The following is a 72,089-nucleotide window of genomic DNA, read 5'->3' as shown; positions in this document are numbered from 1 at the left end:
AACCTGGGTAGATAGACAGTAGTGCTAACAATTTACATTCACTTCCCAGTGTTCCTTCTCTGGGTGTAGTTATTTCTGTCCATCATTGATCAACTGGAAGTGAGTTGGATCTTCTTTATGTTGAAGATTTCCACTTCCATCAGAATACATCCTCATACAGTATTGTTGAAGTGTATCTTCTGGTTCTGCTCATTTCACTCAGCAACAGTTGATTTAAGTCTCTCCAAACCTCTCTGTATTCCTCCTGCTGGTCATTTCTTACAGAGCAATAATATTCCATAATCTTCATATACCACAATTTACCCAACCATTCTCCAATTGATGGAAATCCATTCAACTTCCAGTTGCTAGCTACAACAAAAAGAGCTGCCACAAACATTTTGGCACATACAGGTCCCTTTCCACTCTTTAGTATTTCTTTGGGATATAATCCCAATAACAGTAATGCTGGGTCAAAGGGTATGCACAGTTTGATAACTTTTTGGGCATAGTTCCAAATTGCTCTCCAGAACAACTCCACCAATAATGTATCAGTGTCCCAGTTTTCCCACATCCCCTCCAACATTCATCATTATTTGTTCCTGTCATCTTAGCCAATCTGACAGGTGTGTAGTTCACAGTTGTCTTAATTTGCATTTCTCTGATCAGTAGTGATTTGGAACACTCTTTCATATGAGTGGAAATAGTTTCAATTTCATCATCTGAGAATTGTATGTTCATATCCCTTGACCATTTATCAATTGGAGAATGGTTTGGTTTCCTATAAATCAGGGTCAGTTCTCTATATATTTTGGAAATGAGACCTTTGTCAGAACATTTACTTTTAAAAATATTTTCCAAATTTGTTACTTCCCTTCTAATCTTGTTTGCATCAGTATTGTTTGTAGAGAAACTTTTTAGTTTGATGTAATCAAAATCTTCTATTTTGTGATCAATAATGATCTCTAGTTCTCCTCTGGTCATAAATTTCTTCCTCCTCCACAGGTCTGAGAGGTAGACTATTCTCTTTTCCTCTAATCTATTTATTATCTCATTCTTTATGCCTAAATCATGGACCCATTTTGATCTTATCTTGGTATATGGTGTTGAGTGTGGGTCAATATCTAATTTCTGCCATACTAATTTCCAGTTTTCCCAACAGTTTTTTCCAAATAATGAATTTTTGTCCCTAATGTTGGTATCTTTGGGTTTGTCAAAGATTAGATTGCTATAGATGTACCCTTTCTTGTCCTTTGTATCTAATCTGTTCCACTGATCTACTGTTCTATTTCTTAGCCAGTACCAAATGGTTTTGGTGACTGCTGCTATATAATATAGCTTTAGATCAGGTACACTTAGACCACCATCCTCTGACTTTTTTTTTTCATTAGTTCCCTTGCAATTCTCGACCTTTTATTCTTCCATATGAATTTTGTTGTTATTTTTTCTAGGTCATTAAAATAGTTTCTTGGGAGTCTGATTGGTATAGCACTAAATAAATAGATTAGTTTGGGGAGTATTGTCATCTTTATTATATTCGCTCGGCCTATCCAAGAGCACTGAAAGTCTTTTCAATTATTTAAATCTGACTTTATTTTTGTGGCAAGTGTTTTGTAATTTTTCTCATATAATTCCTGACTATTCTTTGGTAGATGGATTCCCAAATACTTTATACTCTCAACATTTGTTTGGAATGGAATTTCTCTTTGTATCTCTTGCTGTTGCGTTTTGTTGGTGATATATAAGAATGCTGAGGATTTATGTGGATTTATTTTGTATCCTGCCACATTGCTAAAATTCTGAATTATTTCTAATAGCTTTTTAGCAGAGTCTTTGGGGTTCTCTAAGTATACCATCATGTCATCTGCAAAGAGTGATAGTTTGATTTCCTCATTTCCTACTCTAATATCCTTGAATCTCTTTCTCGGCTCTTATTGCCGAGGCTAGCATTTCTAGTACTATATTGAATAGTAATGGTGATAGTGGGCAAACTTGTTTCACTCCTGATCTTACTGGGAAAGGTTGCAGTTTATTTCTATTGCATATTATGCTTACTGACGGTCTTAAGTATATGCTCCTGATTGTTCTAAGGAATAATCCATTTATTCCTATACTCTCAAGAGTTGTTAGTAGGAATGGATGTTGGATTTTGTCAAATGCTTTTTCTGCATCTATTGAGATGATCATATGGTTTTTATTAATTTGATTATTAATATGGTCAATTATACTAATAGTTTTCCTAATATTAAACCAGCCCTGCATTCCTGGTATGAATCCTACTTGATCATATTGTATTATCCTGGGGATGATTTTCTGAAGTCTTTTTGCTAATATCTTATTTAAGATTTTTGCATCAATATTCATTAAGGAAATTGGTCTATAATTTTCTTTCTCAGTTTGCGATCGACCTGGTTTAGGTATCAGTACCATGTCTGTGTCATAAAAGGAGTTTGGTAGGACTCCTTCATCCCCTATTTTTTCAAATAGTTTATATAGCATTGGGGCTAATTGTTCTTTAAATGTTTGGTAGAATTCACATGTAAATCCATCTGGTCCAGGGGATTTTTTTCCTGGGGAATTGATTAATAGCTTGTTCTATTTCTTTTTCTGAAATGGGACTATTTAAGCAATTTATCTCCTCCTCTGTTAATCTAGGGAGCCTATATTTTTGGAGAAAGTCATCCATTTCACTTAAGTTATCAAATTTATTGGCATAAAGTTGGGCAAAGTAACTCCTTATTATTTCTCTAATTTCCTCTTCATTGGTGGAAAGATCCCCCTTTTCATTTGTAAGACTAACAATTTGATTTTCCTCTTTCTTTTTTCTGATCAGATTTACCAAAGGTTTATCTATTTTATTGGCGTTCTCATAAAACCAACTCTTGGTTTTATTTATTAATTCAATAGTTTTTTTACTTTCAATATTATTGATTTCTCCTTTTAATTTTTGTATTTCAAGTTTAATTTTTGGTTGGGGGTTTTTAATTTGGTCTTTTTGTAGCCTTTTACGTTGTAAGCCCAATTCGTTAATCTTCTCTTTCTCTATTTTCTTCAAATAAGCCTCTAAAGATATAAAATTTCCCCTTATTACTGCTTTAGTTGCATCCCACATATTTTGGTATGATGTCTCATCATTGTCATTATCTTGGGTGAAATTATTAATTGTTTCTATAATTTGCTCTTTCACCCAGTCATTCTTTAAGATGAGATTATTCAGTTTCCAATTACTTTTTGGTCTATTTACCCCTAACTTTTTACTGAATGTAGCTTTTATTGCATTGTGGTCTGAGAAGAAGACATTTATTATTTCTGCCTTCCGACATTTAATTTTGAGATCTTTATGTCCTAATATATGGTCAGTTTTTGTATAGGATCCATGAACTGCTGAGAAGAAAGTATATTCCTTTCTATTGCCATTCAGTTTTCTCCAAAGGTCTATCATACCTAGTTTTTCTAATGTTCTATTTACTTTTTAAATTTCTTTCTTATTTGTTTTGTGGTTTGATTTATCTAAATATGAGAGTGCAAGGTTGAGATCTCCCACTATCATAGTTTTACTGTCTATTTCTTCTTGCAACTCTCTTAACTTTTCCTTTAGAAAGTTAGATGCTATACTACTTGGTGCATATATGTTTAGTATCGATATGGCTTCATTATTTATGCTACCTTTCAGCAGGATATAGTTTCCTTCTTTATCTCTTTTAATTAGATCAACTTCTGCTTTTGCTTGATCTGAGATAAGGATATCTACCCCTGCTTTTTTGGCTTTACCTGAAGCATAATAGATTCTGCTCCAACCTTTTACCTTTACTCTATATGTATCTCCCTGCTTTAAGTGTGTTTCCTGTAAACAACATATTGTAGGGTTCTGATTTTTGATCCAGTCTGCTATCCGTCTCCGTTTGATGGGAGCGTTCATCACAATTCACATTTACAGTTAAAATTACTAATTCTGTATTTCCTGCCATCATATTATCCCCAGATTATGCTTTTTCCCTTGACCCCCCTGAACCCCTTCCCCAATATTTAATTTACAGACCCCCCTTGTGACACGCACCCCTCCCTTTTTTTTTAGTATCCCTCCCCCCTCCCTCCATGTCCCTTCCCTTATTCTCCTTTTCCTTTTCCCTTTTCCTCTCCCCCCTTTTAATGACGTGAGAGAGAATTCTCTGAAAAACAAATATGACAATTATTTACTCTTTGAGCCTCTTCTGATGAGAGTAAGATTTACACAATGATTCTCCCCCTCTCTAAATTCCCTCAGATATGGTGTATTTTCTATGCCTCTTCCTGGGATGTAGTTTCCCTCTTTTTATCACTCCCTCCCCTTTTTCTGATACTACCCCCTTCCCTTTACTACACCACCTCCTTTTTTTTTCTTTTATATCAGTAAAATCAAATTATCCATGTGTACTTTCTATATACCCACAACAGAGATATAGTTCTCAAGGGTTCTGTGTACCTTTTTCTGTTTCTCTTCCGTCTTGTGGATGTAGATCAAATTTTTTGTTTAAGTCTGGTTTTTTTCTTAGAAACATATGGAATTCCTCTATTTCATTGAATGACCATCTTCTTCCATGAAAAAAGATGCTAAACTTAGCTGGGTAGTTTATTCTTGGTTGCAATCCTTGATCTTTTGCCTTTCAGAATATCAGGTTCCAGGCCCTTCTATCTTTTAATGTGGAGGCAGCCAGATCTTGTGTGACCCTTATTGTGGCACCTTGGTATGTAAATTGTTTTTTTCTAGCTGCTTGCAGGATTTTCTCCTTTGTGTGGTAATTCCACAGCTTAGCCACAATATTCCGTGGTGTTCTTTTTTTAGGGTCTATTTCAGAAGGAGTCGATGAATTCTTTCAACATCTATTTTCCCCTCTGTTTCTATTATCTCTGGACAGTTCTCTTTGATAATTTCCTGTAAAATAGAATCTAGGCTCTTTTTTGGGTCATAGTTTTCAGGAAGTCCAATGATCCGCAGATTATCTCTCCTAGATCTATTTTCCAGGTCTATAGATTTTCCCAGTAAGTATTTGACATTATTCTCCAGCTTTTCAGTTTTTTTTTTTTGTTTGACTGATTCTTGGGTTCTCAATGAATCATTCATTTCTATTTGTTACATCCTGAATTTTAAGGAGTTATTTTCTTCATTCACAGTTTTTGTTCTTTTTGTAAATGCCCAATTTTGTTTTTAAATGAGTTATTTTGCTCTACTGAATTTTTTCCATTTCCCTAATTTTTTTTGAGAATTATTTTCTTTTTCCAAATCAGAAATCCTATTTTCTTGAGACTTTTTATCTTCTCCAATTCAGAAATCCTATTTTCTTGAGAATTTTTTATCTTCTCCAATTCAGAAATCCTACTTTCCTGTGATTTTTTTACCTTTTCTAATTCACTAATTTTGTTTCCCTGCATCTCCTGTGAATTCTTTATTTTTTCCAACTCCAATTTCATAGCTTCTCTTTCCTTTCCCCATTTTTCTTCAAACTCTCTTAACTTTTTAATAGTCTCTTCAAGGAGAGAGTTATGTGATGGGGGGCAGGAATCGTTCCCCTTTAGGTTGTTACCTGCTGACTCTCTGCTGTTAACTTCCTCGGGGTTGGATACCCGCTCTTTCTCTGTGTAGAAGGAATCTATAGTTTTTTTTGGCTTTTAATTCATACTTAAAAAATCTTTTGGGGTCTGTCCCTGGGGTAGGAATTATTTATTTATTTCTTTACCACCTTCCTCCCTGACTGGATGGATGCAGCGGCCCCTGTGCCTGAGCTAAGAGAGAGCTCTGGGAGCGAGTTCCCCACCCCCTCCCTGGAAGTGCCTCAGAGGTGACTAGCACTGCTCTGCTTAGAGGGCACTGTGTTCTAGCAGCTTCCCTGAGGTTTGAGACTGAGCAGTAAAGGTGACTCAAAGCCTAGCCTATGTGTCCAGGTGGGGCATGGATGTCTGCAGCAGGTGAAGTGAAAAGCCCTTTTGCTCAAACTTTAAGTGTCTGCCAGAAACCGCGGTCCCTAGTTCAAAGGTTCCGCTTCTCTGGGACTTCCCGGGGCTGAGTTCCACAGCCTCCAACTGAGCCAGGCACTATGAGTTACCGCCCCGCCCACTTTTCAAGCTCTTAACTACCCCCAGGTGAAAGCCTGGATTACCTATGTTGGCCACACCCACAGTGCCGAGATCTGCTGAGTCACCCCCAGGATCCGGGAAGATCCAATCTGATTTTAAATTAAGTTGGCTTGATTTCTCTTCTTAACTGCTGTATTATAAGCAGAGAAGAGCTAACAGCCTGTGCCAGATTTTTCTATCTCAGTGGCTTCTCTGATCCCAGAGCCCTCCCCAGTGTGACCGGCGCAGTGTGCCACTACCCAACCGTCTGTGCTGGCCTCTCTTCTTCCTCCCCTGGGAGCTGACCTTTCCTGCTGAAACTGCAGATTCTCTTCAGCTGGTAAGTCATGCTTCTAGTCCTTGTGGATTCTATCAGTCCAGCGCTATTTCTGAGGCTGATTAAATCTAGTTGGTTGTGAGGGAAGAAAGAAGCTTACACAATCGCGTGTATCTTCTCTGCCATCTTGGCTCCGCCCCCATTGCATCACTTCTAATGAAATTATAAATCATATTGCTTTAGATTTATTTTATTTTTATTTTTTTGGCAACTATCTAAAGTGATATTGAATATAAACAAAAAATACAATAAATTTTGAAAAATTATGCATATCCTTCTAATTTGGATCTGAGCTTGTGTTGGTCATTTTGTTCAAAATGATGACATGTAATTTGTCAAGTACTTTGCTGAAATTTTACTATGCAATAATGACAACAATTCCTTGGTCAGTCAGTCTAGTTACCCTGTAGAATTGTGAAAATAGTGTGATATTGTCTTTTCTGGCCACTTCCCAATGAAATTCTGATAATAGGATGAGATTAGTAACAAACAATAAAATATTTTCATAGTGAGACAGTATTTGAGGCTATAATGTCAAGAAAGATAAAGACTGTAAAAAAAATCTGATTTAGCAGTTAAAATACTATTAATAACTTTGGAGTATGAAGTTTTGATAGATAAGCCCAAAGCCAGAAAGTTTCAAAAATGACTAACTATAAACAAATTTGTTAATTAAACAAAAAAGAGTGAAGATATTGGACAATAACGTGAAGATGCCATAATTAAATAAAAAATTGATGAAAAATCCCCCCCCCAAATTAACTTTATTGTATATTCTGGTAAGATTATCAATTTCATCTCTCATTGTTCTATATTTGCACTTTTTGTATTATTGTAATCTTGTTGTATTTTAAAAGAGAACATTTAAACTCATAAACTGTTAGCAATGTATATTTCAAGTTAAGGTCTAATCTCCAAGCAGTAAGATTATTCTGAAAAGTAAAAGAAACTTATACTGAAATGAAAGTATTTCATATTTGAAAAAAATGATGCAACTCTGTTTAAAAGAAAGGATAGTTAGTTTAAATAGATTCACTGAAAGGATACAAATTTTAAGTATACTGAATATTCTACTGAATGTTAAAACTAGTATATATGATAGTTGTATATTTTAAAAGAATATACTAAGGAAGCCATTTCCCCCTAAATTTGCGTGGCAAACAAAAAACAAACAAACAAACAAAAACAATCTTCAAGAAGCAATATTCTAATAGATGTCATTTGAAAATATAAAAAGATGCCCCTATGCTTAGAAGAGATGGTAGTCTTAAAAAAATCATGGAAATAATAGTATCCTTTGTAGCCATTTTCTGTAGAAAATGTTTCAGCATAGTGGCTAGAGAACCAAAAAGATAGAATTACACATCTCATTTCTGATTCATAAGTAGACATAGGATTCTGGGCAAGTCACTAAACTTTGAAGTGTCCTACGCAGGCAACTCTTAAGACTGTAAGTTACACAGAAGGTAATAGCCCATGTTTTCCTCATAGAATTCTCTGTAAATAAATAATATGTGAGAAATTCATAGGTTGTGACTATTTTCTAATCCTAAATAATGTGAAAAGTCAAATATATATTTCAAGTTTAAAATACTTAAAAAAAAAAAAAAAAAAAAAAACTTTACCTAACTATCTTACTAATACATTCTTTGGAACCACACATGGAGACAGAATTTCATAAGAGAATTAGAAGGAATGATCCAGGATCAGTTCTCTTGGGTTGTTGAAAGTGTTTTTAGGGTGAAGGATCCATTAATCAGTATGATTGAGAGAAGAATAATGCCTAGTGTAATCTCGTATAAGATTGTTTGTGCAACTGCTCGTAAGGCTCCACTGAATACTGAAGACAGAGAGTGGTTAGTGAGTTTTTTGTCATGTTTTCTGAAAGATAGCATACCACAAATAAGCAAATAACATCATAAATATAGGTGGTAATTTGGGGGACAACCTATGAAAAAATAATGTCAGATGGATAAAACTGTTGTATTATTTAACTCAAATATTTACTTCAGAATGGGATCTTACAAGTAATTCTCAGAAATTGCAAAGCACAGAAGTTCCAGGGGTTTGAAGTTTCAAAGCAATTATCCTTGCAAATTTCTGCCACAGAGTAAAAGTCAAATAGCCTTCACAGAAATTAGAAAGATTCCATTAGAAAAATATGAAGTAGCTGAAGCTGCAGCTGGAAGTGGGTCTGACATTGGCTGTAAGGTTGGAGTTTTCTTAGCAAAACCATTCCCCAGAAGCAGTGTGAACCACCTCTAGAAAAAGAGAAAGCCAAAAAACTGAGAAAGGTAAGGTTAACAGTCTGAATTTTCTATAAATAGATTATTTGCCCAATTTGTTAGTAGAGGTAAGCTAAATAAATGGAAAATTCATGTGATAACAAAATTCACTCCTATGGATTTATGCTGTTAGCATACTAGAATCTAGGAACAGATGTTTTGATTTTCTCCTCTAATCAGTGTAACATTTTCCACAGATAGTAAAAGGGAGTACTTTAAACTTGTGTCCTAATTGTGCCCTAGTTTTCTTTTGTGTAATTAGTTATAATTTCATACTATTTATTTTTTTTTATTGTTTCAAATTCTAAAACTTTTAGGTTTGAATATTCCCATATAAAATCCATATATGCTAGCTGTGTGACCCTGGGCAAGTCACTTAACCCCAGCCTCAAGAAAAAAAATCGATATATGAATGATTTTTCTGTCATTTTGAATTATTTATAACTAATTTACTAAATCTAAACAGCATCATTTTAACTTTTCCCATATATTAAATTATCTTTTTAGGTGATGCTTCCCAATAATTGTTTCCAAGACATATATTTTAATGGATTGCAATTAGGATGCCAAGGATTATTATTTTTTAATCCTATCATTAGAGAATCCATAAATTAAATAATTGCATCATATTCAGGTTTAAATATTTAAGTTTGTTTTGTTTTTGTTTCAATAGATTTGTTTGACAGGTGACATGCAATTCTATAATATTTCTGTTAATCTTTTAAATAATTAAAAAAATCCAATAAACATTTATATATCCATACTTCTGTTATATATTTCTACTTGTGTTTATCATTTTGTTCACAAAGACAACATGAGGACATTTTTCAAGTATTTTGCTGACATTTATTATTACAATAATCCCTTGGTCAATCAGTTTAGTAACTCTGTCAAAATGTGAAGATACTGAGTTATGACCTATTCTGAATATTTGCCAAGGAAATCATGAGAATGGAATAAGTTTTATCAAAGACTATCTAAAGAGATTTTCATCATGAAGTAGTAACTAAAGCTATCCCAGTCAGTGGTTTCATGATTAACAATTTATATTCTCTTCTCTCTGTGTTTTTAAATAATATAAGTTGGATTCTATCTTTTAATATTGATTTTATCTTTCTGCCTAAGTCATGATTTTTTCTCTGAACTTAGTTCAAAAATTATTCTGTCCTGTCATGAAGTAACTTTAGAATTCCAATTCTCTTGTTAGTATGTTTCTATTCTTGTGTGAGAAAATCTGTTACCCTTGAAGGATGCATATCACAAAGCTATTCTTCAAGGATATGGCTTATAATCCAAAGAAGTTCAATTCTCTCTGTTCAATATCTCTGATCTTGATGGACTCATACAATGAACATTTCTTAGTCACAAAACAAAAAGAAGAGGTTGTTGCTAACACCTCATTTTTAATTAAATCTTCATGATGCTATCCACTCTTAAGTTATCCCATGGTTTTCCCCATTTCCCCAACTCCTTCTCTTTTATTTCCCAAATATATATTAAGGCCAGTCTTTGGTTATTGAGAAAATCCATTGACCCACTTTATTACTTACTTGCTACCCTAACTAATAAATCAGACATAGATTTGTATCTCTCAGTATCTCTTTACTTTTCAAATGCAACAGTCTTAGCTAGATTGAATATGCAAATAAAACTTTACAGCTTCCTGTGCTTTGCTCTTGTGAAATAAACATCTCAGAAAAAAAATGTAGCAGTAGAAATTTCTTACATTATATATCTGCACTCAAAAATGGGAGGGATCTTATTCATATAAGAAAAGTAATTCTAAAAAAATAATTTTTTTATTTACAAATCAATTTAGATTTGAAAGAAAAATTGGAATTTAAAGGATCATCAGACAGAAGCCAAGAAACTTTTGATAAAAGAGACCAAGAGCAGGTATGGAAGAATGATACTGAAATTTCTAATAATTCCTTTCAGTAAATGTATCTTTTATGCTAATTTTAGTGTGCTTTGGTTTTTTTGTTTTTGTTTTTGTTTTTTTGGAAAGTAGTGTACTTTGAAATGCATTTTTGTCTTATTTATGGAGTTGAAATTTTCTTTGCAGGCAACAATACTAATAGTAAAACTTCAGGTAATATTCAAGTAAAGAGGAATTCCTTAATAGTGTTGATGCTGGCCTTCTTACACATTTCTAACATGATAAGGAAGCTAATGATAAGGAATTTAAACTCCTTGGTTATATTTTTACTTTTCCCTTAGTAGGCAAAATAATTGTGATAACAGAAATACCATGAATCTGGATTCAGGTGAAAGAGTCTTAGTCCTGATTTCTTTCTTACAGATAGGTTAAAATTTATTCATCAATGGCAAGCTAAAAACCGGAAATGTCAATATCTACAAATGTATGTCATTTTAGAAAAAAAATATGAATGTATATAAATATGAATGTATGACACTAAAACATGACATAAGGATAAAATCTTAGCATTGATAATCAATGTTCATCTAATTAATCTTTATTCCAAATAATGAATCTTCTCTGCAGTATTCCCCAAAACTAGTTGAAAACTTTTTGTAACTGAAAAGTTACTAGTCAGGTAAAGTGACCAACTTTATATTTGAGTGACTCCAATTGTTGGGGATGTTTTCTTATGTTGAGCTATAATTTACATTTCTACAATTTAAGGCCAGGGGTAATGATTCTGACTTACAAGGTCAAGTAGAACAAATCAAGCTTTTCTCCTACATTGTAAGCCCTTAATTAATTGATGACTATTATTCTAGAATCCGTTGAATGGTCTTTCTTATAAACTAGACACTGCCACTTGCTTAAGAGTCCTAGTACTGTGAATCATTGATGACTTCTAAGCTCTCTCTTAGTTCCTCTGAACTGCACATTTCTATTGTCCTATCTTAGCATAATAATACAAATGTGATTTTACCCACATACCGTAGAAGATTTTCTTATCTCTATAAGAATGCTATCTTATTTTTCCTTGTTGGGAGCCACATCTTATTAAACTTATAGCACAATAACAAATACTTTTAGGTCTTTGTCACAAGACCTTCTATGAAAAACAGTTTTGCCCCAGTGTGTACATAATGGATACAGCTTTTTTGTTTGTTTGTTTGTTTTTTTTGTTTTTGTTTTTGTTTCTGTTCAAATTATATATATATATATATATATATATATATATATATATATATATATATATATATATATATATATATATATATATATATATATATATATATATATTACTGCTGAGGTCAATACAAAGGGAAATGGCAAAATTAGTTGTGTTTAATCAGGAAAGACTTCATGAAAGAGGTAATAATTAGGGATTAAAGATAGGGTGAAATTTTAATTAGCAGAAAGGAAGAAGGAAAACCTTCCAGGAGAGAGGATAGGCAGAAGAAAGTAAGGATACTTTTGAGTAATGCAAACTTGACATTTAGCTATAACAAAGACTTGTAATGGGAACGTAAATCATTTTCTATAAAAAAGATAGTGTAAGGAGTCACTGTAATTTCCTATGTAGTGTAATAATATTTTGAAATAATTTTTAAGAAAGCATTTTGAAATCAGTCTAGAAGATTACCTGGAACAGATGTACATTATAGATAAAAATAGTTACAATAGGATGTAAGGTGATAAAATAAATAAAATAAACTGGGGTGGTTTTAGAAGTAGAAAATGTTAAACCATAACTTAGGGAAAGCTTCATCAGTATGTAGGGATGAAGGTGTTGCAAAAAGCAAAGGAGATAACTGAACTTTTTAAGGCTAAAGACCTGAAAAAACACAGGTATCATGAATAGATAGGAAGAAATTGCAAAAGTTTTAGAGGGCTTACATGATTACATACTAAGGTAAATTTTTACATATTAGTTGTCAGGAAGCATTTCAATGAAGTTATTTGAGGCATTGCTTAAATTTTAGAAACTTGAGATAGGGTGGTTTCCATGTTTTCTGGCAAAAGAGAGTCAGAAATCTGGGTCACAACACTATCTCTTTTGTCAGTGTGAAAAACCGAGTTGAAGATATTAGCTTTCAAGTTTATGTTGGAAATAATTAAAATCAGAGGCATAAAATATGAAGACAAGAATAAGACAATGAGTATGTTTATGCTTATGCTTTTTAATGTTTGTAAAATTGAGAAAGGAGACAGTTTTTAACCTGGAACCACCTGACAGATAAAAATATTATGATCCAAAAGGGATTTGGAAGCCATCAAGTGCATCAAGCATGAGGAGAAGAAATTAAACCAAGAGAAAAAAATCCTAATCTAAACATTGTAGAGTTGGAGACAAGGTGATCATTGTTGCTTGTTGAGTATTCAGTACAATTATTTATATAGTAAAATAGATCAGGATCTATTATAAGTTAAGTTAAAATTTTCTCTTTCTATGATAATTGGAAAAATGCCACTGGTGAGTTTATATAAGATCCAGTCTCCTTTTTTTTTAAACTTTTTTTCTTTTGTGTTTTTATTTATATGAATTTTTGCATATGATTGTATATATATTAACATGTATATTATATACATATGTAAAATTATGTTTGGTGCACATATTTATCTTTGTGTATGTGTGTTTTTGTGTACATGTGTAAATTTCAGACATATATAAATATAGATAGATGGATGAATAGATGATAAATAGGTTAAACCTAGATCAAATTGCAATAGGCAAGTGTAATGTTCTCTGGTTTGGTTTTCTTGGGGTCTCTGGGAGCAGTCTTCATTTCAGTTCAGTAATCACCAGAAGAACAGCCAGATGTTAAAATCCAGATTCTTTATTATCTCCTTCCTGGAGCTGAGCAGCTTTCTGGAGAGCTTTTCAGACCAGCCTTGGTCTCAGTGGAGAAATGCAGGAGGAGAGCCTGTCACCAGGAGCCTGACTGAAGATGGAAATGACTCTAATCCCCTTGGCTCCTAGAGCTTGGCTTATATACTCGACACTGAGTATAAATCAATCATTATATCACTAGGAAATCATTATCCCAAGCCACTATCAAATAGACCATTATTTCTGAGGGGGAATATTACAAATAATATTTTCTTCACCCATATTGCTAACATGTGAAAAGTGGTAGTACATATATATATATATATATACATATATATATATATATATATGTATTGATATAATCATGACAATGACAATATCCTGAATTAGAATTTTATTATTACTTATAAGCTAGCTATTTCTATATGAAAAAGTGTGATCCATGCTTTAGCACTATTTTTACCACTTATCTCCTCTAAAGAAAAACGATAGAGGAGTAAATTTGAAAAGTGTAAATATGAGATAGTTCTTTTGAAGAAAATGTTATAAAAACATTTTATTTTCTATACAACCCTCATTTCTCTCTTAAGAGCAAATTCTTCACAATTTATCAGCAGAAAATATTCAGGAGTGCTTTCATCAATGAACTTGTTAACTGTTTTGTTGATCTTTTCATTTGATCAGCATTCCCATGAAAATTACCTGGAAATATCTGCAAGACGTGAACTTGAATCCACAAATCAAAATATAAAAGACAGTATTTCATTGGGACAACATGAAGGTAATAATATATTATTTTGATAGTGGAGTTTCTTTTGAAAAAGAAAAGAAAAAATGGTATCTGGGAGGTAAATTAAAAAGGGGCTGCAACATGAGAGTAGAATAAAGTCTATCATCAAGAGCAGAAAGAGCATGAAGTCCTAATACTACTCACAGGACCTATAAGCAATATTCCTGATGGCTTGACTGAGCAGGAAAACATAAGGAAAAAGAGATATTGGAAGGAGAAAGGAAGAATTCAATGGACAGAAATTAAAAAAAAATAGAGATATATATGATGGAGAGTGACTGATTATATCTAGGAATTGTCTCTGTTAATACCCATCCAGCTTTTGCATTGTGTTTGGTTTTAGCAAACTGAATGAGCTACTTTCCATTTACTTGGTTAGGTATATAGCCATGTCACACAATCCTTTTTGGTGATAAAGATATGTTATGAGCCAGAACTTGAAACAAGGTTCTAATGCTTATGTACTTAGTTCACACCTTTAAAGGAGTTCACATATTAAAGTTCACACCTTTAGAGAGCATATATAAGCTAGGAGCCTCAACTAGGATGGACTTTGAGAGATTCACAAGTCATAATTCAGTTGAGATTCACAAGTCAGAGGACAGAAGCCCATAAGCCCACTCTCTTGGAGGCAGAGCCAGGTTCATTTCAACTTCCACCTTTGTACTGGCTGGAGACATTGGGAGGACAAGAGGCTGAAGCTGGAAGAAACACAGGACTAGCAGCAAGACCTCTCAGAACTAAGGAGAAAGATAGGCCTCTAAGAAAACTAATCTGGCTATTTTGAAGGAGATAATAAAGGATCTGGACTTTAACTCCTGACTATATTTGAGGTGATTATTACACTGAACTGAAACGAAGGCTGCCTCCAAAAGTCTTCCAAAAAACCTGCTCCCAGAGAACATTATATTTTAGAGAAGAGAATATTACAGAGATCAGACCTCTGATTTCATTGAAACAGTCTCAGAGAATTGTCTAGAGCACTAAAAGTTCACGTGCTTTGTTCATAGTCACACAGCTAATATGGTTGAGAAGTGGGACTCAGGCTGAGACCTTACTCATTCTAGACCTACTACTCAAACTTCAATGATTTCTCTTAGCCCCAGACTCTGAAACCCTTGGTTTATTTATGCCCTATGTCTTATTAGATAAAATGTAAAGTAAAAAAATATGTTTAAAAACTTCATTTCTAAAAACCTTAAGGATCTGCTGATTAAAGGATAGACTCTCCTGTTTCTGTTGAGACCTTTGTACTGTAGAATGGTGACAGTAAATGGTGACAAAAATGACAAAAGGTGAAAAAAGAGTAGACAGCAGTAAGTGGGAAATATAGATGATGGAAGATCATCTTGGAACTAGGGAGAGAAAGCAACCAAAGACTCCTTTCCTTTCACACAGAATATGAGTAGCTCTGGATATATTGGGGGTACTTTGGCCCATTTTGCTGCACCTTAGAGTCCAGTGACATAGTTTAAGCATGTTAAAATGAGGTGACCATAGGTTTAAATAAAGCTGATAAAAAAGTTTTCCCTAATAACTGGGGAAGAGGGGAGGAAAATTGTTTGCCAATAATCATTTTGCAGATGCAGAAATGCTAGACAGATCCTTGACAGGAGGACTCTAACTCACTTTTGCAGTTTTACTTCATACTGGTTGTCTTCTCTCTCTTTTTCAGTCAATCTATTTTGGTCATTTTTCTGTATAATGTCCTCCTCTGTATCCTTTCAGGCCATCTGATGAAATCCTTTTCTTCAGTCAGAAACTTTTTCATGTGTAAACTCAATAAATTTTTTTTCTGGAGTTTACTAGTCTTCCTGAAAATGATTTCCTAATATATCAATTTGTTGATTTCTTTTAAAGGTATATTCATTACAACCATGATCAACTAATGTTACAGAGCACCTACTCTGTAACATAAGGGGGTGACTTGCCCTTATCCATCTTGTCTGAGTTATTTACAGTCTACTTTAATTTTTGAGGAACAAAAAAATAAAATCATCACTTTGCTGCCAACCTTTCAATATTGCCCATACAAAATATACATATAAGAACAACTATTATTTAATTATAGCAGCATAGGCTATTTCTCTCTCCTGGAAATTAGTCACAGGTGTTTCACCTCTCCATAGCCATTGAATATTTTTTTCACCAATATGAAAAATGCTGTGCACATGAATGAAGGGATACAAATCAAAAACAAAAAAACAATAAGGTTAGAAATGTATTAGGCAATTTGTCTATCCTCTATCTAGAAAAAGAATAATTAATGACTTTTTAGCCTAATTGAGTGAGTAAAAATATTAAATAAGTTAGTTACAATGTTAATATATATTTGTTTCATGCTGTTAAGGAAATACTTGTTTTCAATTTCAAAATTCTAACCTTCCTTCAATTTCTTGTTACTTGAGTAGATTGACATATACTAAGCCTAAATTTGTAATTTATTGTAGTACAACTTTTTAAGAATTTTTTGATAGATATACGATAAATTAATATTATATTATAAAATAAATAATGTACAAAATTTTAAATTTTATTTTCTGAGATTTATCATCAATATCTGGGTAAATAAGTTGGTTTTCCATGAATGTTAAATTAAGTATTGAAACATTTTGCATATCTGTGTCATAAAAGGAATTTGGTAGGACTCCTTCAATCCCTATTTTTTTCAAATAGTTTATTTAGCATTGGAGTTAGTTGTTCTTTAAATGTTTGGTAAAATTCACATGTAAATCCATCTGGTCCTGGAAATTTTTTATTAGGGAACTGGTTAATAGCTTGTTCTATTTCTTTTTCTGAAATGGGACTATTTAGACTACTTACTTCTTCCTCTGTTAATCTGGGCAAGCTATATTTTTGAAGGTATTCTTCCATGTCATTTAAGTTATCGAATTCGCTCAACCTATCCAAGAGCACTCAATGTCTTTCCAATTATTTAAAACTGATTTTATTTTTGTGGCAAGGGTTTCATAATTTTGCTCATATAATTCCTGACTATTCTTTGGTAGATATATTCCCAAATATTTTATACTATCAACCATTATTTTGAATGGAATTTCTCTTTGTATCTCTTGCTGTTGGATTGTATTGGTAATGTATAAAAATGCTGAGGATTTATGTGGATTTATTTTGTATCCTGCAACTTTGCTAAAGTTCTGAATTATTTCTAATAGCTTTTTAGCAGAGTCTTTGGTGTTCTCTAAGCATACCATCATGTCATCTGCAAAGAGTGATAGTTTGATTTCTCATTTCCTACTCTAATTCCTTGAATCTCTTTCTTGGCTCTTATTGCCGAGGCTAGAGTTTCTAGTACAATATTGAATAGTAATGGGGATAGTGGGCAACCTTGTTTCACTCCTGATCTTACAGGAAAAGGTTCCAGTTTATCATCATCACATATGATGTTTACTGATGGATTTAAATATATGCTCCTTATTATTTTAAGAAATAGTCCATTTATTCCTATACTCTCAAGTGTTTTTAGTAGGAATGGATGATGGATTTTATCAAATGCTTTTTCTGAATCTATTGAGATGATCATATGGTTTTTATTAATTTGATTATTAATATGGTCAATTATACTAATAGTCTTCCTAATATTAAACCAGCCCTGCATTCCTGGTATAAATCCCACTTGGTCATAGTGTATTATCCTGGGGATGATTTAATGAAGTCTTTTTGCTAATATCTTTTTTAAGATTTTAGAATCAATATTCACTAAGGAGATTGGTCTATAGCTTTCTTTCTCAAGTTTTCAATCTACCTGGTTTAGGTATCAGTACCATGTCTGTGTCATAAAAGGTATTTGGTAGGATTCCTTAAATCCCTATTTTTTCAAATAGTTTATATAGCATTGGAGTTAGTTCTTTAAATGTTTGGTAGAATTCACATGTAAATCCATCTGTTCCTGGGAATTTTTTGTTAGGGAATTGGTTAATAGCTTGGTCTATTTCTTTTTCTGAAATGGGACTATTTAGACTACTTACTTCTTCCTCTGTTAATCTGGGCAAGCTATATTTTTGAAGGTATTCTTCCATTTTATTTAAGTTATCGAATTTATTGGCATAAAGTTGAGCAAAGTAGCTTCTAACTATTGTTAGAATTTACTCTTCATTAGTGGTGAGTTCTCCCTTTTCATTTTCAACACTAACAATTTGCTTTTTATCTTTCCTTTTTTAATCAGATTTACTAAGGGTTTGTCTATTTTGTTGATTTTTTCCTAGAAGCAACTCTTAGTTTTATTAATTAATTCAATAGTTTTTTTACTTTCAATTTTGTTAATCTCATCTTTTATTTTTGAATTTCAAGTTTTGTGTTTGTCTGGGGGTTTTTAATTTGTTCCTTTTCTAGCAATTTTAGTTGTAAGCCCAATTTGTTGATGCTCTCTTTCTCTATTTTATGCAAGTAGGCCTCTAGAGATATAAGACTTCTCCTTATTACTGCTTTGGCTGTGTCCCACATATTTTGGTATGATGTCTCATTATTGTCATTTTCTTGGGTGAAGTTATTATGTCTATGATTTGCTGTTTTACCCAATCATTCTTTAGTATAAGATTATTTAGTTTCCAATTATTTTTTGGTCTACTTTCCCCTGGCTTTTTATTAAATGTAATTTTAATTGAATTGTGGTCTGAAAAGAATGCATTTACTATTTCTGCCTTACTGCATTTGGTTTTGAGGTTTTTATGTCCTAGTATATGATCAGTTTTTGTATAGGTTCCATGAACTGCTGAGAAGAAAGTGTACTCCTTTCTGTCTCCATTTAGCTTTCGCCAAAGATCTATTATATCAAACTTTTCTAATATTCAATTTACCTCTTTGTCTTCCTTCTCATTTATTTTGTGGTTTGATGTATCTAATTCTGAGAGGGCAAGGTTGAGATGTCCCACTATTATAGTTTTGCTATCTAATTCCTCTTGCAGCTCTCTTAATTTCTCTTTTAAGAATTTAGATGCTGCACCACTTGGTGCATATATGTTTAATATTGATACTGCTTCATTATCTATGCTACCTTTTAGCAAGATATAATGCCCTTATCTCTTTTAATTAGATCAATTTTTGTTTTTGCTTGATCTGAGATGAGGATGGCTACCCCTGCTTTTTTGGTTTCACCTGAAGCATAGTAGATTCTGCTCCACCCTTTTACTTTTATTTTGAATGTATCACCCTGTTTCAGGTGTGTTTCCTGTGAATAACATATAGTAGGATTCTGACTTTTAATCCAGTCTGCTAACTGCTTCCTCTTTATGAGGGAGTTTACCTCATTCACATTTATTGTTATAATGACAAATTCTATATTGCTTGCCATCCTGTTAACCTCTGCTTATGTTTTTCTCCTTTCCTTTCCTCTTACCCCCTTAACCAGTATTAAACTTGTGAACACCATTTGCTTTTCACAGCCCTCCCTTTTTAGTATCCCTCCCCCACCTTAAAGTTCCTCCCCCTATTTTACTCCTTTTTCTCACAATTTGTGTATTCCCTTCCCCTTAGCTTACTCCTCTCTTACTTTTCAATGATGTGGAAGAAGTTTCACCATAAATTGAATATGTCTATTGATACACACTATGTTCATCTCCCTCCTTTCTTTCTCTCAGATATAATAGGTTACCTTTGCCTCTTAATGAGATGTAGTACCACCACTTTACCCTTTTTTATGATATAATTTCCTTTCCACCTCTAGTTTCTGGGGCAAATTATACATATGTTCTTTACATATTTTTTATGGCAGAAATTGAGTTCTCAAGATTTATGTTTACCTTTTTAGAAATCTCTTGAGTTCTATATGTGAAGATCAAACATTTTGTGGAGATCTGTTTTTTTTTTTTCATCAAGAATAGATGCAATTCATTTATTTCGTTAAATGTCCATCTTCTTCCCTGGAAAAGGATGCTCATTTTTGCTGGATAAGTTATTCTTGGCTGCATACCAAGTTCTTTAGCCTTTGGGAATATCATATTCCAGGCCCTTCGTTCTTTTACTGTGGACGCTGCTAGATCCTGGGTTATCCTTATTGTGGTTCCTCCATACCTGAATTGTTTTTTTTTTTTTTTTTTTTTTTTTTTCCTAGCACCTTCCAGTATTTTTTTCCTTCATCTGATGGTTCTTAAACTTGGCCACTATATTTCTTGGCGTTTTGATCTTAGGGTCCCTTTCAGTAGGTTATCGATGAATTTTTTCAATGTCTATTTTACCCTCTGTTTCCAAAGTGTCTGGGCAGTTCTCTGTGATAATTTCCTGGAAAATAGTGTCCAGGCTTTTTTTTCCCTCATATTTTTCAGGGAGTCCAATTATTCTCACATTGTCTTTCCTGGATCTGTTTTCCAGGTCTGTTGTCTTTCCAATAAGGTACTTGACATTCTTTTCAATTGTTTCATTTTTCTGGTTTTGCTTGACTACTTCTTGGTTTCTCCTAGAGTCATTCATTTCTACTTGTTCGAGTCTAATTTTCAATGATGTGTTTTCATCACTCACTTCTTTTATATCTTTTTGTAATTGTCCAATTGAGTTTTTATTTTCTATGGAATTTTTTCCATTTTATCTATTTTATTTTTTAGAGAGCTGTTTTTTTTTCTAGCTCACTAATCCTGTTTTTCTTGGAGTTGTTTACCTTTTCTAATTCACTAATTTCATTTCTCAATGATTTGTTTTCTTTATCCACTCTGTCTTTAAATCTGTGGAATGACTTCTCCAGGCTCTCTTTCCAAGCTTCCCTTTCCTTTTACCATTTCTCTTCTAGCTCTCTTGTGAGAGCCTTTTTAATTTCCTCTATGAGATTCTTTTGTATTGGGAAGCAGATCATATTCCCCTTTGGGGATTCCTCAGTTTTTCAGTGTCCTCAGAATTTAAAGTCTTTTCTTTCTCCATACAGAAGCTGTCAATTGTTAGAGCCCTTTTAAATTTTTTGTTCATTTTGTCAGAACGGGAATGGAAAAAAAAACAAATTGACAAGAGAAACAATTGGTCTGTTTTGGGAGGGGATGGGGCTGGATGGTGTTAATGAGCTTCCTCTATAGATTGAGGGAGACAGTATTGAGGCACTAACGTGACAGCGATGCCTATGCTGCATATGTGCTCTGAGGCTCTGATAATGCGCTAAATCACTCAGGATGGGGATAGGGGTAGCCAGTCTGGAGAGACACTAGCTTTCCGGGGGTTTATTCTTTACCTCCAGTGTTTACACTTTCTCAGCTGCTCCTGGCTTACTGCCAAGACTGAGTGTCCACACTGGGGTAAAACTCTTTTTGCAGAAACGGCAGAGATCGTACCCCTTCCCCCTCATGTCTGAGCTGTGTGAGCTGCCTGTCTCACTCTGGCTGCCTGCCCTCAGTCTGTGCCCAGTCTGTTCATCCCCTCCCCTGAGCAAATACAGACCTTCTCTGGCGAATTTCAAGGATAGCTTCTGTTGGTGATTATTTGTGTGTTTCTTTTCCAATCAAGCATTAATTCCGAGGCTAAGTCCTGAGAGAAAACAGGGAGCTCAAGCAGCTGTCTGCCTCCACACTGCCATCTTGGCTGGAAGTCCTATGGATGTTTTTTTTTGTTTTTTTTTTAACTCTTATTTTGTCTCTACTGTTAACATGTTGCCTGAATTTGCCAGCTAAATAATTAATTAAGGAATCATCCACCTTATGAGCACTTGTTGAATTTATAACACTCATTATTTGGATGATATGCTGCTGCATTAGAACATTAACTTTGTAATTAACTTCCTGTGAACTCACCTATCCATTGTTTAAAATGACTAACTTTTATGTGTATCACTGTTGAGCATGTTTTTATATTGTCAGATGGACACATAAGTATGAGTTCTCTGGAATCTGATCTATTATGTAAACTGCATTTTGGGACAATAGTGTGTTCTTATTTTATTTCAAGTACTAATAACTGATTCCTAATTTTGGTCAGGCAAATGCCATTACAACAATTACAACACGTTACAGCATTCATTCCTTAAATCCTATAATGAGAACTAACAAACCTATTCATTTTGCATGAAGTTATGATTGAATTATACTGTTTGTCTATGGTTGATAATAATAAACCTTTTATTCCTTTTTCAGGTCGCCTGATGAGAAATTCTAATGGGAAGGTAACATCATTGATACTTTTAAAATTATTATCAGATGTGTACTGAAAACTTTCTATGTAATTATATTCTTTTTAATTATCTTCTTTCATAGCCTATCCAACCTACTCTTCAAATGAAAGATTCTTTCCCAAACCAAGAAGTAGGAAAAGGAGTTATGGAAAAACGAGAATTTGGTAAGCTTTATAATTTCATAATTAAGGATAAAAAGAAACATATGTTAAGGTCTCGTCAGTCTTTTTCTTTTCTTCTCTTCTTCCCTATTTTTATTGCACTTTTCAGGGAAGAATTTGAATTACATGATGTAGATGTATTTTTTCCTTTTTTTAACCCTTCCTTACAAGTTGACAATAAGTGCATTTTTAAAAAATTGCACCTAATAGAGGATTCATCCTGTAAAAATCTTTGATTTTTCTTTAATTTAGTATTTTGAACACCTTATTTCAAGTTGCATTTTTATACATCCTGGATCTTTTCTTTATTGCATGAAGACATATGAATCCAGTACTACATGTGTCCTCTCAACTCAAGGTGTTATACGTGAACCTGTTGTGATATGGGAGCCACCTGCCAGTAGCTGCTGGAGGTCTAACTCAGACCTGTAGAATGGATCTCTTCATGTGAGAGAAGGATGATGATACAAGGAGACTGAGAGGCAGTTGCTTTCTCTGACCTCTCTCCTCTTCCCTCTTGCCTCCAATTTATTTCATTCCCAATCCACAAGCAACACCTATAATATAATAGTAAAGGCTGCTTTGCAACTCTTTCAAGTGTTATGATTCACAGCTGTGGAGGCTTTTGGAGAATTGACCTTCCCCTTCACTTAGGCATCGTCCTTAACAATTTCCCAGGTTTTTTTGTTTTGTTTTGTTTTGTTTTATGGAAATGGGGTTATTCACACACACACACACACACACACACACACACACACACACACACACACACAGCATGGTCAGTAAATTTGTGCATTAATTGTTATGTGAGTCTCCACACTGAGGAATGCAAACAGCACTAATACCTCTGGGTGGTTGTAGGGTGAAATATTATAACAGGTGTTGAATCTTGTGAAATGTCATGGAAGCAAATCAAATCAAGAAGAGAACTATAGTTAGAACAGGCATTTTTCATAAGTCTCTCATTAGTCTTCTGGCTTGGCCCTTTGATGTGTTGGATTTAATTTCCCCGACTAAAAAAGTCTTACCGGGTCTCTTCCCTGCTGAGTTACCGAAGGAACTGGGGAAGATCTTACACACAAACAACTCTCAAGCGCTGCTGCTTCTTCTCTTATATTTCTTGTGTCTCGTGTTCAGGTGCCATATGTTGTCATATGGGAGCCACCTGCCAGTGACTCCTGTAGCCAGTGGGTACAACAACTCAGACCTGTAGAATGGATCTCTTCATGTGAGAGGAGGATGATGATTATGATACAAGGAGACTGAGAGGCAGTTGCTTTCTCTGACCTCTCTCTTCTTCCCTCTGCCTCCAATTTATTTCATTCCTCATCCACAAGCAAGACCCGTGTCAGTAAAGGCTTCTTTGTAACTCTTATGTTATGTTATGATTATGCTATATGTTATGATTCACAGTTGTGGAGACTCTAGGAAAATTGATCTGCCCCTTTACTTAGGCATGGTCCTTAACGTGAGCCAACTATTATATTTCTTTTGCATATGAAGTATCTCCTGTTGGACTTTAGGAAGCAAAAACAAAACAAAACAAAACAACACAAAAACAGTTTTTAGACTCAAGGAATTTGCTGTCTGTGAAGGGAGAAGTATGTCACAAGATAAGGAATAAAGAAGGCAAGAGAAAGTGATAAAAGTGCTCTGAAAAAAATGGGGGGGGGAAGCTTAAAAGGTTAATTAATGGTTGTGGACTGGAGATTTCATAGATGTGATTCCTCCTGAACTAAAGTACAATACCACAGAAGGCAAGAGAAAGGCCTCCTTGACAGCTTTGTGTAAAATAGACCAAAGAAATTAGGAATCAGAGATAAGAAGACCATATACTAGTTTATTGCAAAATTCCAGGTAAAAGTTAATGAGGTTATGAAAGCAGAAAGGCATATTAGCCAAATATTGTGAAGTGCCCATTTTTAACAAAGAATAAGAATATGAAAAGACTGATCACTCAAAAGATAGAAGAAGGGAACAAAAGGAATGATGAATTCTGCCATCATTATTTTAAATGAGAAGGTCCAAGGGCCAGTTCTAAAATGTGGTGTCCAAAACTAACTACAAAATTCATATATTGTTTGATAAAAACAGAGTTCAACATCTGGTTTCCCCTGCACTTTATATCTCTTTTAATGAAATATTAAACTGCATTACTTTTTGTGGCAGTTATATGGACTGATATTGAGAATATGATTCACAAAGAAATACAAATTCTGACATTTATTTATGTATCCATAACCATTCTATTTTGTGTTTGTGCTTGGGTTTTTCATTTTGTCCACAAAGATGACATGTGAGAATTAGTCAAGTAGTTTGATGATATGTTGGTATACTATAATAACAATAATCTTTTGTTCAATCAGTGTAGTAGCCCTACCAATATATGAAGATACTGAGATACGATCTATTCTGAATAATTCCCAATGAAATCCCAGGAATAGAATGAGATTAGCAACAAAGACTATCTGAAAAAGATTTTCATAGCAAGGCAGGATCTGAGGTTATATAAGGAAAGATGAAGCTAAGGGCAAGTCTAGGTGATTTAGCAGTTAAGATACTATTGATAACCTTGAAATAAGAAGTTTTAGTAGAATAATAAGCCCAAAGCCAGAAAAAAAGGGTTTTTGGCATGACTGAAAATGACTCCAGTAATGAGATGCAGAAAAGGCATAAGATATTTGACAATAATTTAGAAATGCCATAATTAAACATGGAAGAAACTTCAACATTAAATATTTAATGCGTATTCTGGTATATTTATTGAATTCATACATCATTGTCTTTTTCTTTTTTAAAACTAGTATATATGTAATCATATCACATTTTAAAAGGAAATACAAACTTATGTATTGTCATTTTTTTGCTAAATTTGTAAAACAGACTAAAAGTTTAAGAATTAATCTTCAAGAAGTTAGATTTTTCTGAGAAAAAGAGTTATACTCAAAATATACTTGAAAAAATTATGCCCCATGCTTAGAAAAAATGGCAGTTTTTTTAAAAAAATAATTATTCACTAAAGGAATGCTAATTGTAATCATTTTCTGAAGAATATATTTCAACATAATAGATAGAAAGCTGACCTCAAAGCCAAAAAAACCTGATTTCATATCTCATCTCTGATTCATACTAGTTGTGTGATCTTGGACAAGTCACTAAACATCAAAGGACCCTATCTAGGGAAATTGAAGAATGTTAGTTGCAAAGAAGGTACTAGCCAATTTTTTTTTACATCAAGAGTCCTCTGTAAATAAATCACAGGTTAAATAATTTGAATTTTATAATATGAATAAATATTTACTAATATTTATTTGATATAATAAATAATTTGAAAAAATCATATATCTATTTTAAGTTTAATAGGTGTTTTCAAAAAAAAACTTTACCTATTTTACTAATACCCTCCTTGGAACCACAATTTGGTAATTTGGTAAGAAAATTAGAGCTTATGATCCAAGAAAAAAGAAGATAGGCTGAATATTGAAGGCAAAGAGTTGTTCATAGGTTTTTCATCATGTTACCTGAAATGAAAGATAAACTATCACAAATAAGCAAAATAAAATCATAAGTACAGGTAGAGATTTGAATGCTGTATTAAGAAAAAATTAAGTAATATGTCAGGAGGATAAAAGTGATGTACTATTTAACTCAAATGTTTACTTTTCAGATGCTTTGAAATGGGATTCTACAAGTACTTCTCTGATAAAGGAAAGTCACAAAAGTTCCAAAGATATGAAGTTGCAAAGTAATTATCCTGGCAAATCACTGCCACTGAATCAAAATCAATTACCATTCACCAAATATGAAAAGATTCCTTCCATAATAGGTGAAGCTATAGTTGGAATTGGGCCTGTCATTGACTATAAAGTTGGAGTTCAGTTAGAAAAACCAGACCCCCAGAAGGAGTGTTCCAAGGACATGAAATTGCAAAATAATTATCCTGGAAAATCACTGCCACTGAGTCAAAATCAATTAGCATCCACAAGATTTGGAAAGATGTCATCTGAAGAAGGTGAAGCTGTAGTTGGGATTGGGCCTGTTATTGACTATAAGGTTGGAGTTAAATTAGAAAAACCATTCCCCCAGAAGGAGTGTTCCCGAGATAGGAAATTGCAAAGTAATTATCCTGGCAAATCACTGCTATGGTGTCAAAATCAATTACCATCCACAAAATTTGAAAAGATTCCATCCAAAGAAGACAAGGCGGTAATTGGAATTGGACCTGTCATTGATTATAAGATAGGAGTTCATTTAGAAAAACTAGTCCCCCAGGACTTTTCCAAGGATATGAAGTTGCAAGATAATTACCTTAGTAAATCACTACCACTGAGTCAAAATCAATTAGCATCTACAAAATTTGGAAAGATGCCATCTGAAGAAGGTGAAGCTATAGTTGGGATTGGGCCTGTCGTTAACTATAAGGTAGGAATTCAATTAGAAAAAACAGTCTCCCAGGAGTGTTCCAAGGATATGAAGTTGCAAAGTAATTATACTAGCAAATCACTTCCACTGAATCAAAGTCAATTGCCATCCTCAAGATTTAGAAAGATTCCATCCCAAGAAGAAGAAGTTGCTGTAGTTGGAAGTGGGCATGTCATTGATTATAAGGTTGGAGTTCATTTAGAAAAACCAATTCCCCAGAAGCAGTATGAACCACCTCTACAAAAAGAGAACTGGAAAGAAGTAAAGAAAGGTAGGATTGATATTATGAATTTTCTCTAAGTATGTTATTTGCTCAAATTGGAGGTCTAATGTTCTTTGTTTGGTTTTCTTGGGGCTCTCTGGGAGCAGTTTTCCTTTTAGTTCAGTAATTACAACGAGTAGCCAGGGGTAAAGTCCAACTCTTTTATTATCACTTTCAAAGTCTTGTCTATTTGCCTGGGACCTGGTTAGCTTTCTTAGAGGCCTTCTGGATTCTTGCTTTCAGTGGAAAAATTGAGGAGACCCTGCTACCAAGGTGGTGTGAGGTGGGATGAATGAATCTGAGTTCAAGAGCTTGTGCTTCTGCCTCCAGTCCACTTGCCTTCTATAGCTCTCTCTCCAAGCCTTTCAGTCCCCCAGGAGTCTGACTGAAGATCGAATGAATTTCTCTCCTTGGTTCTGAGAGCTTGAGCTCCTGCTTCCAGTTCTCTTGTCTTCTCTGCCTCTGAATCTGGCTAAGTTTGTTGGAGCTTATATGTTCTCTTATCATAGGTGTGAATCTAATAGAACTATATTTTAAGTACTAAGTACATGTACTGAATTAGAGAACTATTAAGAACCATACTAAGCTAGATAACCATTGTCTTTATCAATTCCACTGTGTTAACACCTTGTAAGAATCCTTGTTTCAGAGTTCTGGCCCATAACAGGAAGTGTCTTTTTAACACTTCCTGTTTTGATTTCTTCCTCTAATTAGTGTAGCATTGTCTTCAGTATAATTAATTGTAATTTCCTACTTCTCTTTGTTTTTATATTTCAAATCCTAAAACATTTAGGTTTTTACATTTACCTATAAAATCCACATATAAATGATTTTCCTTTCTTTCTGTTATTTTCACTTATTTATAAGCCAACTTCTACAAAGCTAAATAGAATCAATATAACTTTCCCCATGTATTAAATTACCTGGTTAGGTGATGCTTCCCAGTTAATTGTTTCCATGACATTGATTTGAATGTGATGCAATTACCATACCAAGGAATGTTATTTTTTTCTATCATTGGAAAATCCATAAATTCAATAATTGCATCATGTTCTAGTTTAAATGTTTATGTAAGTTTTGTTTCAACCATACATACATACAATTCTTTAAAAGTTCTTTTAAGAGGGCAGCTAGGTGGTGCAGTGGATAGAGCACCAGCCTTGAATTCAGGAGGACCCGAGTTCAAATCTGGTCTCATACACTTAACACTTCCTAGCTGTGTGACTTTGGGCAAATCACTTAACCCCATCCTCAGAAAAAAAAAAAGTTATTTTAATATTGTCACCTTTCTTATTCTATCCAGTTCTCAGATACCTAATTTTTAAAGTGCATGGTAAATTAACTTGTAGAGTATTATCCATGTATCTTGGTTCCAGGTTTCCTTGACTTAATCAGAGTAGCTTTATCAGATCTCATTTACCTTATTTCCCTATTTCTTTGAGACAGACCTGGCCAGTGGTTTCACTATTAAGAATTATATTTTGTTCTCTCTTTTTTTTGAAATAATCAGATTGATCCTGTCTTTTTAAAATTCTATTCACAAGTCATGATTTTTTGTCTTTGAACTTATTTCAAAAATTCACCTGTTTTATGATGACTTAAATTTATTTTGTTAATTACACGTCTATTTTTGTGTAAGGAAATCTGTTACTCTTGAAGGATGCATGTGGTCTAGGATCTTCATACCACAAATCCATCCTTCAAGGATATCTGGCTTTTATCCAATTAAATCTAGTCTGATATCTGTAAACTTGCTATGAACTCAAACAATAAACATTTCTGAAGCCCAAAATGAAAGAAAGAAATTGTTAATTCCTCATTCTCAATTTCCAATTGGTCATGTTGTCCTCATCCCCCATGATGCTGTCCATTCTCCAAGCTATCGCATTGTTTTTCTCATCTTCCCAACTCCATTTTTTCTTCCCTTTTATTTCCCCAAACTGTATTAAGGATAGTAATCCCTGCCTCATGATCTTTGGTTATTGAGAAAGTCCAATGACCCAATTTGTTGCTTACTGCTAGCCTAACTAACAAATTGATCATGGACAGCCTCTGAGTTTATTCAGTGCTAACAGTTTCAGCTAGGTTAAGTTACAACTTCCTCTACTTTGCCCCTGGGAAATGAGCATCTCACAAGAAATTTAAAATCTAGCAATAGATAGAAGTTACAAAATAATCAGCTAAAAACATAATTAATAAAATAGAAATTTTAAACATTTTCTGCCTTACCTCAAGATAGATTACAATAGATAAAATGATATATGTCACAACTGCCATTATTGTTAGTGGGAAGGAAAGGGGGAGGATTTCATTCATAGAAGAAAAGTAATTCTAATAAAATAAATTTTCATTTAAATATTACTTTAGACTTGGAACAAGAATTGAAATATAAAGAACCATCAGAATTACCAGAAATGTCATCTGCCTTGGCAAATAACTTAAGTGATTCTGTGGAAAAAGAGAAAAATAAAGGTCCTTTCAGTGTAGGAGATCTTCAGTCACTTTCTGGACAAAGGGAAGATAATCCAGAAAATGTCTTTTTAAAGGATTTAAAGATCAGCTTCCCAAAAAATGTTCTTCAGTTTTCTTCTTATATGTGCTCAAAAAGGAGGACCCCACAATCTAAGAATAAGCCAAAAATTGAACCTACTTGCAATGTAAGTGAAGAGAATATTGCTTATGTTGCAGAAAATATAAAAAGATCTGACTCAAAATTAGTTATAAATGAAATAAAGGAAGATAAATTGTTTGGTATTGAAATAACATTTAGTCAGCAGAAAAATATCACAAATTTGGAATCAGATTCAGGTTTGCTCCAATCAAGTGGCCCAGGAAGTCATTTTGGTGTCCAGCTTATGCATTCTGGCAATATGACATCAATCAACCAAGAAAAAAAACCTGAACTTATTACTGCAAGAAAATGTAAAAAGAAAACAAAACATATAGAAACCTCATTCCAGAATAGTCATCACAATGCCACTAGCTCTATAAATGAGCTAAGACTTGGGAGACACTCCCTTCTATATGGGGACACAATCTCAAAAATGTTCCTGGATAAAGAATTAAAGCAAGATAAACAAAGATTGACAAATGAATTAGGAATTATGCAAGCAGAGTCCCTGACTTTCAAGAAAGAAAATATACAACCAGAAAAAGAGGTAGATTTACCTCCTGGCACTCTACATTCTATTTATTTTTCCTCTTCATCAATCATCCTGTGAAATTGATTTTTCATATGATGAAAATGCTATGTTCTATGTTCAAACACTAGCTATTTGTACAATGTATATTGAAAGTTGTGTTAAAGAAAATATCCAGAAAGCTTCTTTTGTCAGTTTTTATTTTGATTGTCTAAATTACTCAATTACAATGTCAATTTCCAAATTATTTGGCATATAAACAAGAAATTTTCTGAATTAGACATACACATTGGAACCAAAAGAACAAGGATAAGCCTAAAGATAATTAGAACACAGACCTAAAAGAAATGTAATAAACTCAAATTCTCTTTATAAATTTTTTGTAATATTTGACATTTGAAAGAATTTTGCTTTTTATGGACATTTTCATTTTCTTAGCCAAATGTAAAGTGTTGTGACTTAAAATACTAAAACATAAGCTAACTGGGAAATTTGTAACAAATGTATCTGATTAAACTAATACTTAAGGTGATCTTCTAGTTCATCTTTACTGATTTTACTAAAATCATTTTTTACATTTCAAAACAAAATGAAACACAATTTTGCCAATTAATCACTTAATATCAGTTTTCAAAAGGGCATTAATATAGCATTTGTCTATTCCACAAGTAATAAATTACCAAATTGAGCCTTAAACCTTTTGACTTCTAGTTCAATGCTCCTCTTATTGCATTTAGTTATTTTTTTCAAAATACATTTTTCTCTCATTTTTGCACTTAGAAATATTGTAAAATGGAAGAAAAGATGGAAAACAGTGGCAAAACATTGATGTTATATGTTTACACAATTTACTGGCTTTAGATACTATCAAACTAGCACAGTTTAGTCATTGAATTTTTTTGAAGAAGCATTGATAGTCATCAAGTCAAACCCCCTTATGCATTAGGCTCAGGGAAGTTGGATTATATGACCAAGGTCTCTTGACTTATCTGTACCTTCACATGTCTATTTTATAATTATCTTTTCACAATAATAAATAAAGATATGGCAAATAATAGTGAAGAGAGAGCCAGTCATTTAGTTAGACTTAGATTCAAGGGCTGCTTTTAATACTTACTAGCTATGTTACCCTGGACAAGTCCCTTGACCTTACCTGGCAACTGATACTAGAAGCAGAAACTGCTCTGACTTTATGGAAACAGTTTCCTTACTTGGAGTTACTCACACTGATGAACTCACAGGTCCTTTCCAAAAATAATGAGAGTAATATTTGTATAAATTTGTATACAAATTTATCTCATTTGGTCTTCATTACTATTCCTATAAAGTGGTGTAATCCATATTTACAGACAAGGCAATAGAATCTCAGAAAATATAAATGACTTTCTGAAATGTTCAATTTGGTATTTCTTTAAAGCTTCCAATGCTAGCTCAATGCTAACTCTCAACTATATATATATATATATATATATATATATATATATATATATGTATAAATACACACACACAATTACTAAATAATGCAACTTCATTCTGAATCAAATGTGGATACCTCCACTCAATGTTCTGGATTCTGCTATAAGTTTATTAGTATGATTTTGACCAAGTTACTTAATGTATCTGTGCTACAGCTTCCTCACCTACAAATGGATAGCATTAGAATAAGATATTTTATTCCTAATTTTTTTTTTCCTGTAAAGATTGTGCTTCTGTGAATGTGCACAGGGAATAGCACTGATTTCCTATAGTGCAGCAGGAATAGTGCCTCAATCTCAGTCTACTCATTTACTGTGTTGTTAATTGAATATTTCAGTAACTCCCTTCAAGTTTTTTATTTTGCCTTTTTTTTTTAACTTTTTGAACATGACAGTAAGGAATAAGAAATGAGAAGTGAGATGGGCAACAGCTATCATATAGTGGCGTTGGTCTTGTTCTATCTGATCACTGGTGGAAAAGGACAAAAATAAGTCAGATATTATCTCCTTGTTAAAGGGGAGAAATGAGAGAACATGAAAATAGGATGAGAAAAGAAATTGAGATAGCAATTGAGCTATTACTTTAAAATTTGAATCAATTTTTTTTTTGCTTTCAAACAAAAATTATAAAACTATGACCATTTTTATATCCAAAAAAATGAGGACAATATGTATTTAGGATAATATATGTTTCAAAATGAAAGTCAGCATGACATATTTGATGGTAGTTTAAGTAAATCCCACTTCTGACATATATAGGCAAGTCATTCAGTGTTCTACACATTGGTAGAGGAAATTTTTTCTTCAGTTCCTTGTACTAGTTAAATCACAAGTCTAGTACTGGTACATAAGTAAACACATAAATATATATGTATAAAAGTGTATGTATGTATGTAGTATGTATATATACACATACTCACATACATATATATATAATACATTTTATTTATATATACATATATATATATATATAAAATGCAGACACACACATATAGATAGATAGATAGATAGATAGATATACATTTACACACAGACAAATGCAGTAAAAGACAATAATACTAAGTTTTCTTTTTAGGTGGAAGAGAAAAAACAAAATCATCAACAGAATAAAATGAAAACATTGGACAGAAAAGATGATGATAAATTAACTGAAAACAGGAGAGCTAGCAAAGCTAATGAGCAGTTTTCTATGGAGAGCCACCAGCATGGTAAAGATGAGGAAAATAAAATTCCTGCGGAAGAAATTCCTATAATGAGCATTTCTTCCAAGGAATATTTAGTACCTGTCCACCATGTTTTAAAGGGGTAAGTTTGTCAAAATAATTAGCTGGAGTATTATCAAATATTAACATTCATGGTATGCCCAGTTTGCTCTAATAATCTAGATCCAGATTTATTCTGCATCCACTTGTTTTTTGCTGAGAGAGAACTTAAAATCCCATGAATGTATATTGTTCTATTGATGTAAGTATATTCTTTTATTTTGGAACTGTTTTATTTTTGAAAGAAATATCAATGTTTATTGAAAGAAGATAGGTAGTCTTTGATGAGATCCAAAAGATCAGCATATAGTAAAAGAAATGGATGGCAAGAAGCAAAAGTTTGCAAATGTATAAATAATAAGTGCTAATGAGATGTGAAAATTGGCTTCCAGCTACTCCAAACATTAGATGACTTCTCTTAGTCATTAGAAAGTTTCCCATCAGTAGAAATATTCAAGAATGAATCAATTTAAGTGCTTATCATGGCCAAGCACTGAGGAAAGTCAGACAACCTGGATTCTTAAGAAACTCACACTTATAATTGCAGACATGCAAATCATTAAAAGGATCATTACTAACCTAATGCTATGTAAGAAGGGCCTGAGGAGAGAAAGGTTAATGTCCTTTTGGGGTGGCAGGAAAAAAAAGGGAATTAACGAAAATGTAGAGAGAAGTGCTCATAGAGATCTTGTTTTATAAGACCTTCTAGTGCTCATACAGTTTCTGGATAGGTTGAGAAAGAGCAAAAAGCAGGTAGCAAAAGCTACCTGCTTCCCCACCTTTAAAAGTCTTTAAGATCATAAGGTGATAGATGAGCCAGGCAGGAATATGATAAAGAAGGTTCATAATTTATGTTGCAGCTGTACTTACTAGAAGACCTCTAAAATTCCAACTCATGAGAGTTGTAACGTGGAAGTGTTATGGATTAACACTGAGAAAATCTAGAATGTTAAAAAAAAAAAAGCAAGCCTGGATTTACTTTTAACTTAAAACAATTTAATAGCCTTAAAAACTTATCCTAAAATAATTAACTTCATTAATTATACATAACCTATTTGAGAAACACTGAAAAGGGTATCTTTTCCTGCTCAATGCCAGTACTCATACATTGTGACCTCAGTTGCATGCATACATTTTTTTTTACTGTTCCTTTGACTAGTGGGGAGTAACCATATTAGACTTATTTGCGATAGATAGTAAAGCCATTGACAATTGAAAGCTTCTTGTTATCTTTTACTTATCAGCCTCATTTCCCATTATATCTCTGCTCACCTTTCTAGTGAAACATTCCTAATTATGCATCAATATCATGTTCTAAATTGATAATCTCCTACCATGCATAAATAGGAAGTGGTACCTTCTCATCTGGACATTATAATTTCACAGTTTTCAGTTGCAATTATTTTATTGTTTTTAATAATTACATTATTGCAGTTAGAATATATAGTTGTCCTGGTTACCCTTATTTCATTTTGCATTAATTCATATAAATATTCTCATCCTCCCATTTAATATTTCTAAACATACACAGTGGTGTTCCACAATTTGTTTAGCCATTCTTCAGTCAATGAGCATCTACTCTATTCCTAGTCATTTGCTATTACCAAAGTTCCTTGCTGTGATTATTTTGGTTTTTAAAACTTTTCTTGCCAGTGGGCAAAAATAACTCCTTGGAGTATACTTTTAGCAATTGGAGAGAGGAAACTATGCTAAAGCACCAGAGAAATTACTATTCTTTGGGGAAGTTTGAAGAAAAGGAAATCAAAATAGGGTAAGTTGTCAGACAACATTCTATATTAATTCTGTGAAATCTGTGAGTAAAATTAGGGGCTGGGATAAACAAGAATCATTTCAAAATGTGCTTATTTCCAAAATGTCCTTCATTGATACCTCTCAGAGTGGGAAGGGGAAGTAATCAAAAAACAATCTTCCTACATTTGTGATTGTTAATTGTTCACTATTTTAGTAATTATGCTCATTCTCTCTTTTTTTCCCCTCCTGCCCCCCCCAATAATGTGTTAATTTCTAAGGCAGTCCATTCCTTTAATTGTTTGGAAGTTGGTTGTTTTGCCTTTTCTGTTTTTCATGCATTGATCCCAAATGTGTTTTACTGTGCCTCGTCCTATCCTTTGGAGGGTCAATTAAACATAATAGTCTATTGTATATTTGAACACATATACCATGCTATTATCCCAGTTCTTCCTCTTCTTTATAGAAAGCATCTTCAGTAAATCATCAGTTACTCCTAATTTGATAAGGGCTTTATCCTTTGCCATCCTGATTTCTGTCCTCTGGAAATATTTTGAATGCTAAATGTCTTTCCTAAAATATATCTCTCCCAGGAAAGAATGTGTTCTTCAAACATGTTCTGATCAGGGTGTAGAATAAGGAAACTATCACCTTCCTCCTCCTAGATTCTATTTTTAATTGTTTTATCACAACAATCTGGTTTTATATGGCTGATGGTTTTTTAGCCCAAATATAGGCAGGAAATGGTAAACATAGGTGAAAAAAAGGTTTGCTGAGAAATAAGCAGAATCTGTTATTCCTAGACAAGAGAAATCACAGATATGACTGGTAAGGACATGGTATTCTAAGGAGTGTGAGAACTTTTGTTGGATTTAGATTTTAAGCCTGAATATGAAGAAGCTTCACAGGCCGACAGTGTAATTACAATGGATCACATATATGATCACCATGTTAGTTAAGGAAGCATAGTTTGGAAATAAAATGAACATTAAAGGAGAAAGAAAAAATATATTCCTCCAAATTTTCTTTAAAATTTTCAATAAAAAATCATTTTAAAATCCCCTCATGGATTTTTTTTCTGCAATGATTTTGCCATGCATAGGAAAAATGTAAAAAAGCCTGAAGATGAGAAATTGATTTCCAAGGATTCTAGTACAACTTCTGAAAAGGTGAATTCTTCATCTGGTATCCTATTCCATAGTAATGATGACAGCACTTTAAGTGAGACAGATTCTGATGAATTAAGGTAAACTGGATTAGCTCACAGAAAAATATGAGCAATGTGTGCTTTTTTCTCACTGTAGAAGACTGTTGTCCTGATTTTCTTTGTTTTGTCAGTTAAGTGTTCTTTCTAAGAATTCTGGTGGTATGAGACGTATGCATTGCAGGAATGCCAGAAAAGCTAGCTATTATTGGTAAAGCTAAGGGTCCCAGACTCCCCTTTTCTATGCATACCACATTACTTACAACTGTCATTGTGGTGACAGGACACAGCAAGATTGACATTGCTCTATGAAAAGTAGTTTTAATAATACATACTTTAATAATAATGCTTAGGCATTAGTAATAATCCCAGTCTTGGAGTCAGAAGATTAAGGCTCAAGTTTCCAGTTTCCTAATATTGTAGCATCGATTGAGAACTGGAAGGCATTGTAGTCCAGCCTCCTTATTTTTAAGCTAAGGAGATAAATAGTTTATTCACAATCAAAAGAGGAAAGTGAAAAGAGGAAGAACCAGGTTGGTGAAATACAGATTCAGTCCATTTTCCACTGTACCAATATTAGCAGTGGACCTAGGACATACTCTACAATTTTGTAAAATAGGGATGATGATGATGCATTAGCAGGATTGTTGTAAGGAAAAGTTCTTTATAAAGTGCTATAGAAACATGAACTATCATCATAAACCCAATAAATATATTGTGCAGCACACATCAGAGTATTCTGCTAATGTTTGTCTTCATTACAGTTGTCTTTCCTTAAAGAGATAATACTTTTAGACTTCTGTAACTATTTAATAGTAGATATGGATAAAAACATGAGGGATATGGATGGGTAATAACATCTATTTACCATTGCTTTTAATAGTTGACTAAATCCCCCCAAAAGTGAGAGAGCCCAGTTTCTTCAACTATACTTCATCATAATTTATTTATTTCAAACTCTTTTTTTCTCCCTCTTCACTTGTAGGACACATCTTGTTCTTTTGTTAAATACCTAGAAAGAACCAATCATAAATGTTTCATAAAATTTCTGCCTCTGAAATTTTTATTCTGTTTAATCATATTTAATTCATATTTCACTACTTGAGAGGATTTGTATATCATCTCAACAACTGCAATCCTTTCTCTAGAGACCAATAGCATGGCTTTGACATTCAATCAGAGTTATTTTCACATGCTTTCTTTACAATGAGTCCATCTAATATTCTGGTAAACTTGTTTAAAAAGTATTAGTCAAGTGCAATGTGGAATGACTTATTCTAGGCTATAGGAAAAATAAAGGTGAGAAAGATAGTAACTGACCTCTTGGAGCTTAACATATAGTAAATACAAGACAAGATACAGATAACTTGAATTACCAAAAATATGATTATGTTGATTACCATGTTTAATATTTTCTAAAACTTAGGATAGAGTGAAACATGATGGACATAATTTAACATTTGTTGATGACTCAGTTTATTTTAACAATCATGATAATATTATTCTCAAATTCTTAATTTTTTGAGATCTTAATAACAAGCAGTTTGGAACAAGAAAAATTGAAAAAAAATAAATAATTGGGATTACAATTTAAGATTTTTTGAATGACATTTATTTTGAACGTGATCTCTTAAGTATTTTTTTTGATGAGAAAAAATCAGATATTAATTCAGAAATACTTTTTAAATTTCTCTTAAAATCTTTTCAAGTGGCAAAGATAAGCATTTGTTATAAGTTTTCCTATATCTTGTATTATTGACTAGAAACATGAAAAAGCATATGATTTTGAAATCAGTATGTATTAATAAAATAATTACAATGATAATATACTTCTATATTTTTGTTTATATTTACATTGAAATTTGTTTTTGTCTTTTAGGCTTACAAAGATTACATTATATGAGAAAAATAAGGTAATGTAAAAAATGCTAAAATGTAAATTAATGTAGAAAATAATACAATTTTCATGGACAGGACCTCTTTTTTCTACATTATGAAGCATAGGAGTATTTCATCAGAAACTGGATACTTTTAGAAATAGTCTTCTTGTGAAATGCATCTATTGTGAATGCCAGAAACTAATGTGGTTGCTGGCCTTTCTTTCATTTTCCCCCCAAAAAGAAAATGAAGAGTATTTTCTATCTAAGAGAGGTTTTATTTCTGATAATTTTCATAAGTTTGCTAAATCAGCTAAATCATGTAGGTATATGACCTAGTAAATACTGAAGAAGACTTTAGTTTGAATCTCTTCTTGGACTCTTAGCTAATTGTATGATTCTTGACAAATCACCTAATCTCTCTTATACCCTCTTTCCTCATGTGAAAAATAATTTCTCACAAAATTGTTGTGAGAATGCTATGAGATTAATGTATAAGATATAATTATTGGGAAATCTTAAAATGCTACATAAATGTTATTCATTGTTATTACTTTATAATTTATTTTACATTAATTTTATATTACATTTATTACTTTATAGTACTTTTATGTATTTTATAGGATGAAATAGAGATGGCTGCAGATGCTCTTGATAATCTCACTCAATCACATAACAGAGCTACAGATGATTATGATTTGTCTCTCTCAAATTATGTTCAGGGTAAGAATATTGTTAAATTTTCTAACAGAATAATACCCATATTAAGCAGAAACTAAATATGTATTTATAACCAAGAAAATACCATTGAAATTCTCTTCCATTGACCCATAGTAGAATAGAAGAGAGTTTGAGTTCTTGGAGGATCTAACAGAGTCTAATCTTTGACAGAGCTCGCCAAGCTATACAGGGTTACATTAGCTTCAGAGCAGTGATTTTTCGGGCACAGAAGGTCTCAAGAGTGACCTATAACTTGTTTCAATGCAGAAAGAATTAAGAACCCAGTGTATGCCAAATACACAAATTTTAGATAAGATACAGTTTTTATCCTCAGTGGGTGTGCAATTCACTTGAGGGAAGAGCCTACAGAGATAACTGCAAAAGAAAAAATGCATAAATATTTAATAAATAAATTATATGATAAGTAAATGAAGAGTGCAGTCATGTTGCTCTTTGAGGTATAAAGTATGAAAGAACATCAGCTATAAAGAATAAACAAACCTTTCTGAAAACAGTATGTGTATTGTGTTTTAAAGAATAGATATGAACTCAGTAGGTCATGGGTGACTAGCAATCTGGAATGAACATTGGAAACATGGCAATTGTGAACAACGAGGTAGTAAAATGACAGTGAAAATCCAGTTTTACTGAGCAGCATATAGCCAAAAGAACAGCATATAGCTAAACGGTATACCAAAAGCTTAGGTATTAAAATTGCAAAGAAAATAGCTTTGTGTCTATGGGCAAAGTACTTAATCTCAGAGCTTCATTTTATTAATCTCTGAAATACCTTACCTCACAAAACTATACAGGATGAGGATCTCAGCCTTGCTCTCTCAGAACTAGAAAAATTGAAACACACACATAAAAAAAATTAAGGAGCTGAATGAAATGTTCGAAAAGTTGGGTATGAAAAATCTTTGGAGAAAATTGAATGGAGCCAGAAAGGAATTTACTTTTTCTCAGCAGTTCATGGAACCTATACAAAAATCAACCATGTATTAGGGCATAAAAACCTCGCAATCAAATACATAAAGGCAAAAATGGTAAATGCATTTTTCAGATTATGATGCAATAAAAATCACATCCAATTTAAGGCCAGAGAAGATAGACCAAAAATTATTTGGAAATTAAATAATCTCATCCTCAAAGAATGAATGGGTAAAACAACAAATCATAGATACAATAAATCTAAGAGAATGATAATAATGAGACCACATGCCAAAACTTGTAAGATGCAGCCAAAGCAGTTATTTGGAGAAATTTGATGTCTCTAGATGCTAATTAGCATAAAATAAAGAAAAAGAAAAATCTTGTCTGCATTAGTTTTGTTTGTACAAAATCCTTTTGACTTAATGCACTCAAAATTATTTAATTTTTTTATTATGAATTTTTATTGACAGAACATATGCCTGGGTAATTTTTTACAAAATTATCCATTGCACATACTTCTGTTCTGACTTTTCCCTTCCCACCCTCCGCCCCCTCCCCTAGATGGCAAGCAGTCTTATACATGTAAAATATGTTATAATATATCCTAGATACAATATATGTGTGCAGAACCGAACAGTTCTGTTGTTGCATAAGGAGAATTGTATTCAGAAGGTAAAAATAACCTGGGAAGAAAAACAAAACTGCAAACAGTTTACACTTATTTCCCAGTGTTCTTTTTATGGGTGTAGCTCATTCTGTCCATCATTGATCCATTGGAACTGAATTAGATCTTCTCTTTATCAAAGCTATCCTCTTCCATCAGAATACATCCTCATACAGTATCCTTGTTGAAGTGTATAATGATCTCTTGGTTCTGATATTTCATTTAGCATCATGTAAGTCTCTCCAAGCCTTTCTGTATTCATTGTGCTGGTTATTTCTTATAGAACAATAATATTCCATAACATTTATATGCCACAATCTACCCAACTATTCCCCAATTCATGGGCATTGATTCATTTTCCAGTTTCTAGCCACTACAAAGAGAGCTGCCACAAATATTTTGGCACATACAGGTCCTTTTCCTTTCTTTAGTATTTTTCTGTGATATAAGCCCAGTAGTAGCACTGCTGGATCAAAGGGTATGCACAATTTGATAACTTTTTGGGCATAATTCCAGATTGCTCTCCAGAATGGTTGGATTCGTTCACAATTCCACCAACAATGCATTAATGTCCCAGTTTTCTCACATCTCCTACAACATTCATCATTATTTTTTCCTGTCATCTTAGCCAATCTGACAGGTGTGTAGTGGTATCTCAGAGCTGCCTTAATTTGCATTTCTCTGATCAATAGCGAATTGAAACACTCTTTCATATGAGTGGAAATAGTTTCGATTTCATCATTTGAAAATTGTCAGTTCATATCCTTTGGCCATTTATCAATTGGAGGATGGCATGATTTCTTATAAATTAGAGTTAATTCTCTATATATTTTGGAAATGAGGCCTTTATCAGAACCTTTAGCTGTAAAAAGGCTTTCCCAGTTCGTTGCTTCCTTTCTAATTTAGTTTGCATTAGTTTTGTTTGTGTAGAGGATTTTTAACTTGATATAATCAAAAATTTTTATTTTGTGATAAAAAATTATCTCTAGTTCTTCTATGGTCACAAATTCCTTCCTCCTCCACAAGTCTGAGAGGTAAACTATCCCATGTTCCTCTAATTTTTCATTCTTTATGCCTAAATCATGACCCATTTTGATCTTATCTTGGTGCATGGTGTTAAGTGTGGGTCCATACCTAATTTCTGCCATATTAATTTCCAGTTTTCCCAGCAGTTTTTGTTAAATAATGAATTCTTACCCCAAAAGTTGGGATCTTTCATATCATCTGCAAAAAGTGATAGTTTGGTTTCCTTATTACCTACTCTAATTCCTTTCATCTCTTTCTAGACTCTTATTGCTGAGACTAGTGTTTCTAATACAATATTGAATAATAATGGTGATAATGGGCAACCTTATTTCAATCCTGATCTTACTGGGAAAGGTTCCCAATTATATATAATGCTTAATGACTGTTTTAAGTATATACTCCTGACTATTTTAAGGAAAAAATCCATCGACTCCTATATTCTGAAATGTTTTTATTGGTAATGGAGGTTGGGTTTTATGAAATGCTTTTTTCTGCATTTATTGACATAATCATATGGTTTTTGTTACTTTGGTTATTCATATAGTCAATTATGCTTATAGTTTTCCTAATATTGAACCAGCCCTGCATTTTGTGGTATAAATCCTACTTGGTCATAGTGTATTATCCTGGGCATGATTGTCTGTAATCTTTTTGCTAATATTTTATTTGAGATTTTAGCATCAATATTCATTAGGGAGATCGGTCTATAATTTTCTTTCTCTGTTTTCAACATATCTGGTTTAGGTATCAGTACCATGTCTACATCAGAAAAGGAATTTGGTAGGACTCCTTCAATCCCTATTTTTTTCTAATAGTTTATATAGTATTGGAGTTAATTGTTCTTTAAATGATTGATTGAATTCACTTGTAAATCCATCTGGTCCTGGGGATTTTTTCTTAGGGAGTTGGATAATAACTTGTTCTATTTCATTTTATAAATGGTACTCTTAAGACTTTATACTACTTCCTCTCTTAATCTGGGCAAGCTATATTTTTGAAGATATTCTTCCATTTCATTTAAGTTATCTAATTTATTGCCATAAAGTTAGGCAAAGTAACTCCTAATTATTGCTCTAATTTCCTCTTCATTAGAGGCAACTTCTCACTTTTCATTTTTAAGACTAATAATTTGATTTTACTCTTTACTTTTTTAAATCAGATTTACTAAGGGTTTGTCTATTTTGTTGGTTTTTTCATAGAACCAACTCTTAGTTTTATTAATTCAATAGTTTTTTTTTTTTACTTTCAATTTTATTGATCACTCCTTTTATTTTTAGAATTTCAAGTTTAGTGTTTGACTAGGGATTTTTAATTTGTTCTTTTTCTAGCATTTTTAGTTGCAAGCCCAATTCATTAACCTTCTCTTTCTTTATTTTATGCAAGTAGGCTTCTAGAGATATGAAATTTCCCCTTATTACCTCTTTGGCTGCATCCCACACATTTTGGTATGATGTCTCATTATTGTCATTTTCTTTCATGAAGTTATTATGTCTATGATTTGCTGTTTCACACAATCATTCTTTAGTATGAGATTATTTAGTTTCCAATTATTTTTGGTCTATTTTCCCCTAGATTTTTATTTTATGTAATTTTCATTGCATCATGGTCTGAAAAGGATGCATTTCCTATTTCTGTCTTCCTGCCTTTGAGTTTCAGGTTTTTATGTCCTAATATATGGTCAAATTTTGTATAGGTTCTATAAACTGCTGAGAAGAAAGTGTACTCCTTTCTGTTTCCATTTAGTTTTCTTCAAATATGTATCATATTTAATTTTTCTAGTATTCTATTTACCTTTTTGACTTCTGTCTTATTTATTCTGTGATTTGATTTATCTAATTCTGAGAGTTCCAGGCTGAGATCTCCCACCATTATAGTTTTGCTGTCTATTTCTTGCACCTCTCTGAATTTCTCTTTTAAGAATTTAAATGCTGCACCACTTTGTGCATATGTGTTTAATATTGATATTGCTTCATTATCTATGCTAGCCTTTAGCAAGATATAGTGTCCTTCCTTATCTCTTTTAATTAGATTAATGTTTGCTTTTGCTTGATATGAAATGAGAATGTCTACCCCTGCTTTTTTACTTCACCTGAAGTATAGTAGATTCTGCTCCAACCTTTTACCTTTACTCTGTATGTATCACCCTGCTTTAGGTGTGTTTCCTGTAAACAACGTATAGTAGGATTCTGGCTTTTAATCCAGTCTGCTAACTACTTCCTCTTTATGAGGGAGTTTACCCCATTCACATTTATGGTTAAAATGATAATTCTGTATTGCTTGCCATCATGGTAACCTCTGCTTATGCTTTTCTTTTTTCCTTCTTCCTTACCCCCTCCCCAGTATTAAACTTGTGAGCACCACTTGCTTCTCACAGCCCTCCCTTTTAGTATCGCTCCCCCACCTTAGAGTTCCTTGCACTATCTTACCCCTTTTCCTCACAATTTCTGTATTCCCTTCTGTTTAGCTTACTCCTTTCCTTTTCACTTTTCTCCTCCCACTTTTCAATGAGGTGGGAGAAGTTTCACCAAAAATTGAATATTTTTCTCTTTAAGTCAATTCTGAAGGCAGTAGGATATGTTCATCCCTATGTTCATCCCCCTCCACTCTTTCTCTCACATATAATAATTTCCTTTGCCTCTTCGTGAGATGTAGTACCTTTTCTGGGTAGAATTTTCTTTCCACCTCTAGTTTCTAGAACAATGTATACATGTGTTCTTTATATATCTTTATAGTAGAAATATAGTTCCCAAGATTTCTTTTTACCTTTTTAGGTTTCTCTTGAGTTCTATATTTGTAGATCAAACTTTTTGTTTAGTATTGTTTTTTTCATCAAAAATAGATAAAATTCACGTATTTCATTGTATGTCCATCTTCTTCCCTGGGGGAAAAAAAAAGATGCTCATTTTTGCTGGGTAAGTTATTTTTGACTGCATATCAAGTTACTTAGTCTTTCAGAATGTCAAATTTCAGACCCTTTGATCCTGTAGACGCTGCTAAATCCTGGGTAATCCTTTTTGTGACTCCTCCATTTTTGAAGTGATTTTTTTCTAGAAGCTTATAGTATTTTTTCCTTAGTTTGATAGTTCTGGAATTGGCTACTATATTTCATGGTGTTTTGATTTTTGGGTTCCTTTCAGTAGGTGATCGATGAATTCTTTCAATTTCTATTTTACCCTCTCTTTTTATAACATCTGGACAGTTTTCTTTGATGATTTCCTGGAAAATATTGTCCAAGCTCTTTTTTTCATCATATTTTTCAGGGAGTCCAGTTATTTTCAGATTGTTTCTCCTGGATCTAATTTCCAGGTCTGTTGTTTTCCCAAGAAGGTATTTGACATTTTTTGCATTGTTTCATTTTTTTGGTTTTCCTTGACTGATTCTTGCTGTCTTGAGTCATTCAATTGCATTTGTTCGATTCTGATTTTTAATGAAATATTTCTTCACTCACTTTTTAAATATGTTTTTTTTTTAATTGTCCAATTGAGTTTTTAAGTGAATTCTTTGGTTCTATGGATTTTTTTTTCATTTTGCCAATTCTATTTTTAGGGAGTTATTTTCTTTTTCCAACTCACTAATTCTGCTTTTCAAGTATTTGCTTTGTTTATCCATTCTATCTTTAAATGAGTGAGATGACTTATCCAGACTCTCTTGCCAAGCTTCCCTTTCCTTTCCCCACTTTTCTTCTCTCTTGTGAGAGCCTTTTTAATTTCTTCTATGAGAGTCTTGTGTGTTGAGGACCAGATGATATCTTCCTTTGGGGATTCATCTGGAGATAACTCTTTTTAGTCTCCTCAGGGTGTAAAGTCTGCTCTTTATCCATATAGAAGCTATCAATATTTAGCATGTGCTTTAATTTTTTGCTCATTTTGTCAAAGAAGAGTCAAAGAAAACAAACTAACAAGAAAAACAAATGATCTGCTTTTTTGGGGGAGAGGGGAGTTGGATGGTATTACCAAGCTTCCTCTACAACAGGGGTCCTCAAATTATAGCCCATGGGCCAGCTGTGGCCCACTGATGACATTTATGCTGCCTGCCACTTTATGGCAAAATCAGACCAGAAGTGTTGTTCAACCTAAACTCACGTTAGCAACACACACTTCCAGCACTTGTCTGAGGTGGCAGAGACAGAGTGTGAGGTGATACTGATTTGAGGTGAGTTCACAGGCCAGGGTGTATGATGTGGGGAAGGGAGAGAGATGCAGAAGATGGAGAACTGATGGCCTGCGGTCTTGTAAACTAATGGAAGCCACCACAACAGACAGGTGTGAGAGATGAACAGTGCATGCTGCTGTGCTGCAGGGGGAATATATAGGCTGTGTCTGGTGTGTGGGTATAGTAACACTTAGTACTACAAGTCCCACCTTTACTCTATCATTGTCATTATACTGTAATGACAATGTAACATCTTCCTCTCTAGCACATGCTGTGGTACTGACTGCTATTGTCGTCCAGAGTGAGGCTCCTGGTATCAGGCTGTGGCCCTGTATCCATAGAGACCTCAGGTCTGGCTGTTGTGGTCATCAGTTTTATCATTGTGTATATGTTTTGTAGTTTCATATAGAGATGGAATATTGCTAACATATATCATTACCTTATAGTCCCTGGGGCTCTGACCTTAGTGCTCTCCACTTATCCTGAGTGTGATGAGTATGACAGGGTACAGAGGTGGTGTACTGCTTCATCCCCCTCCAGATTCTTAAGGTTCCCCATACACTTGTGAAGCTTCAAGTCTCATGATGACCTCCCTGGGAAGCCCCAATATACAATTTGTCACTGAAACTCATTCTGCACAGATACTATATCATGCAGTTACATACATATATGCACAGTTTTGCCTGCAATTATGATAAATTATGAGTGCAGCATGTATGATCATGCAGCGCTGGATCATGAGAATTGATCCCAGGATTCAGAGGAAGCCAGGGCATTTGAGAGGGCCGCCTGAGCAGTGGCTTGTATGCAGTGAAGATCTAAGCGGAAGAGAGTGCGGAAAATGGAGGCATCACAGCACAGAGGCAGCTTGGAAGAAGTTGGGCATTGCAGTCTGTATGTCTCTGTGTGGGCAAAGTTATTGCTAGTATATTGTTTTTGTAGCGCTGTACATATACATATATATATATATATATATATATATATATATATATATACACACACACACATATACTTGACTTGGAGTGTAGGATATTCAAAGAACAGTGGACTTATGATTACTTTTTCATGCAGTACAAGGAAAGAGCTGTATGTCTGATGTGCCAGAATATAGTGTCTGTGTTCAAAGAATATAATTTGTGTCAACACTATGGACTATGGAACTCAACATAAAGATAAATATCATTGGTTGGAGAAGTGAGAAAAGATAAAATATTAAAACTGAAAAATACATTGACAACTCAGCAAAATATTTTTGTGAAGCAGAAGAAGCTAAATATTTCATCACTGTGAGCAAGTTTTCAAGTTGCCAAGCTAATAGCTTGCACTGGCCGACCATTCTTGGAGGGAGAATTTGTTAAAGAATGCCTTCTTTCTGTTGCCAAAGAGATGTGTCCAGAGAAAGCCAATTTATTTAGTACAGTGAGTCTTTCAGGATTGCACTGATGATGGAAGAAATGGGAGACATCAGCATTTGCAAAACTCCAAAAAAAAAAAAATCATATTTATCCTTGGCACTCAACAAAAGCAATTATGTTTGTGATTCTGCACAACAACTAATTTTTATTCGTGGGACGAATGATTATTTTGAAGTCATGGAAGAGCTTGCTGCACTGCAAAGCATCAAAGGAACAACTACAGTAGAAGATATCTATGAAAAGGTTTGCCAAACTATGAACGGTTTGGAGCTGGACTGGGTTAAACTAGCCAGCGTGACAACTGATGGTGCCCCTAACATGGTGGGGTCTAAGAAAAGAGAAATTGCTTGCATTAACCAAGAGATGAACAAACATAACCATTCTCATCCAATCTCATCATCAATCCATACACTGCCTCATCCACCACCAAGTGCTGTGTAGTAAATCACTGAAGTGGGGCTCTGTTATGAAAATTGTGTTAACTTCATTAGAACTAATGTAATAAATCAATTTCAAGAATTTCTGCCTGAGCTAAATGGTGAGTATGAAGATGTTCTATATCACACAGAAGTCCGTTGGCTAAGTCGAGGGAGAATTTTGAAACGTTTCTATGACTTCCACGGATTACAACTTTTCTGCTTCAAAAAACAAAGAAGTACTAGAGCTCAATGATGCAGAATGGAAATGGCACCTTGCTTTTCTGACAGATGTAACAGAACTACTCAACAATTTCAATATGCAACTTCAAGGAAAGGGGAAACACATCTGTATATACAATCACATGTCAAAGCATTTGAAGTAAAATTAGGACTCCTCATCAAAAAAGTGAAAGAGGAAAACTGCCATCTCCCCACAACTCAAAATCTGTTAGCAGAAAAACTGCTGATTGCATTCCCAAACAAAACATGTGTGGATTCATTGGAAAAATTGCAAAATGAGTTCCAATTTAGATTTAAAGAGCTTCATCTCCATGAACAGGACATACAGCTTTTCTGTAACCCATTTTCTATTGACATTGAAAATGTGAATACAATTTACCAAATGAAACTGGCTGAACTGCAGAATCTTAAATCTCTGAAAGATGCATTCAAGTCAAGCAGCCTTCATAATTTCTATGCATCTCTCCCCTCTGAGATATGTCCTCATTTCAGGAACCATGCACTCAAAATGACAACCATCTTTGGCAGCACTTATGTTTGTGAACAGACTTTTTCTAGAATGAAACATTGGAATCTCCAACCAGATCAAGACTAACAGATGCACACTTGCATCACTTGTTATGACTAGTAGTGACAAATATGGAACCAGACATTGACCATCTCATTAGACAAAAGCAGGCCCATAGTTCCCATTGAAATACTGGTAAGTTTGCTGATTAACTTTACTTCATTTTAAACATTGTATTTGTTCCCATTTTGTTTCTTCACTTCAAAATAAGATACATGCAATGTGCATAGGAATTTGTTCATAGTTTTTGTTTTTACTATAGTCCAGCCCTCCAACAGTCTGAGGGACAGTGAAATGTCACCCTATTTTAAAAGTTTGAGAACCACTGCTCTACAGACTACAGGGGGCAGCAGCAAGGCATTAGCTATGCTGCATCTGTGCTCTGAGACTCTGAGATTCTGATTGCATGCTGAGACACTCCAGTAGCTTTTCTGGGTTACAGTCTTCAGCCCCTGTGTTTTTAGCTTTTTTGCTTGGCTACTGGTTTGCTGCCAGGGCAAAGTTGCCAACACTATAGTAAAGCTCTTCCTGCAGAATCGACTGAGATTACATTCCACCCCACTCCAGTCTGCTCAGTTGTGAACTGCCTGCCTTACTCTGTCTGCTGTGCTGTAGCTTCCTGCCTTCAGTCTACACCTGACCTAAATGTCCCCACCTGCTAGCAAAAACAGACCTTTTCTGGTGAATTTTGAAGATATCTTCTCTTGGTATTTATTTGTAGTTTTTTGTTTTGTTTTGTGTTTTGTGTTTTGTGTTTTGTGTTTTGTTTTTTGTTTTTTGTTTTTAGTTTTTTGTTTTTTGTTTTTTTGTCAAGCGCTAATTCCAAGGCTTGTCATGAAATAAATTATTCTGAGAGAAAACACAGAACTTAAGTAAATGTGGGCATTCTCTCCACCATCTTGGCTGGAACCCCTCAAAATTGTTTATTTTGTGATCAATAATTTGCATTTTTTTCATTGGTTTTTCCTTTTTGATGTGATCTTTCTTGTGCAGTAAGATAATTGTACAAATATGTTTACATATATTGGATTTAAAATATATTTTCACATATATTGGTTTGTTTGCCCCCTAGGGAAGGGGATGGGGGGGAGGAGGGGAATATTAGGAACACAAGGCTATGCAAGGATCAATGTTTTAATATTATCTATGTATATGTATAATAATAATAAATAAATATCTTTAAAATAAAATAAAATAAAATAAATAAAAAGCTTTAAAAAAAAAAAAAACTAAAAACAAAGAAATAAATAATCCACCAAAAATGAAATAAAATAAAATACCTTACTTCACAGGACAATTTTTAGGAGTTTAATTTAAGCCTATATGTGCTATATTATTAAATGTCTATTATATGTATTGAATGCTAAAATGAGTTATATGAATTTTACATGGTTATTAATAGAAAAGCATTAAATAAATTACCATTATTCAACAACAATACTATTTGAGGATGTATTCTGATGGAAGTGAATATCTTCAAAATAGAGAAGATCTAATCCAATTCCAATTGATCAATGATGGACAGAATGAGCTACACCCAGAGAATGAACACAGGGAAATGAGTGTAAACTGTTAGCATTTTTTTGTTTTTTCTCCCCAGGTTATTTTTACCTTCCAAATCCAATTCTTCCTTTGCAACAACAACAACAAAATTTGGTTCTGCACATGTATATTGTATCTAGGTTATAATATAACATATTTAATATATATATGGGAAAGCCTGCATCTAGGGGAGGGGGTGCAGGGAAGGAGGGGAAAATTCTGAACAGAAGGAAGTACAAGGGATAATGTTGTAAATAATTACCTATGTATATGTACTGTCAAAAATGTTATAATTATAAAATCAATTAAAAAATGTAAAAATTTTAAAAGTAAAAAGAAAAAAAATTACCATTTTTAAAAATGAAGGTATTTTTCCATTTCATTTAAGTTACCGAATTTATTGGCATAAAGTTGTGGGCAAAGTAGTTCCTAACTACTGTTCTAATTTCCTCTTCATTAGTGGTGAGTTCTCCCTTTTCATTTTTAAGTCTAACAATTTGCTTTTCCTCTTTCCATTTTTAAAATCAGATTTACTAAGGGTTTGTCTACCTTTAATTGTAAAAATGTTTTCCCAATTTACTTCCTTTCTAATCTTATTTGCATTAGTTTTGTTTGTACAAAAGCTTTTTAATTTGATGTAATCCAAATTTTCTATTTTGTGATCAATAATGATCTCTAGTTTTCCTTTGGTCCCAAATTCCTTCCACCTCCACAACTCTGAGAGGTAAACTATCCTATGTTCCTCTAATTTATTTATGATTTTGTTCTTTACGCCTAAATCATGGACCCATTTTGATCTTATCTTAGTATGTGGTGTTAAGTGTGGGTCCATGCCTAGTTTCTGCCATACTAATTTCCAGTTTTCCCAGAAGTTTTTGTTAAATAATGAATTCTTATCCCAAAAGTTATGATCTTTGAGTTTGTCAAACACTAGATTGCTATTTTTATTCACTATCTTGTCCTGTGAACCTAACCTATTCCACTGATCAACTAGTCTATTTCGTAGCCAATACCAAATGGTTTTGGGGATCGCTGCTTTATAATATAGTTCTACATCAGGTACAGCTAGGACACCTTCATTTAATTTTTTTTATTACTTCCCTTGAAATTCTTGACCTTTTGTTCTTCCATATGTTATTTTTTCTAGATAATAGTTTCTTGGGAGTCTGATTGGTATGGCAGTAAATAAATAGATTATTTTAGGGAGTGTTGTCATCTTGATTATATTCACTTACCCTATCCAAGAGCACTTAATGTCTTTCCAATTATTTAAATCTGACTTTATTTTTGTGGCAAGTGTTTCGTAATTTTGCTTATATAATTCCTGACTTTCCTTTGCTAGATATATTCCTAAATATTTTAGACTATCAACCATTATTTTGAATGGAATTTCTCTTTGTATCTCTTGCTGTTGGATTGTATTGGTAATGTATAAAAATTCTGAGGATTTATATGGATTTATTTTGTATCCTACAACTTTGCCAAAGTTCTGAATTATTTCTAATAGCTTTTTAGCAGAGTCTTTGGGGTTCTCTAAGTATGCCATCATATCATCTGCAAGGAGTGATAGTTTGATTTCTCATTACCTACTCTAATTCCTTGAATCTCTTTCTCAACTCTTATTGCTGAGGCTAGAGTTTCTAGTACAATATTGAATAGTAATGGTGATAATGGGAAACCTTGTTTTACTCTTGATCTCATTGTGGAAGGTTCCAGCTTATCGCCATTACATATGATGTTTACTGACAGTTTTAAAAAATATGCTCCTTATTACTTTAAGGAATAATCCATTTATTCCTATACTCTCAAGTGTTTTTAGTAGGAATGGATGTTGGATTTTATCAAAAGCCTTTTCTGCATATATTGATATGATAATATGTTTTTTTGTTAATTTGCTTATTGATATAGTCGATTATGCTAATAGTTTTCCTAATATTGAACCAGCCCTGCATTCCTGGTATAAATCCCACTTGGTCATAGTGTATTATCCTGGGGATGATTTTCTGAAGTGTTTTTGCTAATATTTTATTTAAGATTTTAGCATCAATATTCACTAGGGAAATTGGTCTATAATTTTCTTTCTCTGTTTTCAGCCTACCTGGTTTAGTTATCAGTACCATGTCTGTGTCATTAAAGTAATTTGGTAGGACTCCTTCAATCCCTATTTTTTTCTAATAGTTTATATAGCACTGGAGTTAGTTGTTCTTTAAATGTTTGGTAGAATTCACACATAAATCCATTTAGTCCTGGAGACTTTTTCTTAGGGAGTTGGTTAATAGCTTGTTCTATTTCTTTTTCTGAAATGGGACAATTTAGGCTATTTATTCTTCTTCTGTTAATCTGGGCAAGTATATTGTTAAAGGTATTCTACCATTTCATTTAAATTATCAAATTCATTGGCATAAAGTTGGAAAAAGAAGCTCCTAACTATTACTCTTCATTAGTGGTGACTTCTATCTTTTCATTTTTAAGACTAACAATTTGTTTTTCCTCTTTGCATTTTTTTTTATCAGATTTACTATGGGTTTGTCTATTATGTTGGTTTTTTCATAGAGCCAATTCTTAGTTTTATTAATTCAATATTTTTTTTTGTTTTGCTTTGTTTTTTTTTTTTTTACTTTCAATTTTATTAATTTCACCTTTTATTTTTAGGATTTCAAGTTTTGTGTTTGTCTGGGGTTTTAAATTTATTCCTTTTCTAGCATTTTTAGTTGTAAGCCCAATTCGTTGACTTTCTCTTTCTCTAGTTTATGCAAGTGGGCCTCTAGATATATAAAAGTTCCCCTTACTACTACTTTGGCTGCATCATAGACATTTTGATATGATATTCCATTATTGTCATTTTTTTGGGTGAAGTTATTAATTATGTCTATGATTGCTGTTTCACCCAATCATTCTTTAGTATGAGATTATTTGGTTTCCAATTAATTTTTGGTCTATTTTCACCTGACATTTTTTTGAATGTAATTTTCAATGCATCATGGTCTGAAAAGGATGCATTTAGTATTCTGATTTACTGCATTTGATTTTGACGTTTTCATGTCAATTTTATGATTATTATTATTTATTATAATTTTATGATCAATTTTTGTATAGGTTCTATGAACTGCTGAGAAGAAAGTGTACTCCTTTCTGTCTCCATTTAGCTTTCACTAAAGATTTATCATATCAAACTTTTCTTGTATTCTGTTTATCTCTTTGACTTCTTTCTTATTTATTTTGTGGTTTGATTTATCTAATTGTGAGTGCAATGTTGAGATCTCCCACTATTATAGTTTTGCTGTATATTTCTTCTTGCAGCTTTCTTAATTTCTCTTTTAAGATTTTAGATGCTGCACCACCTGGGGTGTATATGTTTAATATTGATACTGTTTCATTATCTATGCTACCCTTTAGCAGGATATAATGCCCTTCTTATCTCTTTTAATTAGATCAATTTTTGTTTTTGCTTGATCTGAGATGAGGATGTCTACCCCTGCTTTTTTGGCTTCGCCTGAAGCATAATAGATTCTGCTCCACCCTTTTACTTTTATTTTGAATGTATCACCCTGTTTCAGGTGTGTTTCCTGTAAACAACTTATAGTAGGATTCTGGCTTTTAATCCAGTCTGCTAACTGCTTCCTCTTTATGAGGTAGTTTACCCCATTCACATTTATGGTTAGAATGACTAATTCTATATTGCTTGCCATCCTATTAACCTCTGCTTATGCTTGTCTCCTTTCCTTCCCTCTTACCCCCCTACCCAATATTAAACTTGTGAACACCATTTGCTTTTCACAGCCCTCCCTTTTTAGTATTCCTCCCTCACCTTAGAGTTCCTCCCCCTATTTTCCCTTTTTCATTACAAGTTCTGTATTCCCTTCCCCTTAGCTTACTCCTTCACTCCCACTTTTCAATGAAGTAGAAGTTTCAGTATAAATCAAATATGTCTATTGATAAATACTATGTTCATCTCCCTCCTTTCTTTCTCTCAGATATAATAGGTTACCTTTGCCTCTTCATGAGATGTATTATTACCACTTTACCCTTTTTATGATATAATTTCCTTTCTACCTCTAGTTTTTAGGACAAATTATACATGTGTTCTTTACATATCTTTATGGCAACAATATAGTTTTCAAGATTTCTTTTTACCTTTTTAGAAATCTCTTGAGTTCTGTATTTGAAGATCAAACAGTTTGTGGAGATGTGTTTTTTTCATCAAGAATAGATGGAATTCATTTATTTCGTTAAATGTCCATCTTCTTCCCTGGAAAAGAATGCTCATTTTTGCTGGGTAAGTTATTCTGGGTTGCATACCAAGTTCCTTAGCCTTTGGGTATATCATATTCCAGGCCCTTCGCTCTTTTAATGTGGACGCTGCTAGATCCTGGGTTATCCTTATTGTGGCTCCTCCATATCTGAATTGCTTTTTTCTAGCAGCTTCCAATTTTTTTTTTCCTTTGTCTGATGGTTCTTGAACTTGGCCACTATATTTCTTGGCGTTTTGATTTTAGGGTCTCTTTCAGTAGGTTATCGATGAATTTTTTCAATGTCTATTTTACCCTGTGTTTATAAAACATCTGGGCAGTTCTCTTTGATAATTTCCTTGAAAATAGTGTCCAGGCTCCTTTTTTTCCTCACATTTTTCAGGGAGTCACATTATTCTCAAATTGTCTCTCCTGGATCTGTTTTCCAGTTCTGTTGTCTTTCCAATAAGGTACTTTACATTCTTTTCAATTGTTTCTTTTTTCTGGTTTTGCTTGACTACTTCTTGGTTTCTCCTTGAGTCATTTATTTCTACTTGTTCGAATCTAGTTTTCAATGATGTGTTTTCTTCACTCACTTTTTTGTAATTGTCCAATTGAGTTTTTATCTTATATGGAATTTTTTTTCCATTTCATCAATTTTACTTTTTAGAGAGCTGTTTTCTTTTTCCAACTCACTAATTTTATTTCTCAATGATTTGATCTCTTTATCCACTCTGGATGACTTCTCCAGCCTCTCTTGCCAAGTTTCCCTTTCCTTTTCCCATTACTCTTCTAGCTCTCTTGTGAGAGCCTCTTTGATTTCCTCTATGAGAGTTTTGTGTATTGAGGAGCAGATCATATCCCCCTTAGGGGATTCCTCTGGAGACAGTCTGTTTTTAGTCTCCTCAGGGTTTGAAGTCTGCTCTCTATCCATACAGAAGCTGTCATTGGTTAGAGCCCTTTTCAATTTTTGTTCATTTTGTTGGAGCGGGAATAGAAGAAAACAAATTGACAAGAGAAACGATTGGTCTGTTTCTGGGGGTGAGGGGGGAATGGGGCTGGATGGTGTTACTGGATTTCCTCTACAGACTGTGGGAAACAGAAATGAGTCACTAGCAGGACAGCAATGGCTGTGCGCTGTGTCTGTGCTCTGAGGCTCTGAGAACTGGTTGAGTCTCTCTGGGTGGGTGTCGTGGTAGCCGTTTTGTAGAGACTCTAGCTTTCTGGGGTTTTATTCTTTACCTCCGGTGTTTACACCTTCTCTGATGATCCTGGCTTGCTGCCAAGATGGAACATCCACATTGTGGTAAAGGTCATTCCTCAGAATTGGAAGAGATTGCACCCCTCTCCCCTCTGGTCTGAGCAGTGTGAGCTGCCTGCCTTGTTCTGACTGCTTGCCTTCAGTCTGTGTCCAGTTTGTTTGGCCCCTTCCCCAAGCAAACACAGACCTTTTCTGGTGAATTTCAAGGATGGCTTCTTTTGGTGATTATTTGTAGGTTTCTTTTCCGGTCAAGCATTAATTCTGAGTCCTGTCATGAAGTAAATTCTGAGAGAAAACACGCAGCTGTGTGCCTCCTCTCCACCATCTTTGCCAGAAGTCAGAAATTACCATTAACTAAATTACCATTAACTAAAGGAATAAAGTGATCTCTTTCATGAAAAGTATAGCCAAAATATTTGTCTAAATGACTAAAAATAGGAAGAACCTTGCAAATTTTCTGCCTTGATTTTATAATTCTTCAGCCTACATGATTATATGCTGGAAATGATATCATGAACAATTAGTTATAAATTTTGCCTTATCTACATTCTAACTGTGAATTTCTGCAAGTCCTCTAACTTCTTTGGGCCTATATTTCCTTTTTCTTTGAATCATGGATCTAAGTTTCCCTTACTATCCATTGAAATCAATACCCATAAACAGCCCTGTTCTAACCCACATCGTTGCTGCTTCAATTCTGTTAAACACTGGAATATATGAAGAGTTGAAAGTTGCCAAAGAAAACCAGATCACCAAGTATGTAAATCTGTAGTGCAATATAACACACTTTTAAAATTCTAGGTTAGTTCTAAATATAGTTGTGCACCTCTCTGAAGAATAAAGTGCCTGGGTTTTGTGGCAGTTATTTTCCTTAAAGCACAAGTGATTTATATTCAGGTTCTTCGGGTGTCTCAACTGCATTTTGGTTAAAAGTAGCAGAAGAATGATCAATGAGTAGAAAAGGAAGAAAGCTATTGTATAAATGCTTTATACAGGTTTATATTATATATCTAAAGAATAAAAAGTGTTTATTTGAAGTAAAACACATTTATGTTACTTTTAAAGTAATTTACCATATTTATTATGTATAGATAATCTATTTTATTACTCTTAACTGTCCCACTCAGAGTGTGCATCAGCATATTTACTTTTCACATATATTTTCCTTAGATTGTGAGGAATTCTGAGGTTTCAAATTTTTAAAAAATGTGTAACCTAGAATTCTGTCTGTTTACAATATCCAAATGGAGGTAGGTTATTTTAAATATGATTTAAATCTATTGGCAAAATATTTTTTTATATCTTAAAATCCTTATGGGGACACTATTTTATCAATGCCAGAAAATCTGAATTCTGCATATATTGCTATTGTGATGCAGATTTTAAAATCCTAATATTTTTATTTACCTCTGTCTTTCTCTATACAGGTTCTCCTTGCCTTCAGGAAGATCAGAATGCAATTCTTTCAAGCGACTTATCAGTAAAATTTAAATATTCACAATTGACACAACTCACAAGAAAAGTTATGAGTTTAGAAAACACAATTAGGGAACTACAGGAAAATTTCTCGGAAAGAATCAAAACTGAATTCCAATTAATGCATCAAAAAGTAGAATGTAATACCTGTAGAGGCAGGTATGGAACTCTTAATTTTAAATAAAGACTTGAAAGCATTTCTCTTACACTGCAGCATTGTGTGACAGGCAATTTGAGGAAGTCAAAAATGAAAAATATTTAAATGAAAATTATAATGAGCCTTCCTTGATCCCTTTTATTCTATGGGGTATGATCCATCTTCCTGCTTGGAATAATTTTCAGTGAATGCCCACTGCTACTTCATCATGTTATTTTTTTAAAGGACAGATAATTGTCTTTAATCAGATACATTTATCAAGTGCCTTCTATGTGACAAGTATGATTGTGGGCAATGAGACTCAAAGACAACAATGAAATACCATTGGGAAGTTTGCATTGAATTTAAGAATACAGTATACACATACAAATGTAAATACAATAAAGTCATAGAAATTTAGAGCAGGGAGGAACAGAGTTTGGTTTTCAGGGGAGAGTACTATGCAGCATCTTCATGTAGAAGAAACTACCTAAGTAAAGCTTAAAAAAAATGGACATGGAGGTTAGGAAAGGAACATTACAATCCAGGCTGAGAAGACACTCAACACAAGAGTATGACCTGGGAGTTCTGTGTTGTCCTGTGTGGAACCAAAAGGAGGGCACTTTTTTTTTTTTAACTGGATTGTAGAGTGCAAGAAAGTGATGTAATGTATGATGAAGTTAGAAAGGTAATGTGTGCTTCTGATATGTTATAAATACTCTGTTTATTCAAATTCTTCAGAAAATACTCCCCAAATATATGCAAAATACTTTTGAAACTTTAGGGCAGATATGAATGATGGCCTTAGCTGTCTCAGAGCTTACACCTTTGGAAATGGTATGGTTTCTCTGGGTGATTTCATCGACTCCTTATGAGTTCCCTTAACACCCTTGTAGAGGAATGATTTCCAGGGTTATATGTACTCAGTCCTATCTTTCTCTTGAGCTCCTTCCATACATCACTAATTTTGGGGGGGAACATCTCAAGTAGGATGTGCCACATGCATCTTGATCTTAACAGGATTATCTTAATTCCTAACCTCCCCCCCCACCTCTTCTGAATGTTCCTATTACAATGATAGCACTTTCCTCCAATTTTTACTTCTGATATTCAATCTAATATCAAATTTTCTGCCTTTGTAGCATCTCTCATAGCAGTCCATTTCTATCTAATAACAATCATCAGTATAATGCAGGCATTCTTTGTCTCATATTATTGCACTTACCTTCTTTCTCTGAATGAAGACTTTCCACATACTAATCCATTCTTCACTCAGCTGCTAAAGTGATTTTTTCCTAAAGCATAAATTTTACTATTTCTCCTTTAGCAGTGTTGGCTCCTTATCAGCTCCAAGATCAAATATAAACTCCTTTTATTGACTCTCAAAGTCCTTATAATCTGGCCTCTTAACTATTTTTCCAGTTTTCTTATACTTTACTGCTCTCCTAGAGACCACCTATATTGGCCTACTGCTATTAATTTTCTTTCTCTTAAGAGTATTTTCCTCATTTTATGTAAAAAAAAAAACTTATTTAAACATTGATCGTTTAAACATTTTGACTTCTAAAAGTTCTCTGTAAAACAGTAAGCACTTTGATATAGATTATAAAGGTATAATCATGTTAAATATATTTCCATATTATTAATAGCACAGGAGAAAAAACAATCTAAATGAGAAATTTAAAGTGAAAATAGTTTAGTTTGACCTGCATTTGGGTTCTATACTTTCCTTCTTTTGATGTGGATAGCATTTTTCATCATGAGTCTCTTGAGATTATTTTAGATCATTGTATTGCTGAAAAGAATTAAGTTACTGATAGATGATCATCTCACAATATTGATGTACAATGTGATCATTCTCCTCACTTTATTTCACTTCATGTAAATCCATCTTGGTTTTTCTGAAATTTGGCTGTTTGTCAAATTTCAGTCCCCTGAGAAACGAAGTGCCTTTTTCTGATATTCCCTCCAAGATATTTGATATATAACTTGCTTTCATGTATTTTATTTACATATTGTTTTATCCAATTAGAACGTAAGCACCTTAAGGGCAGGGATTGGTGTTTTTGACTTTGTTTACATCCCCAGTGCTTAGCACAATACTTGGTACATAGGAAGCATTTAATGAATGCTTTTTTATTAATAATGGCTGACTTATTGGGAGTTCTCTTATGTATTACAATAGCCTATAAACAGCATGTAGAATCTCTCTTGACTTGACTAGAAGAGTATTGTAGAATGATTTCTCCATCAAAATATAACCTATCCTTTATATTTTCAGTAGGACAATCTTTCTATATCAATATTATTATATTAATATTACATAATATTAATATATTTCAATCTTTTCTAATCCAACATTGTTGAAAGTTATACTCCTTATTTGCTAATTATGATTATTTTATTTTCTCATTCATCACTTAAATTTATGACAACCTTATTTCAATATCTCAATCCTGGAGGGTTATGAAATACTGAAAATAATAAGTCAAAAATAAGAACAGTGTCATTTGTTTGTAATGAAAGTTGGTCTCCTTAGTTTTTCCTGAAAATCATTTCAAATTCTAATTACCATGCCAGAGAATTGTCTTTTTCAGTATGAATAGTATAGGCAGGATTTTTGACTCCTCTTTTGTTCAGCTCCCATTTAGCATACAGTCTGCATGTTCAAATCTTAAGAATAGTGGTAAAAGCAGACTGTAAGCAGACTTTTAGACTAGTATTGGGCTTAAAATACTGGTGAATATTTCAAACGTAAAAAAAAAATCTTGATGGATTTGGGTCTTTTCAACAGTATGAAATGTTTCAGGTCAATTCCAGTAGATTGGTGATGGAAAGAGCAATCTGCAGCTAAAAAGAGCACTGTGGGGAATGAATGTGGGTCTTATCATGGTATTACCTTTTTTGTTGTTGTTTGCTTTTTTGTCTTTCTCATTTTTCCCTTTTGACCAGATATTTGTTGTGCAGCATGATAAATTACAAAATAATTGCACATGTTCAATATATATTGGATTACTTGCTGTCAAGGGGAAAGAGTGAGGGGACAGAAGGGAAAAAAATTCAGAAACAAGATTTTGCAATGTTTTTTGTTTCTGTTTTTGATAGTGTGACACTATCTTTGTGTGTATTTTAAAAATAAAACTTATTTTAAAATAAAATACAGTATGAAAAAAATAAATAAAGAATCCTAAAATTTTCATTTTCCCTCACAAAGTTCACTGTAAAATTTTCTCTTCACTATTTTAAAGTTTTATTCATTTTTAGAAACCTTTCAAGACTATATAACAATCATTTGTAATTTCTTTTTTCCAAATGCAATACTGAACTCTAGATTGGAAAGTGAAAAACAAAATAAAGAAAAACTACAAGCAGAAATTGATTACCCTTCCTGTGTAAGTTCTGACACGGAACATCAAACATCAAAACTAAACCTTCTTCAAGAAACAGACGAGTGGCTTGTGTTAAAGGACCAATTGATATATGAGATTGGCATCTTGTCAATTAAGCTTTCTAAAGCTGAAAATGAGATTAACCAATTACGTGATTCCCTCAGAGAAAAGACATTGATTTTAGAAAACACACACAGAGAATTAAACCAGACCAAGGATAATGTAAAGGAACTTGAACATAAAAAGCATATGGAAAAGGAAAAGTCAAACAGATCATTTCTCACAAAAGTTTCCATGCAAGAAGGATTAACCCAAATGCAGAGGGGAATTCAGTTGCTTCCAGAACCATTTGAAGATGTCCAAAACACAGAGGTCTTCAAAAGAGTGGTATCAAATGGTGTCCAGGTGCAATTTAACGATCGCTCCATGACCCTTTATGCTGAAAATGAAAAACAAGATTGTATGATAGAAGAGAGAAATAAAGAATCAGATGATGAATATGTCTATTTAAGAAAGCAAATACATAAATATGAACATGAAAAGGCAGAAACAGAGGTAGGTCTTTAAATAATATCATCTGACAAATATTTAACATTTTGAAATGAATTTCAGTTATTTTGATCAAGATAAATTAGGAATATGAATTTTCATCAGGTTTCTGATATTAGTACCTTTCATTGTAAATATTCTGATATTCAAGAAAGGAGAATGAGGAAGTATTTGTGAATGATACCCATTATTTAGATTAGATGATTCATTTTGATTAAAAATATTGTGTAGCTAGCTCATGAAATTTTAAATGCATAGTATTGGTTAATGGATGTAAATGGAGTTAAGTGAATACTGATAGATTGGTAGTTCTAATAATTTGTCTGGTATTCCATTTAATGCTAAAACAGAATAAATGATTAGAAATGCTGAAACAAAATACATCCTGAAAAATATGCTAGTAGTACTGTAACAATTCAAATTAGTCATCCAAATTGAGATACTGTAGGACATTACAGTTATTACCCTTTTCATAACCATTGAAACATGTCTATTCATCTGACTAATTTTAATTCAAACTATTATAAACTGATTTTAGAAATATTAAATAGTTGATCATATTTTAATGGAATTAAAAAGATTAGTAATTACTTTTGTTTACAATTTTAGGACAATAATTCTGTTCAAAGAGACTGTGATTATGCATTAAGAATTAATTTTAGTGTGTGGTAATAATGCCATTTTTAAAATGTGCTTTTAATTTCCTACTACATATTTGTGAAGTCTGGGCTAGCTCCCTCTGAAGGGCTCACAATCAGCCCTAGTCAGGATAAGCAAAAGACTTTGCCCCACATTGGGCGCCGAAATGTAAAGTTCTGTCGTCTCTCAATTGAAGTCCTTCTCTGGGAGGAGGTTTCTTTTCTGTATAATCTTTTACTCTGTGTGTAGGTTTCTTGAGAGGCTTCTAGAGCCTCCAACCAGCCTCTTCTTCTTCTTCCTGAATCCTGGCTCTGAATCTCCTCCAGTTCTTGTCCTTCCCCAATCCAGACTGCTTCTTTTAGACTACCATCTAAACTCAATCTCCCAGTCTAGACTGACTCTCCAGACTCAATGTTGCCTCTTTCCTCTAAGAGAATGGGTTTGTGAGAACTCCTACAGGCAGTGAACTTGCTCCTTTTAAAGGTTGTATAAACTCCTTTTAAAGGTGTAAACTTCTTTAAATGTGTAAACTCCTTTTCAGAAGTCTAAAGGTGTAAAACCCCTAAAGGTGTGAACTCTGAGTTAGAGAATTGTTTAGACAACCTGAGTTGATCACTTTATAATCCTAACACATATTTATTATTTATGTCAGTATTTTTTTCAACATTTTTACTAACACTAATTGCATAATGTCCAGAATAGCAGTGTCTGGGATCAGTGCCTTTCATTTATTGAAAATAGATAGCTTTTTACTGTCTAATAGTAGTTCTCATTATCTGTGATGCTTTCAGTATACACAGTGAATGGAAGGACTACCAACTATTGATTATGTAACTATGTCAGATAAAAAATTTGATTTTTAGTTTTAATTTTTATAATCACATAGCTGAATATATTCATTTCACAGTGGAATTTAGCCTTTTTGTAATAATTCAATTAATTTTGCCAATTTTCTTTAGACATTTTACACTGTTTTCTTTTAGCTTAATTTCTTTTCAAAAGGTGACTAGAATTAACTGAATTTTGTTTTTACAAGATAATTAATCTTATCTAATGAAATAGAAAATGTTAAATGTCTTTTACATTTTAGCTTCATTTTTCTACTATTCACATATGCAATACTTTAATTTATAGTGAAAATGCACAGGATTTTAAATAACATGTATTAAATCACATACATATAAATGTGTTTGTATTTTGTGTGTCTATGTACATTTATGTATGTATATATGTGGGTATAAGGTTAGAGAAAGAAATGAAATTGTTTCCCTTTAGTAGTAACCTTGCAATCATACTGTGTATACATAAGTGGTAGAACTATAGAAAATATAGTTTTCCCCATTTTCTGTCCATCAACTACTATATCATCTCCTTTTATAAAACAAAATTTCTTTGAAGACTTGGCAAGGACAATTAAAGACATGAATAGTAGCTAACAATGTCTACACTCCACTCTCCTCCTTTTTTTTTTCTTTCATCAAATAAGGTGAATCTTTTCAAGTAATCTTATCAGAGCTGACTAGCATAACAGGGCATGTGATCATCCCCCAGAGAAGAGGAAAAAAACTGCACCTTTTTCTAATGGGTATCCTTATTCATCTAAGTGTACATGCAAAGAACTTTTTCTTAAAAATAGAAGTAAAATCCCCCTGATGTTTCTATCAGGTATAAGAAGCTATATATTCTACACTCCACCATTCTCCCATCTTCCATATGAATTGACCATAAAAAAGCTTTACCCACTATGTGCTTTTGGAGGTGTTATAGTTCTCAGGAAGATGAAATGAGAAAATCAGATTGGAAGTAATGCTTTATGATGAGCAAGGAAGAATATAGCATTTGGTCCATATTGGATGAAGGGTGTGTGGTATAGTCAAAAGAACTTTGTGATCTTAAGAAATAAGGCCTGATCTTTTTCTCAATGACTACTTTTATGACTTAACTGATTTAACTTCTTTGGTTCTTAATTTTCTCAACTGCAAAATGAGGTGGTGACATTAAATAGTCCCTAAAAATTTTCCTGCTTCTAAATCTATGATAACCATCAATATGTTCATGTAATTAAGTTGAATATGAAAATATATTAGTTAACTTTGAAGGCATATTTATTTCATATAAGTCAATACTGACATGTAAAATCAGTAGTAGAAATTCTTTGTACATATTTCTATCAGCATGTCATAAGAAAACTACAAGAAGTTGTGCATGCCAAAAAAGAAGAATCCATGACTTCACAAGAGATTATGTCACCTTATCAAAAGGTTTTGGATGTGAAGCCACTATGGAAGGAATTAGATCAAAACAAAAGTAAAGTACGTATGCAAAAATTCAATAATTTGTTAATTGATTAATTAAAAGTGTTTTCACTCTACCAGTTTCTTTTTTACCAGTGTTATAGTTTGTGACAACTATGCCTGCCATTTAAACTGACAGAACAAGACCTATAATAGCTATCATTTGTACCCATTTATACTATGTGTATTTTGGGATAATTATTTTAACTCATAATGTTGTTTACCTATCCTCACAGAAATAATATTTTCTAAAATAACAATAAATAATGTATATCATACTTTATATATGTAAATACACACAAATATATGCCTAGGCTACTTAGTGGAAATAGGAATAGAACTTTCCATCTGGAGTTAGAAAGGTCTGGGTTCAAATGTGGCCTCAGATAATATCAGGGTTATCTGGGAGGGGGGGAAATCACTTAATCTTTCTCAGCTTCTTCAACTGTACAATAAAGATAATAATAGCACCTATCTCCCAGAGTTGTTGTGAGAATCAAATGAGAAAGCACTTAATGAATGCTTGTTTCTCTGTTCATAAAATGTCATTATTTTCAGTTTTCTATAAAAGTAATGTAGATATATAAAAGTCTTACATTTTGACAAACCTCTCCAAATCATTTAGTTTTCCCTGTCACTCACTTTCTTTATTTTCTTCCCATTACTTTTGGACATATTGATTAAAATTGTAACTTTCAAACAAGTCTTTGTCTTCAGGCTATAGTCTAGGAACTAGCTGTGGACTGAACTTTTTAAGGAATAGCAAGGAAGCAATAAATATTTGTCCATTTAGCTAAGTTAAATGGCATTCAGAGCAAACTAGCACCATTTCTTTCCTTTCTTCATCCCCTAATTAGGCAAATAATTAAGTTATATAAGTACTGGGTGAGAATTCCATTTCTTCTTTGTTCAATAATTAGTCCATCAATTAGTGAATGTCAGTTCTGTGATTTATACTTTATATTTATACTTTATATATATACATGTATGCATATGTATATATATATATATATATATATATATATATATATATATATATATATATATATATATATATATATATATATATGTATATGTGTGTGTGTGTGTGTGTGTGTGTGTGTGTGTGTGTGTGTATTTATGACAGGTTCTGACTAGGTTACCAAGCATGGAAAATCCATGCTCTCTAGTGAAGAATTTGCAGTCTCACTGAGAAGCCAATGTAAAATAGGGAAAATTCTTTTATAATAGAAGTTATCATGAAAACAAGCAACAAATGGGTTGTAGATAAATAACATAAACATTTATTGAAGAGAGCAAGAGCTTGAGTGAAGTAGATGGGAGGGGGGAAGGGACATAGTGAGGAAAGGAGAAAGGGAGACAAAGATAGAGAGACAAAGACATAGAGAGAGAAAAAAAAAAAGATCACTGGTTGGAGATTAGATAATACTTACTCTAATCCTCTTCTTCCCAATATGAAAAAATGCCCATTGCAAAACTTCTGAGTTAGCATCTCTATTGAAAGAGCAGTTGTCAAATAGTAAATTTAATATATTTTTTATAATTGCATGAATATAATTTATTAAAAACCTATATTGGAAACTTACTTGTCCAAAGGCTACTTTAAAGAAAATGTCTGTTCTGTAGAGCAAAAGTTTCATAATGTAGTACATCAACAAGCATAATCAACAAGGATAATCAAGATTATCATTATTGTGTACAAGATATCTTTGGCGTTATGTATTGGTTTGGAATTAGGAAAATTAATTTCAGCCCATTCTCTATGATTTACTAGCCAGAACACTCCAAGAAATTTTCTAAAGACTATTTACCTCAGACAACTATTTAGGGTTTCTAGTTATAGATGTCTGTGATCTACACTGATGAAGTGTCCTGTGCTACTAAAATCATACATTTTTTTACATATGTAATGTTGGGTATATATGTAAAATGTAAGTGCATTGCAAATAGTGACATCTAGAATATAAAAATGCATACCTTTGTCTATGCAATGGGCAACTACTTGATTAACTAATAAAATTTTTGTTAAATTTTAATCCTTATGTACAAGCATCACTAATTGAGAGTTAACTAAAGATAAGATTATGATTTAATTTTTAAAATTGAAAAATTTTGAAACATTTTGTTTGGAATTTTTATAGCTGCAGGAATCTCAAGAAGAGAATGAACAGTTACAGTGGTGTATTAATGAGTTAGAAGATTATGTACAAAAGTAAGAGTTAAAGAATTTTTATGCTAGTAGAGCAAATCAAAATGATAAACTACCAAAATGTATTCATAATACAACATCATGCAATTCTTTATTTCTAATTAATTTTTTTCAAATGGGAAAGAAGAATAATGTGCTTAAGTATAACTTATTTTGAAATGAATAAATAAATAATTTGTACTCAGTCCTGGGAATGTAAATTTCAAAAGTGTATTGGACTTCAAGCAGAATTTACCTCCTATAAAGGGAGAGACACTTTGGTCCTAAGAGTTTCAGAAATGTAGCTGTAGGGAAACAGATTGGATGATATGTTTCAAAAAAATATTGGTTTTCATGGTGCCAGTTTATTTAAGTGCTGCACTTTGATTATAATGAAAATCATCAGAATGACAAAGGATAAGTCATAAGAACCAGGCTAGAAGCAGTGTAATCCAATATATAGACAACTTGCCCCCAAATCATGAAAATTTGTGTTCAGTTTGTGTATGTTATTTGCTGTGTATTCTATTCCAATCACTTTGTTTCCCACAAAGTTTACTAAAATTATACATTGAAGAGCTGCCACAGGTATACATTGCTAGAAGGATTTTCCTGATGAAGACTTTCCTATTCCAATAAAAAGTTTATGTCTTAGTACACCTCCCCCCCAAGGAAATATCCCTTCAAAAACATCTTGGATGACTGTGCCTTATCAAGATTTTTTCCACAAGAATTATATAATTATTTTAATATCCAATTGCTAACATAATTATAAATTAAGAAAGTATTTTTGAAGAATACATGGATTTATTTTAAAAAAGAAAATTGACTGGCTTTTTGATCTTCAGAAATAATTGTTAAGAGAATTGAGTTTAATGGGAAGAGTTCAAATCCTGATTCTAACATATACTGACCGTGACACTGAGTCACAGTGTGACCCTCTCAGTCCTGGCAGGAAACTTTGGAATATTTGAGATTGCAAATATGAATAGGTACACAATATCTTCCTACACCAAGGACAACTCCAAAGCACTGTGATTTTAGATCACAATGATATATGTATGAAATGTCTTTAAAATAGATATACTTGTCTAAATATGTCAATGTATGTGAATATAGGAGTGGTTATATGCAAATATAAGTTTCTCAGAAAAAAGTCCTGTTTTTCCTGATATTCATATCCCAGATTCCAAATACTCTCTGTCTTTGATCTCTATGCCTTTGCATATTCCACGATTTGGAATTTGCCCCCACCTCTTGCAATTCCTAGCTCCAATCAAAGCTCATCCCAAAAAGCACACTGTCTCTTATATAAGACTCTCTGTGTTCATTCTTTTTTAATTCCTTTCTTGTTATTTTGTATTTACTCCAAATATAATACATTCATTTATTTACCTGTGCATGTTGTTTTTATTCTAATCAAATGAAATCTCTTTGGATGCATTTTTTTACTTTCCTCTTCAAATCTATCTTCCAAGACTTACAAGTAAAGTACTGAATGTTATAAGAAATTGTTAAATTAAATTAACTATAAAACTTTTTCAAAGCTTTGAATTGTTGACAATATATTTACTTTTTTCAGGATTAAAATGGAAAATTCCATATTTGAAGATTCAGTAAAAGAGCAAATGTGCAAAAATGAAAAATTTCAGAAAAATATTTTGGATACTACTTTAGTAAGTCAGCTCTGGAATTTAGTTTTCCTCATTTTAAAAACACTTTAAGTGGTAGAACAAGGGAAAATTTTTAATTGTAAAAAAAACCAGTTGTTAATGAAATTTGATATTCAAATACAATCCATATTGATTCAGGAAGCTAGTGGTATTAATCATTATGCTACGGAAGATATGAACTTTTTCTGTGTAAAGTTATTAATATTGGCATCACATTAGATTAAAAAGTTATTGTGAAGTTGCAAAAAGTGTTCATATTATGTAAAGAATTTAAAAAAGAAAATTCTACTGTTGATAATGGTTACAATTCAAGTCTTCTTACCCTAAAGCTAGTGAAGTTTTGACATCAAATTAGTTGTCATAATTGGAATTTCTTATCAAATGAAGTATAAATTGTTAATAAGGTTGCTTTTATGAATGGGTATTGGTTTGAACTAATTAGAACAATGTATCAAATTAAAACATCCCAGGTGATCAAAAATGGGGAGTCTTAATAGCTACATGTGAGGATTCATCAAACATACATACATACATACATACATACATATGATGTTCTAACATTCAACATTAAGTGCCCTTTTTGTGTCAACTGTCTGGAATTCTAAGTTGAAGGAAATCCAGTTTCTTCTTATGTTTTTCTTTTATATAGCATTTTATTTTTTCAAATATATGCAAAGATATTTCAGCATTTTCACTTTGGCAAAACCTGGCATTCCAGATTTTTCTCCCTCTCCTTCCCCAATACATCAAGCAATCCAGTATAAGTTAAACATATGCAATTCTTTTAACATATTTCCATATTCTTCATGTTAAGCAAGAACAATCACATTGAAAGGGGAAAACTATGAGAAATTTTAAAAAGTTTAAAATACTATGCTTTCATCCATATTCAGTAGCCAAATTCTCTTTCTGGATTTGTATGTCACTTTCCATCACAAGTCTGTTAAAAATCATTGTTAAAAAAAAGCCAAGTCTATCACAGCTGATTATCACATAATCTTGTTACCTCTTGATTCTGTTTCACTCAGCATCTATTCATATAAATATTTCCAGGCTTTTCTAAAATCAGCTTTTTTATTGAATGATATTTCATTACATTCATATACCATAACTTATTCACCCATTTCTCAACTGGTGGGTATCTACTCAATTTCTAGTTTCTCACCACTACAAAAAACACTGCTACAAACTATTTTGCACAAGTGAGTGCTTTTCTCTCTTGTATGATCTCTTTGGGACCCAGTAGAGGCAATGCTGGGTAAAAGGGAATTCAGAATTTGATAATTCTTTGGGCATAGTACCACATTGTACTCAAGAATAGGTAGATTATTTACTAACCCTAGGAGTAATGCATTAGTGTCCCCAGTTTTCCCACATCCTTTTCATTATTCATCATCTTTTCCTGTCATCTTAACTAATCTTAGAGGTGTGAAGTAATATATCAGCATTGTCTTAATTTGCATTTCTCTAGTTAATAGTGATGTACATTATTTTTAATATTAGAAATGGCTTTTATTTATTAATATGAAAACTGTCTTATGTATCCTTTGGTCATTTATCAATTGGGGAGTGGTTTGTATTCTTATAAATTTGAGTTAGTTTCTATATATTTTAGAAATGAAGCCTTTATCAGAAACATTGGATGGAAAAATTGTTTCCCAACTTTCTGCTTGCCTCCTAATCTTGGCTACATTGGCTTTGTGTAAAAATATTTTTCTTGTTTAATAATAGTTTTTTTTTTTTAATTTACAAAACGAATGCAAACCATGGATCCAAGATGACTGACTTAAGGCAGGAACTTGCCAGACCTCAGACTCCTCTAAATTCATTTAAATAATGATTTGAAGCAAATTTGAGAGAATCAGAACACCCAAAAAGTTGTAGCAGAATATTTTCCAACAACTTGAAAGCTCAGCAAAAAGGGTCTGTGACACCAGGGTGAGAGTCTTTGGGCAGGACACACCTGGGCAGGACATATGTGCAGCCTTGGATCCAGGCTAGCCCATACTTGACCTCTGAATCAGTACTTTATTTATTCACCAAATATTTTAATTATAAGAAAATATTCCAGAAGACTCTGGAGTTATTTTTTTCAGAAAAATACTTATTGTTTTTATGATATGAAATATTAGCACTAGGATAAGAACTAATATCCAATAGAAATAGAGGTTTCTTTTTTAAGTTCAAATTTAATTCACCTGTCCTTGATCATGAGTCCTTTAAAATTTAGAACCTATTTTTAGGAATTCAGAATAGTTCTTTGAATCACTGACTAAAATTTTTAAAAAATGAAAGCTAATAGAATATGATAACAAACATCATATTATTTTCAGGTTAGAGTCTTGTTAACTCTCTTGTTTTCTATTTGATTTAGACACAGGGAGTAGAAAAGGACAACTTAGGTAAACAAATGGAGGATCGACTTCAAGAACTGAAAGCTGAACTCTCGCAAATGAAAATCTCACATGAAAAGTGTAAGGCAGAACTAGAGACATATAGACGTCGGAGTCAAGATAGTGGAGAATATGCAGGTCTTTATTTGAACTCCTCTTGGCATCCCCCAGATCAGCACCAAATCAAGCCTCTGAACTGGTTTGGAGAGACAGAACCCACAAATACTTGGAGTATAACAAATTTGTATCAGAAGATATTTTGGAATAACTTCTGAAAAGATCTGTTTCAATTCAGGTGGTGGGTGGAGGGATGTGGCAGACAAGCATAGGCACAAAGAAGGGACACAAAGTAATGTGATATCCATGGGCCAGAAATCTAACAGGAAGCTTTTAGCCAAAATATAACAACATTGGCTACTCTGTCCTGGTTACAAGCTAGTGGATCAGCAGATTAGCTGTGAGACATACAATACAAATACAGAAAAGAAATAGCCTCTGAACCCCAGAATAACATGGAACTGGACTATGCCGAGCCAGCATTGGAAGGAAGTCAGCAGCATTGCCACTATTACCTGTAAAGGAAGGTTGAAATAATCTCCCCTTTGCCCTAAAAGCCAACCTCAACCATTAAAATAATGAACAAAAAAAGCAAAAAGAACTCTGACCATAATAAATAGCTTTTATGGAGAAAGAGAAACCTGAAGATTCTAAAGGTGAATCATCTCCAGATGAAGCCCCAAAGAAATTGGCCCCTTTCTCACAATGCTGTCTTGAAGGAATTCAAAAAAGGATCTTAAAAGACAAGAAGAAAATGGGGAAAGGCAAAGAGAACTTTGCAAGATAGTTTGGAAAAGGAAACACAAAACTATCTGAAGAAAACTATGAAAATAGATTTAATGAAATAGAAAAATCATAAAATTCCTTACAAAATAGAATTCATGAAATAGAAAAAAAGCATATAAGTCCTTACAAATTGGATTTCAAAATAACACAATTCATTGAAAAACAGAATTTGTGAAATGGGAAAAAACCTCATTTAAAAGTTCAAATGGCCAATTGTAAAAGGAAACAATAAAACTGAAGAAAAGCATTCACTAAAAATTAGAACTAAACACATGGAAGTGAATGGCTCAATGAGAATTCAAGAATCAACAAATTAAAAAAAAATGAAATGTAAAATAACTCATTGGAAGAAAAAAAAATGACCTGGAGAATAAATGTAGGATAGACAAAAAAGATTTATTGGGCTTCCTGAAAACCATGATGGATATAATCAAGGAAAATTGCTCTGATGTCCTAAGTAGCCATTGAATGAATTCACCAATCACCTCCTGAAAGAGACCCCAAAATGAAAACTGAGGAATATTGTAACTAAATTTCAAAATTATCAGATTAAGGAGAAAATACTGTAAGCAGTCAGAAATACCTAGCAGCTTCCATTTTAAAGAATGGACGGGCCTAGAATCTGATATTGCAATATGCAAAGGAACTTGGATTGCAGCCAGGAACAAATTGACCTGCAAGATTAAGCATTATTTTCCAGGGGAAAAGATGCACATTTAATTTAAAAGGTGAATTTCATTAATTTCTGATTAAAAAGACTGGAGTTGAACAAAAATGTTGATCTTGAAATACTGAACTAAAAAGTATAAAAAAGAAAAAAGAAGGGACAATAACTTTCTTGTAAGAGTTAAAAAGCTTATATTTCTATATGGGAAAATATGTTTAATTTTTGAGATCTGTATTTCTGTTATGGATATAATAAGAAGGTACAGATATAATTTGATGTTGTGATGATATAAAGAAACTAAAGGTGGAAAGGGGATTGTCCTAGAAGAAGAGGAAAATGGAATTACAATGGGGTAAATTACAACTCATGGAGAGGCAAAAAAGACCTATTACAAATGAGGGAACAAAGGGAAAGTGATGAATATTGCGTGAATTTTACTCTCATCAGATTTGTCTCAAATAGAGAAAATCAGACATATTTGGCTTCAAAGAAAAACTTGTGTCACCCTATAGTAAAGCGGGAGAGAAAGGGGGAAAATAGAATGGGAGTGGGAACAGAAATAGAAGGATAAATGTATAAGAAAGGAAAAATTGTAAAAGGGGAGAGTTGTTTGAGGGAGGTAGTAGTCAGAAGCAAAATCCTCAAGAGCAGGGGAAAGAGGAAAGGAAAAGCATAACTTGGGAAAAACAAGATGACAGGAAATATAGAATTATTCATTTTAACTGTGAATGTAAATGGGATGAACTCTCCCATAAAACAGAAGTAGAAAGCAAACTGAATTAAAAAAAAAT

At 33.0% G+C, this 72,089-nt stretch overlaps 2 protein-coding genes across 2 annotated transcripts; both read left to right on the top strand.

Moving 5' to 3' along the window:
- Window positions 1–26,176: 26,176 nt before the first annotated feature.
- LOC141544675 (uncharacterized) lies at window positions 26,177–33,271 on the top strand. The gene is made up of 3 exons (XM_074271089.1): window positions 26,177–27,184; window positions 29,543–30,333; window positions 32,866–33,271. Exons 1-3 carry the CDS (start codon window positions 26,224–26,226, stop codon window positions 33,097–33,099), a joined length of 1,986 nt encoding a protein of 661 aa, XP_074127190.1. The 5' UTR covers window positions 26,177–26,223; the 3' UTR covers window positions 33,100–33,271.
- A 7-nt stretch (window positions 33,272–33,278) lies between these two features.
- LOC141543992 (ankyrin repeat domain-containing protein 26-like) lies at window positions 33,279–70,559 on the top strand. The gene is made up of 9 exons (XM_074269641.1): window positions 33,279–36,047; window positions 37,885–37,918; window positions 38,506–38,605; window positions 56,479–56,686; window positions 59,995–60,607; window positions 63,415–63,552; window positions 65,676–65,746; window positions 67,305–67,398; window positions 69,770–70,559. Exons 1-9 carry the CDS (start codon window positions 35,896–35,898, stop codon window positions 70,061–70,063), a joined length of 1,704 nt encoding a protein of 567 aa, XP_074125742.1. The 5' UTR covers window positions 33,279–35,895; the 3' UTR covers window positions 70,064–70,559.
- Window positions 70,560–72,089: the final 1,530 nt, after the last annotated feature.

This window comes from Sminthopsis crassicaudata, chromosome 5 (assembly GCF_048593235.1).
Source record: "Sminthopsis crassicaudata isolate SCR6 chromosome 5, ASM4859323v1, whole genome shotgun sequence".
In the NCBI taxonomy this organism is placed as follows: Eukaryota; Metazoa; Chordata; class Mammalia; order Dasyuromorphia; family Dasyuridae; genus Sminthopsis; species Sminthopsis crassicaudata.
This window is presented reverse-complemented; position numbering and strand designations above follow the sequence as displayed.

What these genes read in the sequence shown, in the direction of transcription:
- LOC141544675 (XM_074271089.1), top strand. Translation starts at nt 26,224, where the DNA reads ATGAAGTTGCAAAGTAATTATCCTGGCAAATCACTGCCACTGAATCAA. An exon ending in CTGGAAAGAAGTAAAGAAAG is followed by an intron (nt 27,185 to 29,542) that starts GTAGGATTGATA and finishes ATATTACTTTAG; the next exon opens with ACTTGGAACAAGAATTGAAA. An exon ending in ATATACAACCAGAAAAAGAG is followed by an intron (nt 30,334 to 32,865) that starts GTAGATTTACCT and finishes TTTTCTTTTTAG; the next exon opens with GTGGAAGAGAAAAAACAAAA.
- LOC141543992 (XM_074269641.1), top strand. Translation starts at nt 35,896, where the DNA reads ATGCATAGGAAAAATGTAAAAAAGCCTGAAGATGAGAAATTGATTTCC. An exon ending in ATGAAAAGGCAGAAACAGAG is followed by an intron (nt 60,608 to 63,414) that starts GTAGGTCTTTAA and finishes TATTTCTATCAG; the next exon opens with CATGTCATAAGAAAACTACA. An exon ending in ATATTTTGGATACTACTTTA is followed by an intron (nt 67,399 to 69,769) that starts GTAAGTCAGCTC and finishes TATTTGATTTAG; the next exon opens with ACACAGGGAGTAGAAAAGGA.